Below are 72,089 nucleotides of genomic sequence, written 5' to 3' on the forward strand. Positions count from 1 at the left end.
GCTAAAAATACTTTAGATGAGGATTTGTACTAGATGGAGGACTCTCTCCCACCAGCAATGGATGCTTTGTATCATGATCTTTCATCTATTTAATCAAATGAATATTCCCCTTTCAATATATATATATATATATAATCTATAAATTTTATATTCTTTATGTTTTTAACACGTATATTAAATTTTGTATTAATTTGATATTATTTATTAAATTATTTATAAACTTATTTTAAACTTGAAAATTAAAATTTTGATTGATGTCATAGTTATTGATATTTAATTTTATAAAAATTTTGTGTGTGTATATATATATATATATATATATGTGTGTGTGTGTATTATATCCAGAGATATTTCTCAAAAAAGAAAAGAAAAATATTAAGTGGAATTGTATTAAAATTTTGCATTTTAAATAACTATAAACCCATATTGATGGGCTGTATTTTTGGATTGAAGCCCATTGCAAAGAGATTTTCTAAGTGTGACGGCCCAGTCAGGCCCTAGATCTAAATTATGTGCAAACTGCAAAGTACTTTGAGAATGGACCATTCGGCGTGCAGGCGTAGATAATAATGGACGAAATTAATATTGATTAATTAAAAAAGTCTAGCATGTTTGATACAGTTTAGTTTTGAATCTACAATCCCTTGTCACATTCAGAGTAACCTCCAACAAATGCAAAATCATATATGATTGTGACAACACATTCTTGTGTGTCCTCAAGTCACTATTCTCCTCCTAGGAATGGACCCAACCCTGTCTTGGTTAATAAATTTAATTAGACGTCACTCATCCAAACATGTTATAAAGTACTAGCCTCTGAACACGCGTTTATGTGTGTATTCAAAGGCTCTTTTATTTATTTATTTTTTTTTGTAAAGGTTACTAATTTGCATTTATTATAATTTAAGATACTATATTTTTCAATAACAAAAAATTCTTAGGAGTGTGATGAGTAATATATGTTTGTGAGTAAAATAATTTATCCATTACACCCCTAAGAATTTTTTGTGATTGAAAAATGCAGTATCTCAAATTATAAAAAAAATGCAAATTATTAGCCTTAATAAAAAATAAAAAAATAGAAGAGCCTCTGAACATGCGTGTGAGCGCGTGTTCAGAGGCTAGTATATGATTAAAATTATACATGTTAAAGAATCATAAAAGAGATGTGTAACAAATTGCAAACATAGTTCATCAAACAAAAATTATCAGTGGGTAAGAAATTTCTTCTATCTTATCCAATGGACTCTCTCTCTCTCTCTCTCTCTCTCTCTCTCTCTCTCTCTCTCTCTCTCTCTCTCTCTCTCTCTCTCTCTCTCTCTCTCTCTCTCTCTCCATAACCTTGTGAATCCTAGTAATGCGTTTGGAATGAAAGGATTTGATGTCCAGGAGTGTTCAGCAATCTAAAGAAAATAAAATTATATTTAAATTAACATCATAAAGCTTCATTGATTCAGTGACATTGAACTCCACAATTGCTTCCTTTACATAAGCCTGAATGATGCTGTAAAAAGATATTAAAAATAATTAGACAAAATTTTATTTGACATGAGAGAGAGAGGAAAAAAAAACTCCTTGAAAAGAGTGTATAAAAAAAATGGAATAGAAAATTTTACTAATTATAAAAATAAATAAAAGTTCATTGTGTTTGTGCTAGTCCTTCACCACAAACACTGTGCTACCTTTGCCCCCAAAATTTACAACCGTATTATAAAAAAAAAAAGATTCATAAAAGGGGAAAAAAAACAGAACCCATTATCAACCAAATTTTAATAGAGAAAAAAATAAAAATAAAAACTCATATGGATTGAAATTGAAGTTGGAGAATGCATGTGAGGGTGTGAAAACAAATGGGTTTGGAATAAGCAGAAAAGGGAGAGAGATATGAGAGTGATGGATGTGGGAGTTTTCATTTAGAAAAATGATCCAATTAAATTGTTGTGATACGGTTAGCAATTTAAAAACCAATAGGAGAGTAGTAGTATCTAAATTTAAGGGATATGGATGAAAAGTTATAGCGATAGTTTTATAGTATGAGAGTTTTTTTCCCCTCTTCAATTTCGAAATAAAGAAGAATTGTCATAAGAAAAAAGAAAGAAAGATTGTTATCAAAATATAAATAAATAGAGAAGAATTGTCATAAGAAAAAAGAAAGAAAGATTGTTATCAAAAAATAAATAAATAAAGAAGAATTGATTTGAAAAAAAAAACGTGAGATCTCATATTTAGGGAGTAGGAGTAAGGGAAACGAGAATTCAAAAAAGAAAAAGAGAACCTAATATCAAAAAGGAATAATAAAAAAACAAAGAGGTAGGTATCGAAAAAAAGAGTGAAAAAAGAAAGAAAAAGATCAAGTCAAAAATGAAATATATAATGGAAAAAAATTGCGGCCAATTAAAAAAGAAAAAGATCATGTCTAAAAAAAAAAGAAAAAAAAAGAAAGAAAGAGAAAAGTGTAAATGTGGAGTTATATATGGAGGAAATTCAAATCTCTTAATACTTTCTTCTAAAAAAACTTTTAAATTTATCTTATATTATAGGCAATATTTTAGGAAAAAAAAAAAGTGGATAGCAAGGGAATGAAATGTAGGGTTTTAACTTTTTAACATGAGTTTCTAAATTTTTTAAAAAAAAATTAACGTGGGTTAAAAAAAAGAAATATTTTTGGCCAGCCAATTAAAAATATAAAGAAAGAGAAAAGTTTAAACGTGAAGTTTGCTTAATAAGTAAGTTAGTGGAAGAGTAATTCTATTTTGTAGGTAATGTTTTAGTGCAAGTTAGACATGTAATTTTATCGGACTATTCTTTAGTTTTGTCTTTACTTAGATTTAAGAGTATTGAGAGTATTTTGGAATTAAAAAAATTCGGTCCAAACAAGAGAAGTCCCTCAAATAGTAGTATAAATAAACTAATAAAACTATCTAGACTTCTGTAATTTAACGATGTTGTTCATTCTGTTTTGACAAGGAGAAATTGAGTTGGGCCCATTTGATAAATTTTTTTTAGTAATGTTGTTTAAGTGTTGTGAAAATACGTGTGCGTAAAAAAATGTTATGAAATACGTGTTTTGATGTTTAAACAACAAAAAATGTTGTTTAAACAAAATTACCAAACAGACTAGGAATTTCCCTAATCCCACTTATTGCTAAAAAAATATGGTGCAAGAGTAATACCAATATATTTATAATTTTATTTCACTAAGTCAAAGATGAATAAGGTTAACAAGTAGACTATTCACACACGAACCCAACCTGGTGGTTAGATTCTTTTATGGGTTAAGTTTATGAATTCAAATCTTTGGGGTTGACGACATGACCGTTGGTTTGGTTTAAGAACTATTACTTTTCATGGTTTAAAATCACTAATAAATTCCTTTTGATGTGGTTGAGGTGATGAGGCTGACTTAACCAATGCAGATTGCATCGGCTCCTCTAATACTTGATATAAAAGCCACTCAAATAATGTTAGAAATACAAAATATTTAAAAATTACTGAGGCGATAAGTTTCTGTGAGAGATATATACATTATTTTCATACCAACCCACTTTTATTTATGCTAATCACTGCATGCCAATATGCCACTTTAACAAACGTGAAAAAACATTTGTGTCTTTAGACCACGCAGACCATCAGGGTTCATTTCAAACTAAGTCCCATAACTTTCCCAAAACCTAAATATTTTAGCGATCACCTTCTAGTCTTCTACTGTTCTAAGTGACATGAATAATTCTAGGTAGTTTAATTAGCCTGCAAGTGTGACCGTTACTAAACCTGTGTACCAAATGATCTGGCATAGTTTTCGCTATGTTGTTCATGGTTATTTAAAATAAGCAGATGACTTGTATTCAATGCTAGCTTTAACTTCCCTCTCTTTTCCACCTACTCTCTCCCAATATCTTATTTGCATTGATGCAACCTGTCACCCTCTTCTATAACTCTTTGCCTTTGCTCTACTCTATTTTCTTTCTCTTGTAGAACTAGTAGTACAGCAAGCACAACAACATGGATGGAGTGAGGAGTGATGTGAAGGTGGTAGAGAGTCCAAGGAGAGTAAGGATTTCTGATGCCTTCCTGAGACTTTTTGCGTTGGCCTTTACACTGGTTGCAGCAGTTGTGGTGGGTGTTAGCAAGGAGACCGAGATTGTTCCTATCACTATTACACCAAGCTTACCCACCTTGCATCTTCAATTCACAGCAAAGTGGCAGTATATGTCTGCTTTTGTGTAAGCTTGTCTCAAACTTGTTTCTTGTTTATACATGCTATGGTTCACTTCATTGTTCCATGTAGAACTGTTTGGATCCCTAGCCACTACTGTACTGAAAATAGTCCAATCATTGATCTTCTATTTCAGAAGGAATCAAACCATGTGTATGTTTATATTATTGAGATCTTCATAAACTCTATAGCTTTCATCTCAAACATAAATATAAAAGAAAGTGCATTATGTAATATAACAAAAAGTTTTATGGTTTTGAAGATATATGCTTTTAAAGAATCCTTTTATTTTTAATGTTTTCGTTAAACACTTGGTATTTGACAATACAAATGTTATGACACAACTAATGCGTATGTGAAGCACATACTGAAAAAGAGTCATTAAAATTTAAGATGTCCAATAAGTTTGGGGACAATATTTTGTATAATTTATTTCATAACTACTGATGTGACCATTTGTGATTGATGCATAAAAAAATTTATTAGTATATTTTTGTGAAAATGATGTTCTTTACGATTATAACTTGTTATCTTACCATGTTCTGAAAGAGATTATGTTACAGTATTCTAAGAATTGCTTTGGTATCAAATAGGGATCCTAATTCTTTATTACCCTCGCAAATATATAGGTACTTCTTGGTATCAAATGCCATAGCATGTTCATATGCAGCAGCATCTTTGGTATACTCATTGGCTGTCAGCTCAAGCTTCAACCAAGATGCAGTAGTATTGGTATTAAGCATCCTAGACCTTGTAATAATGGCACTACTCTTCTCTGCAAATGGTGCAGCGGCTGCTATTGGAATCATTGGCCGTGACGGGAACTCACACGTGCAATGGAGAAAGGTGTGTGATATGTTTGGTGGCTTTTGTCACCACTTCACTGCTGCCTTAGTTCTGTCCCTGATTGGTTCTTCTGCCTTTCTTTTGCTTGTGGCCTTCGCTGTTTTGGGACTTCACAAGAAACCAAAATGAAAAATAGGGTCGTTGGTAAATTAATTATACGAAGTTAGGTTTGGTGTAAGAAGGCTTGTTATGTGCTAGTACTTTACTAGCAGTAAATGTATGTGCAACTTAGCATTCAAAAGTTAAAAAGAAGAAGAAGAAAGGACTAGTAAATGCTTTTCTGTGTGCTAATTGAATTCGATGCCAAACAGCTGGTTGGTGTGGTTTATTAATTGCTGCTTCTATGAAACAGTTACGATATAGTATGAACTTGATTATTTTGGATATCATATGGAAGAACAGGATAGGACCAACATAGATTTAGAAAGTTATTAATTTTTAAATTTTTTTTTTTTTTAGAAAGTTACAATATCCTACTAACCCCACAATTTGAACTCTTTTCTGCTAGACCTCCAAGCATTTTATGCATGTATGAAAAAGTGTCAATTAAATTACAAGGCTCTTGAAAGAAAGCTACTAATGTGGTAATGTTGTTATTTGTTACAATTCTCTTACCACAAGTGAGGGAGGGAAAATTGAACCCAAATTTTTGACATAAAGATAATTTGAATAATTTCATCCAACCACAAAACTTTTAACACAAAATCTAAAGTTAAAAATAACACAAATTGGTAGATCACATGGATCAAATATGTTGGCCTTCAGACTAAGTAATTAACAGTTCTTCTCCACAAAGTTTGGGTGATAAGATAAGGTATCCAATGGCTTGCCCTAAATTCAAGTAGAGAGAGTCGTTTTAGTCAATATGCAGAGCCACACTATGTCAGGAGGGCCCCAAATTTATGAAAATTTGTTTTTTAATGTTTTTTTTTTATGAACAATTTGTTTTTTTTAATGTATATATGTTTTTAAACAGTTATAAAGATGGACAAAGTTTAGCTACAGAATTGGTTGTAGCCTAAGGTTACAATATTACTAAATAAAATAGACATTATTACATATTTTGAAAATCTAATCGTTGAATTGTATGTTCTTTACACTCTTAATATACATGTAAAATTTTGTGTCAATCAGATACTATTTACTATATGATCTATAAGCTTATAATTTTATGCATAAATAGATCCCTAACCCAACTATCTATAAGATTATAACCTCGGAACAACACTTTCCACATGGGTCCAGGGTAAAAGCCCTTATTAATGGGGATAGCAGGGGATGGAGGGTAGACTTTATTAGGTAGAGATTTCTTCCCTAGGATGCTGATGCAATTCTGAGTATTCCTCTCTGTGCACATGGAACTCGTGACAAGTTGATTTGGACTGAAAATAAAAATGGGAAGTTCTCTGTCTGTAGTGCATACAGGTTGGCCCATAAAATAAATAGAAATGGGGAAAGGGCTGAGTGTTTAGAATCATTTGCAGTTAGAAGAATTTGGAGAGGACTTTGGAGTTTGAATATGCCAAATAAAATCAAACATTTTGTGTGGAAAGCATGCAAGAACATCCTAGCTACCAAGGAGAATTTATGGAGGAGGAATATTATGCAAGATGGTGTTTGTGAATCATGTGGCAAATCTATTGAATTTGCTTGCCATATGTTTTGGTTTTGTGACCACGTGAAGGAGGTTTGGTCTTGTAGCAAACTGATTTTTCCTTTTAATATTTCCCCATCATGGGAATTTATGGATGTTATGTGGCAGTTGCAAAGGTGGTCTGAAGCTATACCAGAATTGCTAGAACACACTATCATGATTTGCTGGGGTATATGGAAGAACATAAACGATGTAAGGCACGGTGGAAAAAGCAAAAATGGAGTAGCAATAGTTCGGATTTCCCTTTCTCTGTTGGATGAATTTCAGTTTGTGAATGACAAAGAACAAGTTACACGAGCTTAAGAGCCTCATGTAGTAAAATGGATAGCCCCAAAACCAGGAAGCTACAAAGCTAATACTGATGGTGCTATGTTTTCCAAACGCAAAGAGGTGGGAATTGGAGTGGTGATATGTAATTGTCATGGTGAAGTGATTGCTACACTTAGCAAAAGAATGGCTGGTCTACTTGGACCTCTAGAGATGGAAAGCCAAAGCAATAGAAACAACGGTCCAATTCACCACTGATGTTGGTGTTCTAGAGGTAGTCTTCAAGGGTGACTCTTTAAACATTTGCAAGGCGATCCAAGGCTCGGTTATGGCCCCCTCATCCATCCAGCATATTGCCTATGGAATTCTTTTTCAGCTCCAAACTTTTAGATCTTTTGATATTTCACATGTTAAAAGGCAGGGAAATGTCTCTGCACACTCGTTGGCTTAGCATGCTTTACATGTTGAGGATTTCTATGCTTGGCTAGAGGAATGTACTAGCCCAATTGTGCACGCGTATGCCCATGATGTACTCTGTTTTAACTAATTTCTAAATATAATGTATGTCTTTCTATAAAATAAAAAAAAACTTGCAATTTAAACAATTTATTGATAACATAGATATTGATCTTCAATTTTCTCAAAATTTTGCAAGTATAAAGAATATAATAAGAAGATGTAATCCAATGGTAGATTTGCCAAAATTCACATTCAATAAAAAGACACGGAGTAAGGTTGTAACTTTAGGCTACAACTAATTTTGTAGCTAAACTTTGTCTTTACACATATTCCACATCCAAGTAAATTGTTTCCCATGAACACCATTGAGAATTTTATCAAATGAGCAATCACATCTTCACAAAGTCTTGGGAATTAACCATTCCTATTCTATATACCTACATAAAAAACACAATGTAATACCATATGATTTCAATTTGACCAAAATTTTCAACTGCCCCAAAAGCCTAAAGATGAGATAATTTTTTATGGATTTGGCTTACCTCTAGTACTTTTTTAATTGAAATCTTCTTTTATTTTAATGAGAACTGCAACATCATCCACTAATCTATATATAAATATATATATATATATATATATATATATATATATATATATATATATATATATATATATATATATAACCAAAGCCTTTGAAGCTTCCACAATTTTTCATGTTAGCACAACATTAAAAAAAAAAACATAAACCCAAAAAAAAACTTTTCTAAAACTAAAAAAAAAAACATAAACGCAAAAGCTTTTCTAAAACCCAAACCCGATATACACTCTGCCTTCTCTTTCTCCAAAATTCAGGCCTTAAGCTCCTTCTACCAGCTCCCCCAACGTTCAGACTCATGGCAGATCTCCTTCCTCAGACCCACAACAAAGACACCATACCCACAAATTCCTTAATCAAAACCCACCATACCCACAAACCAACAGAAATCTCTTTCCTCAGAACAGAGATCTTCTTCCTCAAACCCACGTCAAAGACCACTTCTCCTTCCTCCAAAATGCGAGCCACCAACCACCGTAGAGATCTCCTTCCTCAAACCCATGACAGAGCATCCAAAGAATCAAAACCTTCCATACCCACCATTCCCACAAACCAACATATATCTCCTTCCTCAGACCCACGGCAAAGACCACAACCGCAAGCCACAAACCACCCACAAGCCATGTAGTCTAATGCGGCTTCAAATATTTTGTGGTTTAATTCAATCTTTATCAGGTAAATAACTACTTGAGTAAAAATCCAAGGGTTTGCTGGTGATTAGATTAGATGAGCTTTAACATGTGATTTTAATTAAACCGCAAACACATTCCTATACATACTATCAATTCTGTTCCTTTGTCTTGGGATCTTTATTGAAATTTCTTATATGTGTGTAATCCAAGTAATAGGGTGGTATATGCATATGCTAAATTGCTAAATTTCTTCTAAACACATAGCAAATATATGGTTGCTATTTGAAATCTTCTTTTATGGGATGGAGTTTTAATATCATTGAACAATTTCTTATTCTTTGACATAGTTGATGTTAAGCTCCTTTGGAAAGTAAAAAAAATCAAAATTTGTTGATTTTTGATGTATTCATTCATCTTATGCATTTAATTTTAGGAAAAGGAAACTAGATAGTTGATTATTTCAAGAAACAATAAAGGATCCTTGAAGTAGATAAAAATCATCTTCTAAACTACATGAGAAATCATCCAATTGTTTGAAATACAAAGTATTTTGGCTGAATTATTATGTAAGCATCCAATTAAGAAGTTGTACAACTGGCTAGAAACTCAGATTTTGTTTGTGATTTTCTATTTGATTATTGAATGCCCTATAGATTTTATAATTTTGAATTTGGTTGGAAATTTTTATTATTATTTGTGAATTTGAAATTTTTGGAGTGGGAGCTCGTATGGGGCCCAGAAAGACTTAATTGAAAACAGAAGGCCGAGACTGGGGGTGGGGAATGGGAGTTGGAATAATGGAATAGCATGGGCTTCTTTCATATTTTATTGCTGATGATATATGTTTATCTTTTGCTAGTGAAGAGGGATTGGGGGAGAAAATTTAGGTGTTGAGGTTGCTGGAGGTGGGGTTTTCCTTAAGCTTTCAAGCCTCTTTGTGAAGATACATAGGTGGGGTTTGGTTAGGATGTCTCTAAATTGTAAGCTCTCCGGCCTTAATGGTAGATTACCAACCTGTTCCAAGTTGAAGAAGGCAAATGAACCTTTACATGGGCCTAATTCTGTCAGAAAATGGAGAAGAAAGCTTTTGTTTTTCTTTTGTCTTTTAGTTTCTGTTGTTCTGAAATAACTTTTAGATCAAAGTTGTGGGCTCCCATTAATTCAAGTCATAATTTTTTAGTCCTTAGACAAGGAATTTGAATTCAAATCCTGCTTACACAAAAAATTAATTGATATTTTGGACTGATGATAAGGGTTATAACTATGAAACTAATGTCATAAATTTAAATAAAAAAAATCCTATCATAATTAATAAAAAAGAAAGATTTATATCAAAGCTAAAAACCTAAAAGAGGCAGTGTAATTTCTCAGAAAGACCTGAGCATCTAGCACTGAAAGCACAATTGTTATCAAAGCCAGTTTGTGCAGTTCATTGCAGCCTAATTCACTGGGGAAGCTACCTAAACAGTTTTTGGAGTTTTAAAATCAATGGGTGTCATATTGCTTCCTACTTTAGGATCCCCTCGAATTGACGCAGTATTAAATAATAATTGATTGAGATCAAAGTATGAATCCCTTTACTGTTTATATATGAAGAGAATAAAATTAAAGTAGACGAATCCGTTCAACAGAACCTGCCATTGGCGACGGTACTGGGATGGTGGATGATCAAGATGAAGGAAGAAGACGATAGGACGTGTCAAGGAGGACGGACTCTCCATAACGGACGGATGAGAAAGTAGACAGATGAGTGGACGGTGGCAAAGCCATGTGGCATCCATATGGCTTAAGTGGTCTTCAAGAAATTTCAAATGGAAATATCTTGTACTCCACGATTAACCATAGTCAGCAAAAATTCTATATGGAAAAGATCCTGTAAAATACGTGTATTTATGAGGATATTCCCTACAAGGAAACATCTCATTCGCCAAGAAATCAAAGTTGGTCATATACTACTATAAAAACCCAAAACCCTGAGAAATCAAGGTACACATAATTTACTCTAGCTCTAACACTCTAGAGTTGTGAAAATTCTCTAAGTTAACCTTCGGAGGGTATTTGGCCGGTACCACACCGGTACTCTCTGTAAGGTCTTCTTCTTCTTTGTTGTGTAGGTGCAGGTCTTGTCGAGGAGTGCGCAAGGACCGTGTAGGTTACTAACGATTTTTGGCATCATCAATATATATATATATATATATATATGTATGTATGTATGTATGTATGTATGTATGTATGTACATAATGTATTGTGTAATGCTTGAGTTCTAAAGATCTAAGGTATGTTATTCTAATACGTGAAAGATTTGGCAAGGCCCACTTGGTTTATTATATTTTTGTATAGATTATAAACCACCAGCTTCATGCTTTAACTTCCTTATTATCTGAATCAGATCAGGTACTATGTCTATAGCTTTTAAATTGCGTCTTTAATACAAATTTGTATTTTGCGTTGCTTAAAATACAAATTTTGTATTTGTAGAACCAATTGAAGACTAATGGACTAATGGTATCCCTGGCCTCTATAGAGGTTTTGGCACTTCTATTGTTGGATCATTGCCTAGTAGAGTCCTAGCTTTGACATCACTTTAAATATCAAAAGATATGATGTTAAAATATACTGAAGGTTTAGATATAGTTGAATCATCGCTAATTATTTTATTGTCACGTGAATTACATGTGACCATTAATTTTAATCATCATTCAAAATATGGGGCGCAATTTCCATGTTTAGGTGCAATTGGGATGGCAATGGAAAGTTATTTATATTTTGGAGTGCAAAGTGAAAGTATCCCTTTGTTTATGATGGATTTCTACAATTAACCCTATTTCTTTGTTTGAATATAAAAATATTTAATGGCCTACTATGTGCCTTTGGATGTGGTTGGTGAACTTATTCTTTCCATTATATACACTCCTTTTGTGTCATTTTTTTAATCTAGAAATATGTGAATGATATTTGGAATGAGAAAAATGGCTAGGAACGCCCATAATGTATATTTTGTTATTACTTGATGGCTGTTACAATTCTAATGTCACATCATTTGGAGGTTCATTTTAATGTTCAAGTGATCTATTTTTTTCCTTCACAGTTAAAATGTGGACTAATGTGTTCTCCTCTTTAACATTCTTATCACTTTAGGAGCTTCGGCTACAGAGATGATAAGGACAAAAAACCATCTCATATATTTAGTTTAATTGTTTGAGTAAGTAGGTTTGCACCCAAAAAAAAAAAAAGGTGATGGCTGGAATGAATAATATGAGTTAATGTTTCTACTATAGTTGATGCTCATATTTTGGGATAGTAATAATATTTCATGTCCTTTTATTATGGATATAATTTTTATTTATTTTTAATTTTAAAAATCGGTAGCATTCATGTGCATCGCACGGGTTAGCAATAAGTGTAATAAAATGTGGAAATTAAAACACAATACCACTTGCTATTATGTATTTAAAACAAAAAGAGACCTTCAATTAAAAAAGTACTGGAGGTAGCCCAAACTTATTTTTTATTTTTAAGGTTAGTATATTACTACATATATAATCATGTCTTGTCATTTAAATTGTCTATAAATATCAATACAAATGGAAATCAATTGAATTTAACCAAACTCTTGGTAATATAAGAAAAATTAAAAGAAGTGCATATAACTCTAAAGAGTCGCGGGGGTTTGGGGATCCCTAATTTTACAGATACAAATTATTTTCCATGTAAAATTAATGTAAGCTTAAAGTAATCTACATAGGAAGCCATTGCAATTTGCATCTATTGATTTTTAATCATCCCTAAAAATAAAAATTTACGCAGGAAGCCCATATACTTGGTTTAAATAGTTGAATTGCTCTCAAGTTGGACTAATGCTCTCCCATTGTTTATTTTTTTATGGAAGAAGTAATGCTCTCCTCTGTCAATAATTGCGCAGCCAGGTGATATTTGGAACTTGGAACCTGGATGGTTCACAGGGACAATTTAGTCCGTCAACGAACAAAGTATTCGTTTGGCTTTGGCAGACGAAACAGAAGAGTCCCACATTGAAAAGACATGACATAAGATAGTGCTTTATATCATTTAGCGTAGCAAGAGAGTTTAGCACCTCACATGAATGTGTTTATCCAAAAAAAAAAAGCACCTCACATGAATAGGACATGCTCTATAGGATCTACCCGTAGAGGATTATTCTCAGCTGGGATGGTTACACTGCTGTTTGGTTCATATATACTTGGATATTATTTTAGAGTAAAATTTATATATTGCATTAAAAAGAAAAAAACTCCAAATTTACTTGCAATTAAGATGCTCTTGTATATATATTTTTTTGAGTATAGGATCGTTCTCAGTTGGTTCATTTAGCTAGGATGGTCACACGCCTGTCTAGTTTAAATATACTTAGATATTATTCTAGAGTAAAATTTCTATTTTGTATATTAAAAAAAAAAACTCCGAACTTACTTGCAATTAAGATGCTCTTGTATATATATATTTTTTTGAGTATAGGATCGTTCTCAGTTGGTTCATTTAGCTGGGATGGTCACACGCCTGTCTAGTTTAAATATACTTAGATATTATTCTAGAGTAAAATTTCTATTTTGTATATATAAAAAAAAAACTCCGAACTTACTTGCAATTAAGATGCTCTTGTATATATATTTTTTTGAGTATAGGATCGTTCTCAGTTGGTTCATTTAGCTGGGATGGTCACACGCCTGTCTAGTTTAAATATACTTAGATATTATTCTAGAGTAAAATTTCTATTTTGTATATAAAAAAAAAAAACTCCGAACTTACTTGCAATTAAGATGCTCTTGTATATATATTTTTTTGAGTATAGGATCGTTCTCAGTTGGTTCATTTAGCTGGGATGGTCACACGCCTGTCTAGTTTAAATATACTTAGATATTATTCTAGAGTAAAATTTCTATTTTGTATATAAAAAAAAAAAAAAACTCCGAACTTACTTGCAATTAAGATGCTCTTGTATTTTTTTTTAATTTTTTGAATAAATTAAATATTTATTTTCAAAACGTTTTTGTTTGATTGTAATTAGAGTTTCTTGTAGTTTTCAAGCATTAAAAATTTGTTTTTGAAATGTGCATCTTAAATTTCAATCCTCAAGTCCATTTTTTTTAATAATTTTTTGAGTATATTAAATATTTACTTAGATATTATTTTAGAGTAAAATTTATATATTGTATAAAAAAAAAACTTCGAACTTACTTGCAATTAAGATGCTCTTGTATTTTTTTTTTTTTTTGAGTATAGGATCATTCTTAGCTGGTTCATTCAGCTAGGATGGTCGTTCTTGGTTCATTTAGCTGGGATGGTCATACGGCTATCTGGTTCATATACACTTAGATATTATTCTAGAGTAAAATTTCTATTTTGTATATATTAAAAAAAAAAACTCCGAGCTTACTAGCAATTAAGATGCTCTTGTATTTTTTTTTTATTAATTTTTTGAGTATATTATGTAGGGAATTTTCATGAATTCCTAAACCTGTGAGAAACAAAAATTAGAGAAAACACACGCCGACAGTATTTACGTGGTTTGGCAATTTGCCTACGTCCACGAAGTTGCAGGGATTTCACTATTGTCAGGGAAAAAATACAAAATGCGGCCACAGTCTTTTTTATTCTCAAAAACCGACAACACAAAACCCAAATCACAAAAACTGCGTTTTCTACATCTTGCACACAGGATTCACAATGGGCTACAAAATGGGCCAAAATTTTTTTCCTAGGGGTGTTGCCCCCGAACCCCCAAGAGGCTTGTCCATGAGCACTCTGACTTGGGCTTGTTGGCCCAAGCCTCCGCTCCATGGACTAAGCCTCAGAAAATCTCCCATTAAAAACCACACAACATTATTCAGGTTGGGTCAGGTCGTCAATTGGATCAAACATAAACTAGGCTCCACAAAGCCCAACAAATCTCCCATTTGGAGACTAGTTCAATCACCAACATCAGCCGCTATCCTCCAAAACACAATCCCTCATCCCCTGCAACTCATCCTCTTGTCCTCAAGCTAGAAGGCCAATTGAAACTGCACACAGCTTCAGCTTCTCAATAGTGACACCCTTAGTCAACATATCTGCCGGGTTCTTAGATCCACAAATCTTCTAAAGTATTACCAACTTATCTTCAACAAGGTACTGGATAAATTGGTATTTTGTCTGTATATGCTTTGACTTTGAATGAAAAGCTAAATTCTTAGTAAGAAAAATTGCACTCTGACTGTCACTATGTAGAATGCACATCTCTTGCTTCTCACCCAATTCATCTAAGAAGCCATGTAGCCAAATCATCTCCTTTCCAGCTTCAGTTGCTGCAACATACTCAGCTTCTGTAGTAGACAGAGTAACAATCTTTTGCAAATTTGAGGCCCAAGATATAGCTGTACCACCCAGAGTATATACAAACCCAGTAGTGCTCTTTCTACTATCAATATCACCAACAAAATCAGCATCTACATAACCCTGCAGTTTCAAACTTGCACCTGTGAAGCAAAGACATGTCACTGATGAACTCCTCAGATATCTCAGAATCCACTTGACTACCTCCCAATGCTGCTTTCCTGGCCTACTCATGAATCTGCTCACAACTCCCACTGCATGTGCAATGTCTGGCCTTGTACACACCATAACATACATCAAGCTGCCAATAGCTGAGGCATAGGGCACCTTGCTCATATAGTCCCTCTCTTCTTCTGTCTTCGGTGACTGTTCTTTGCTTAGTTTGAAATGACTACCCAAGGGTGTGCTCACTGGTTTAGCTTCATTCATGTTAAATCTGTTGAGAACTTTCTTCACATACTCTGACTGTGAAAGCTTCAATGTACCATTAGCCTTGTCTCTAATGATTCTCATACCAAGGATTTGCTTTGCAGCTCCTAAATCCTTCATTGCAAACTGTTTTGACAATTGCTTCTTCAGATTATTAATCTCCTCAATGCTAGACCCTGCAATGAGCATATCATCCACATACAATAGTAAAATGATGTAAGAATTGTCAAAAATTTAACATAACAACAGTGATCAGTTTCACATCTCTTGAACCCAATTCTATGCATAAAACTGTCAAACTTCTTGTACCACTGTCTAGGAGCTTGTTTTAGGTCATACAAGCTCTTTCTTAGTTTGCAGACTAGATTCTCGTCCCTAAACAATGAACATTTCTCGGTGAATCATGTAAATGTCTTCCTCCAAGTCACCATGAAGGAATGCTGTCTTCACATCTAATTACTCAAGATGTAAATTTTCTGCAGCCACTATTCCCAGTACCAGTCTAATTGTTGGCATCTTCACAACTGGAGAAAATATCTCTGTGTAATCAATGCCCTGCTTTTGCTGGAACCTTTTAACAACTAATCTGGCCTTGTAACGTTTGCTACCATCATGCTCATTCTTTATTCTGTATACCCACTTGTTGTGCAAAGCCTTCTTTCCTGCTGGCAGTTTAGTCAGTTCTCATGTCTGATTCCCCAACAAGGAATCCATCTCATCCTTCATGGCTAACTCCCACTTGCTTGAATTCTCATCTTGCAAGGCTTCATCATAGCATTCTGGCTCACCACCCTCAGTCAATAGAAGATAATTTAGAGCGGGTGAATAACACTGTGGAGGTCTAATGGTCCTGGAAGATTTGTGGACTTCAGCTACAGGTGTACTTTGATCTACCTGTGAATCTACATTCTCCTTATCTTCTTCACTTATTTTCTGGACAGTGCTTTCAGTCAATTTATCTAAGTTAACAAACTCAGATTTATCTTGATCTGTCCCTGTAACATCTAGCACTACAATTGACTTGTCCTTATACATAACCTGTTCATTAAATATCACATTTCTACTTCTGATGATTTTCTTGTTTTGTTCATCCCAAAACCTATAGCCAAATTTCTCATCACCATAGCCAATGAAAAAACATATTTTAGACTTTGCATCAAGTTTACTACGAGTATCAGAATCAACATGAACTTAAGAAACACAACCAAAAACTTTTAAATGGGAAAACTTTACCTCTATACTGCTCCAAACCTCCTCAGGAAGTCTGAACTCCATAGGAACTGATGGTCCTCGGTTTATCAAGTAAGCAGCAATATTAACAGCATCAGCCCAAAAGTTTTTGGTAGTCCAGCATGCAACCTCATACTCCTAGCACGCTCATTGAGAGTTCTATTTATGTGCTCAGCCACACCATTCTGCTATGGTGTCCCAGGAATGGTCTTCTCCATCTTAATTCCTTGTGCAGCACAATATTCACTGAACCCTCCATCTATGTACTCTCCTCCATTATCTGACCTCAAACATTTTACTTTCAAACTTGTTTCTGTCTCAACCATAGCCTTCCACTTCTTAAAAGTTTCAAATACATTAGATTTATTTTTCAAAAAATAAACTCATACCTTTCTGCTTGAGTCATCAATGAAAGTGATGTAGTACCTTGAACCTCCAAGGGATACAACTGGAGAAGGCCCCCACAAATCAGTGTGTACTACCAATTTTCAAGAAGCTTACCTTTTTCTGCTTTCCTAAGATGCAGCTTTCACACATGTCAAAATCAACAGACTTCAATTCTAGTAGTTTCCCTTTTGACATTAGCATCTTCATCCCTTTTGACATTAGCATCTTCATCCCTTTCTCACTCATGTGACCAAGTTTGCAGTGCCATAGGCTTGTATCAGTACTTGCTTCAGCAACTGTAACTGTGTCTCTTGGACTTGAGGTCATATAAAGAGTACCAGTCTTCTTTCCACGAGCCAATACTCTAGCTCCCTTTGTAACCTTCCAAGTACCACCAACAAATAGTATTGCATGTCCTTCATCATCAAGTTGTCCAACAGAAATCAGATTCCTCCTTAGGTTAGGAATATGTCGAACCTTCTCCAGTAACCAAATAGACCTATTGGGCAACAATATTCGGACGTCTCCCATACCTACAACATCCAAGATTGAACCATCAGCCAAATACACCTTACCAAAATCACCTGCAACATAATTCTGTATGATTTCTCGTTGTGAAGTGGTATGAAACGAAGCTCCTGAGTCCAGAACCCAATCATCAAGTGAACTATCTACTGCAAGAAGTAATGCATCATGTACCTCTTCTATTACAGCAGTAGCAGAGTCATCTTCATTCTTCTTCTTAGGATTTTTGTATTGCCTCCTAAAGTGACCTGTTTTCCCACAGTTCCAGCATTGTACTTGTTGGCCTGATCTAGATTTACTTTTGTTCCGGTTAGAATTTTTGGATTTTGATCTGTCCCGGTTTGAATTTCTATCATTACCTCTGCCTCTTGTCTCAAGGTTTAAGGCAAAACCAGATCCTGAGGTTTCACCTGCATCTCTTCTGCGAACCTCCTTAGCCAGAATTAAATCCCGTATGTCGTTGTACTTCAGCTTTTCTTTTCCTATAGAATTACTTACTGTCATTCTCATTGCCTCCCAACTGTTGGGCAAAGAAGCTAAAACGATCAGTGCACAGATCTCATCATCAAAATCAATTTCTACAGACAACAATTGATTTATGATAGTGTTAAATTCATTCAGATTTTGTGCTACTGATGCGTTCTCTGTCATCTTTAGATTGAACAGTTTCTTCATCAGATGCACCTTGTTGTTTGCTGACGGCTTTTCATACATACCAGACAAAGCCTTTATCAGATCTACAGTAGTCTTCTCCTTCACAACATTGTGTGCAATAGACCTAGATAGCGTTAACTTGATAACTCCCAGTACCTGTCTGTCAAGAAGAGCCTATTCCTCACCCTTCATAGTCACAGGTTTTGTCCCCAAAAGAGGCAGATGCAATTTCCTCCCATAGAGATAATCCTCAATCTGCATCCTCCAATACGCGAAGTCTGTGCTATCAAACTTTTCTATTCCAGACGCCTTTCCTGCTTCCTTTGCCATTGCTCCCACTCAAACCTAACCCTAGGCTCTGATACCAGTTGTAGAGAATTTCCACGAATTTCTAAACATGTGAGAAACAAAAATTAGAGAAAACACACGCTAAAGAAAAATAATCACACGCACAAGACAGTATTTACGTGGTTCGGCAATTTGCTTACGTACACGGAGTTGCAGGGATTTCACTATTATTAGGGAAAGAATACAAAGTGCGGCTACAGTCTTTTTCTTTCTCAAAAACCGACAACATAAAACCCTAATCACAAAAACTACGTTTTCTACATTCTGCGCATAGGATTCACAATGGGCTACAAAACGGGCCAAATTTTTTTTCTCGGGGGCGTTGCCCTCAAAATCCCAAAAGGCTTGTCCATAAGCACTCTGCTCCATGGACTAAGTTTCAAAAAATTTCCCATTAAAAACTATGCAACATTATTTAGGTCAGGTCGGATCATTAACTGGATCAAACATAAACTAGGCTCCATAAAGCCCAACATATTAAATATTTATTTTCAATAATGTTTTTGTTTGATTGTAATCAGAGTTTCTTGTAAATTTCAAGCATTAAAAATTTGTTTTTGAAATGTGCGTCTTAAATTTCAATCCTCAAGTCCACTTTTTTTTTTTTTTAGTATATTAAATATTTATTTCAAAATGTTTTTGTTTGATTGTAATTAGAGTTTCTTGTAGTTTTCAAGCATTAAATTTTTTTTTTTTGAAATGTGCATCTTAAATTTCAATCCTGAGTCCAAATGACTGATAACCATCTTTCGGTTAACCTAGCCTCCTCCATCCCTCGGGACCAACAAGGAGCAGTACAGGAATATTCACCTGTTGTCCATCGACTGAGCCTATCGGCTTGATCTTAGGCCCTAACTCACCCTTCGTAGATGAACCTTGGGGAGGAATCCTTAGGTTTCCGGGCCATTGGATTCTCACCAATATTTGTTTTACTCAAGCCAACATTCTTGCTTTTGCTTTGTCCACCGCTGCTCTCGCAAGTTCTTTCCTCTAAGGTGGAACACTCTAAGTAACTCCAAACTTAATTGCAATTAAGATGCTCTTGTATTTTTTTAAAATTTTTTGAGTATATTAAATATTTATTTTCAAAATGTTTTGTTTGATTGTAATTAGAGTTTCTTGTAGTTTTCAAGCATTAAAAATTTGTTTTTGAAATGTGCATCTTAAATTTCAATCCTCAAGTCCAAATGCCAATTGTCTAAAGGTGAAAAAATTGTGATAATTGGTGACTTTAAACTTTAGTATGGGCACCAATGGACCAAGTCAATTTAAATAATTAAATATTAAAAAGATAAATTTTTTTTTTTTGCATATTTTGTCCAAAATTTTGATATAATAATCCATATTAAATCTGAATGGAACAACATTCACACAATCCTCTAGCGCAAATAGCAGTTGGTTTTGTTCATAGTGCCATCATGTCATGTATTTGTAAAATGATCCTCCCAAGTTTGTAATAAGTGCATTATAGGCAAGCTTAATTAGAGATAATGGTGAGTTCCATTTAGTTCAATTGGTAAAATCTATAATGGTTGAATAAAAGATCTGTTAAAGGTACAAGTCCATCTCAGCAACAGAGTGCAAGTCCATCTCAGCAGCAGAGTGCAAGGCGTATGGCATGCACCAGTCATCAGGACAGGTTGCAATCAGGTGCAGCATAGAGTGAATTGCATCATCAAGAGAAGACTAAAAGGGAAGTTACAACAAGATTGAGTCATGAGGTTGTAGAGGACTTGATAGAATCAATTCCACACTATGATCAGATATAGTTCTATGATTTGATCAATGTACACGCGTAAGTTTTAAGTAGGTACTTGATTGTAACAAACTTCCTTGAAAATAGGGAAGCAGTTAGTTTTTCTGTTTTAGCTTCAAATTGTATATAAGGATAGGATTAGAAGCAATTGTATTCTTTTTCATTCATAATCAATAAAGCATAGTTTCTATTTAGAGAGAGAGTACTACTTTTTTCTTCTAGATTTTTCTACTCAATTCTTTCTCTCACCTTCGAGGTCCTTCAATAGCTTCCTCAAAAATTGATGCTCCTTTTGAACCTCGCAACACTCAATCCACACACACAAACAGACATTCTAATAGTGAGTCCAATGCTCCTAATCCATATTTTCTTAACTCCAATGAGAAACTAGGTAACATTCTAGTCACTTAGCCTTTGCTTGGTATGAGAAACTATCACTCTTGGTCAAGAGCAATGGTGCTTATTGTTAGTGCCAAGAAGAAAATTGGCTTCGTGAATGGCAAGATTTCAATGCCAAAAGTCGATTCACCTCTGTATGAGGACTGGGAGAGTTATAACACCATGGTACTTTAATGGTTGATCAACTTCATGCACGTTGATGTCTCTAGCAGAATTATGTATTGTGAGATAGCTAGGGAGATGTGGCTAGAATTGAAGCACCTGTTTTCACAAGGAAATGGACCTAAAATCTATAACTTGCAGATGGAAATCTCTTATATTTCACAGAATCAGATGACAGTTAATGAGTACTACAACAAATTCAAGCGATTGTGGGATCAATTGCTGAATTTTGAGCCACTTCTAGAATGTTCTTATGGAGCAATGAAGATCTTGAGTGCTTCACATGAGAAGGCCTCTGTAATGAGGTTCTTGATGAGATTGAATGAGAACTTTGAGACTTTACGAAGTCAGATACTCATGTATGATCATTTTCCCTCAATGAGCAAGGTTTACTCTTTAGTACTTCAAAAAGAATCACACAAGAACATTGGACATGGAAGCTCAACTTCTTCACAATCTGATGCAATGGCTATGTTTACCAATTCCAAAGGACATTCCAATTGGCTTAAAGGCAATGCTAAGAAAGACAAGCCTTTTGTACTCATTGCAACATGCAAGGGCACACAATTGAGAAGTGCTACAAGTTGCATGGGTACCCTCCAGGTTACAAACCAAAAGGGAAGGCTGGAGCAAATGCAAGTGTCAATCAAGCTTCTTGCAATTCTGTTGATGGTGCAAAGCAGGCCTTAGTGCCATCAAATTAGTGCCCCATCTCTAAGGCAGAATGTGAGCAATTGCTTACTTTCCTCAAGTTAGGAGCTGCTGCTGGTGATGCACATCACACTGCAAGTGTGAGTACTTCTTGCTCTGTCACTGGTGGGGAAGAGCTTCTGGTTCAGCTTCTGATGTAGTTGGTACTTCTGCATAAACCAACCTTAACTTCAATTCAGCTCTAATGTCAGGTACTAATCCTAATGTGCCTTTTGTTCCCACTTTAGAGCATTCTATCTTTTCTCCTAAGATTGTTGATAATTTTTTTTTAGAGAAATAGATTAAGTTATAGATACAGGAGCAACTGACCATATGGTCCATTCAATATCATGCTTTACTTCTGAAACTGCTACTCTTAATACCTTTGTTAATCTTCCAAATGGTGAATTTGCATTGGTAACACATATAGGAATTGTGAAAGTGTCCAAAACACTTATACTTACCAATATTTTGTGTGTTCCCTCCTTTAGTTTTAATCTTCTTTCAGTCAGCCAATTGGCTAAAACCACTCTTTGTTGTCTCATTTTCTTTGGGAATATGTGCTTCATCTAGGACCTTGCTCACTAGAGCACAATTGATCTGGGTAGAAGTTCAAAGGGCTATACTTTCTGGAAGAGAGTTTATCAACCTCAAGAAATTGTCTATCTGTAGCTAGTTCTGTAAATAGTCTTGTTATTCAGCCAAGTATTTGGCATTTCAGGTTGGAGCATCTGTCAAATGCCAAATTGGCTTTGATAAGAAATAATAATGTACCTCTTTCAAACACTAATAAAGAGATTCATTGTGAAATTTGTCCCTTGGCCAAATAGAAAAGGCTCCCTCTTACATCTAGTTCTCATATTTCACTTGAATTGTTTGATTGAATTCATTGTGATTTGTGGAATCCTTTTTCTGCTCCTACCATTGATGGTTGTAGATATTTTCTAACCATTGTAGATGATTGCTTAAGGTGTACTTGAGTTTATCTAATCTAGCATAAATCTCAAACTCAACTTATTTAGGAGCAGTTTTGCACTATGATTGAAACACAATTTTTGAAAAAGGTAAAAAGCATAAGAACAGACAATGGTACTGAGTTTATCATGTCTGATTTCTTTGTTAAAAAGGGTATCTTGCATCAATTAAGTTGTGTTGAAACTCCACAACAAAATGCCATTGTGGAAAGAAAACATCAACACATCTTAAATGTTGCAAGGGCTCTTATGTTTCAATCCAACATGCCTTTGCATTTTTGGGGGCATTGCATTCTCACATCAGTTTATTTGATAAATAGGACACCTTCCTCATGCTTAGCTCATGAAACTCCATTTGAAGTTCTTTTTGGTCATGCTCCCAATTATGGTCATTTGAAAGTTTTTGGGTGCCTATGCTATGCTTCCACTCTTTCACATAGTAGATCCAAATTTGCACAGAGGGCTAGGAAGTGTTTTCTTAGGATATCCCTTTGGTGTTAAGGGTTATAGAGTGCTGGATTTAAGTACAAGAACCATTTTCATGTCTAGAGATGTGGTGTTTCATGAAAACATTTTTCCTTTTGGCAATGCTGATCCTAATTCTGCAGATCCTTTTATTTCTGAGGTTGATACTACTTCTGAAGGGTGTTTAGGTCCTTTTGTTACTCCCATTAGTATTCCAGATATGCCCATTGACCATTCTGAGTCTTGTTCTGAACCTATTCACTCTTCTCCATCATTATCATCTATTCCTATATGTCCAAATCATAATTCTTTACCTGATCCTTTACCATTTGATTCCACTTTTGTTTTATTGGATTCTGTACCTTCTGTTAGCACTAACCTTGCAGCTGAAGATAAACCACTCAGAAAATCCACTAGAGTTCATAAACCACCAACATACTTGCAAGATTATGCTTGCAATGCAGCCTCTGCATCATCACCTGCTTCTGTTGCTACTCATCCTCCAGGGTCACCTTATGATCTATCAGCTTGTCTCACATATTGCCATTTGGATCCTCAATACAAATCCTATCTAATGACTGTCAGCCAAGGTCATTCAACCCCTCAATACTTTTCTCAAACTGTTCAAGATCCCTTGTGGAGGGAGGCCATGGATAAGGAAATTCTTGCCTTGGAAACAACTAAGACTTGGATTCTTACACCATTACCTTTTGGTAAGAGGACCATTGGTTGTAAATGTGTTATAGGGTGAAGCTTAACCCTGATGGTAGTGTGGAAAGATATAAGGCTAGGTTAGTGGCAAAGGGATACACTCAGAGAGAGGGCCTTGATTTTTTGGAAAGTTTCTCTCATGTAGCCAAAACTGTGTCTATGAGAGTTCTCATTGCTCTTGCTTCAGCTTAAAGATGGCCCTTACACTAGCTTGACATCAATAATGCATTCCTTCATGGTGATCTTGAAGAAGAAGTCTACATGGATTTGCCACCTGGTTATCATAGTAAGGGGGAGTGTACTTCTTCAGCTCCTATGGTTTGCAAATTGGTCAAATCACTTTATGGTTTGAAGCAAGCCTTTAGGCAATGGAATGCTAAACTCTTTGCCACCATTTCAGCACTTGGTTTCAAGCAATCACAGCCAGACCACTCACTTTTTGTGCATTCCACTGCCTTGTTGATTTATGTTGATGACATGATCATCACAAGCAATGGTTTAGCTTGTGTGGCTAATCTGAAACAGGTGTTAGATTAGAAATTTGGTATCAAGGATCTTGGTTCACTCAAGTATTTCCTAGGACTTGAGATTGCTAGAGGTGCTAAAGGGATTAGCATCAATCAAAGAAAGTATGCACTTGATATGCTTAAGGAAGCAGGTATGCTTGGTTGTAAACCTGCCAAAACTCCAATGGAGCAACAAGTAAAGTTGTCTACGTATGATGGAGAGGTGCTCAAAGATGCAGGATAGTATAGGAGATTGATTGGGAAACTAATGTACTTGACCTTGAGTAGATCAGACATAACCTATGCAGTGCATAGGCTTAATCAATTCAAGGCATTCTGTGATGCAGATTGGGTAGGCTGCCCTGATACCAGAAAATCCTTGACAAGATATTGTGTGTTCCTTGGTGATGCTTTGATTTCTTGGAGATCAAAGAAACAGGATATAGTATCAAGATCTTCTATAGAAGCAGAATACAGATTCATGGCTACAACTACATGTGAGGTGACTCGGTTATTGTATTTGTTAAGAGATCTACATGTTCTACATCAAAAACCAGTGTTACTTTACTATGATAACTAGGCAGCACTACACATATTAGCTAATCTAGTGTTTCATGAATGATCAAAACACATTGAAGCTAATTGTCACATAGTAAGGAATAAAATTTTGGATGGAACAATTAAGACCTTTTATGTTTCATCAAGAAGTCAATTGGTAGACATTTTTACTAAGGCTCTGGGTGTTGAGAACTTTCTGAGATTGCTTGCCAAGTTGGGGCTTATTAATATTTTTAGCCATCAAATTCAATTTCCAAATCCTACAAAGGAAGTTGATGAGAGCAAGGAAGAACAAACAAGAGCTTTGCTCTTGAGGGGGAGTGTTAAAGGTGCAAGTCCATCTCAGCAATAGAGTGCAAGTCCATCTCAGCAACAGAGTGCAAGGCGTATGGCATGCACCAGTCATCAGGACAGGTTGCATTCAGGTGCAGCACAGAGTGCATTGCATCATCAGGAAAAGACTAAAAGGGAAGTTACAACAAGATTGAGTCATGAGGTTGTAGAGGACTTGATAGAATCAATTCCACACTATGATCATATGATTAGTTCTATGATTTGATCAATGTACACATGTAAGTTTTAAGTAGGTACTTGATTGTAACAAACTTCCCTGAAAATGGGGAAGCAGTTAGTTTTTCTGTTTTAGCTTCAACTTGTATATAAGGATAGGATTAGAAGCAATTGTATTCTTTTTCATTCATAATCAATAAAGCATAGTTTCTATTTAGGGAGAGAGTACTACTTTTTACAGAGGTTCAGTCTCCGCTTAAAAAAAAAAATTAGAAGGTAATGATAGAACAAATGTCTATACCACGAAAAAGGATTTCATCACCACACCCTCGAAAACCATCTTTTTGTATCAAAAATATGGTTGGATTAACGTTTTGAGTCTTTGGCCATTCACACTTATGCTTAGCAAAATAATCTAGTAAGGTTTGGTAATTCTCAATCTGCAATAGTTTTGTGGTTTGTAATCCTCTTGGTTGTGGTATATCTGGACCAAACCTTAGATTATATATATGTGTTAAGGTCATGACCATCATTGGACTTTACGCACTGTGAGCATCTTCCATTACTAATATGAGTTCTATTTGAGTCCCATAACAAATGTTCTGGTAACTACACTCATCTGAGGTGCATGTTCCTACTATCGATGGTGCAGATGAAAACTATATCTAGCATGATGGTCTCAAAATAGCCTGTGCTGGATGTAAAACTAAAACAGAAACTTTCATTAAGAAAAATAGCAACAAAGGCTGAATCTTCCTTGTACTTGGAATAAAAGAAGCACAAGTTCGCAATGCAATGATTTGGTATGTAAAGTGAGTGTTGGTTACAACTTACTAGGGAGAGGCTTATAAAATTTGGAAAAGCATTTAGTCGTAACTCTTCCAACTAAGGCACATTTCAGCACATAGTCAGTTACTATCATATAGGATATAGCTACTTTATGCAGAATCCGACCAAAGGTAACTTTTGTTTAAGTTAAATTGTGAACATAAAAAAGCTAATGATTTTTCTAGATTTTACATTTAGCTTAAGTGAAAATTGTGAAATCCAAAAATACTTTCCAAGCTTTTGCTTCAAAAGCTGTTACATATACAAATAGTAATTCGTTTCACCTGATCAAAGAGAAACTTGTTTTACTAATAAGTAATACAATGGTCGTAAACAGATTAGCAATTCTGATGTTACAACTGCCTACCTGCAGTATCCATCTTAGCAAAACGTCCCTTGATTCTTATCCTGCTTTCTGCTCGAACCTTCCGTGATTCATACCTAATGTGCTTTTCATACCTGTTGTTTCCAAATCATGATCATCATTATAATAGGTCCAAATGTGATCACAAGATGAAAATGGTGAGGGACATATAAATTAATAGCAAAGAATTTAGCAGGATAATTTTAGAAACAAGAAGACATCCATTGTGTGAACTTACCCCGGAGAAATATTCATTTTCATTCCTACTTATTCAGTAACCTCAATTTTTGACATTGATGAGAGATTGATAACATTGCAATTTCAATATTGCAGTTCATGCCATTTCAAAGCTAATATAAATCAAAGCAAACTCTAAAACCTTACAATTGTAACTTTGAGAAAACTATATACCATATTTGGAAACATTTTAAGTTCTTGAAATTTTTAAGAGGCTCAAAATGAAATACTTCAGTGATTGAGGGACTTAGAAAAAATTTCAAATATTTGAGAAGTCATACATTTGTGGGCAAAGGGTGGGCAATGATACCTCCTTGTTTTCTTCTTCTCTTTGTACCGTGATAATGCAGAGTCCCTCTCCTGGCTATTCAACTCATGTGAAGCAACCCTTTGAAAAGTTGATGAGGTTTCAGATTTAATAGGATATTGTGAATGTCCTTCACAACCATCATTGGAATGAGGAACACTGCAACTAATATCCGAATGCTTGTCAGGAACCACATGACTTTCCTCAAGGTAGCTTCTTGTTGATGAATTAGGAAGAAAGAAATGATTTGCAGCCTCACCACTATCAGTACAGCACTGAAATGCACTTGCCTGCACAATAGGGAAAACATTTAAGCTTTCCATTTTTTTTTGTTGAAAGAATACATCATATTCATAATCAAGAAAGCGAAATTGGAAAAATTCAAACATCTAGCAGGTTCTTTAATGGCTGAACAAACTCTATCCCCAACAAACATTAAAGAAATGAAACTTTAAGTTATAATACAAAACAGATTGCGTGCATTGGTATAAAATCTAACAATGATATTTAGTTTATCTGAATAAATAACATATCATGTTAGTAGTATTTTATGTCTCCAAACTCATTTAACATAAAAAATTTTAAGTTTGAGAAAGTGATATGTCCATTTGGTGATCTGATTTTTTGCAAGAAAAGCAGTGGAGTTAATGGATCAGATTGACATACATGGACTATTACTCCATCATATATTACATCTTACAAGACACAGGTATCAAATGCTGTTACTTCATTTCACAATGACATGATTGTAAGATATGACACTACATGGCAAGGTGATACACTCATGAAATTAGCAAGTAATGTACAATAAGATTTAAACAAGGATGTAAGATTATCCACTTGGGAAACTATTAGTTGACTCAGAAAGGACCACAGAAAGAATTAAGTCACAAGTAAAGATCTAATTCTTGCCAATCCTACACCTTAAATTGGTGATCAAGAAGTAAAGAATAAAAACAACAACGCTATACATATCAAATGAGAAGATGTAATGACAAGGAGTCCCATGTTAGACAAATGTACAAAAGAAAGCTTGAATATGGAAAATAGCAACGTGGCAAGCATCAGAAAACAGTTTGCAGAATACCAACAGAGTAAGAAGTTTACCTCAAATCTAGGAAAAACAAATGGCTCTGCATTTTGTGCAAAACCTGTAAGCATATCTCCTTGTTGTACATTTTGTTCAGACAGCAGTGGTTGGAAACCACTGAGGGGTTCAGCATCCACATTTTCACAATTCAACTTGGGTTCCAACTTTACCAATTCACGAAGCTGATTGATTATTTCGTCCTTGTATTGCCCACAAGCAGCATTACGATTCTGATTCAACAACAATACCCAGAACCAAGTCAAAACTGCAGTAGTCTAACAGAAAATTTTATAGAAATATGTATATTTAACATTCCATACAATCACATATCCAAGAAAAACGAATCTAAAACTTATACAGTGGAGGCTTAAACCTCTACCAAAATCAAATAAACCCCTGCAAAAGAACCTGAAATTCAATGTCAAAACAAAATTAGCAATCATCAGATTCAATAACAGTAAGACTAAACAATACATTGTTAACCCAAAAGGAAAAGAGCTCATTAAAAGAAAATATATCACAAAAGAAAATACATTGTTAAAACCATACAAATTTTTAATTCACAAGAACCCCATAAGTAAAAACCTACACTAAGTCTAACACAGTAATAAAATGGATGATACTTAGTAAGAACCACAAATGACCAATTAACACAATACTTATGGATTAATAGCTCAAACTTAATATAACACCAGACTTATTAGTTCATTTCTGGTGGTTCATATCACTTTTCCTCTATTTTCTCAGCACTCAGAAATCAAATAAAACAACAACAATATCAAGTTTTAGTCCCAAAATTTTCGGGTCAACTATGGATCTCAACACACTAGTTAGAGTTGACTAAATGTATTCTTTTACGACAACCAAATAAAACAACTTATCTAAATTAAAAAAAAAAAAAAAACAAAGCAGAAGAACAAGTTAGATAATTGACCTTGGGCAGAGGAGGAACTCCCATAGCCTGAAAATCATGCTCCGAACTCGTCGAACTAATCAAAGCATCAAGGCTGACAGCACAAGGAGTATCCCAAACCAAAAAATCCGAAAGCCCATCAAAACCATCACCACCACCAGTGCTCTCATCCTTCAAAAACAGAGCTTTATGACCCGTCTCTTCATACCCAACAATACCCAACAATTCATTCACAGAAGGACACCCAGTGAACCCCTCGAGTGGCCTCCTATTGTGCACATGTGAGAGTGAGAGGCTGTGGCGTTCCCAGTCACAATTCTGGCACAGAACAGAGCACTCTGTAGAGCAGAAAATGGAAGCAGGGGAGGAGTCACAGGAATCACAGAGACGTGAGCGAGTGTGCTTGGAGAAGAGCTGGTTGGTAGAGTGGACTTCACGGTCACAGAGGAAGCAGAGTTTGGCTGAGTCTGCTCGGCAGTAGAGAAGAGCTGTGGCTTCTGAGCAATAGTCACAGAGTCGCTTTTGAATATGAGGGCTCATGATGTTTTGGTGTTGTTCTTTTATTTGAGCTCGAGAGTCAGTCATTTCTTTCTCTAGATTTCAAGGGTTGTGGGTATTAGAGCTCTGTGTAATTTTTTGCTTTCTCTGTTCCTTCAAATCAAATCAAGAAGAAGCAGAAGAAAAGTCCATTATTGCATGCTTTTCTTTCTTTTCTTTTTTTTTTTTTCTTTTTTTTTTTTCCAAAGGGTTTAGAGGTTTGTCTATTTATTGCTTCAAAGAAGGAGAAGAAGAAGGTGGGTAGCTTGAATGTTGTAGCTTTGAAACAGCGCTAAGTAGGACATCATCATAAATATGACTATATATGAGAGAGAGAGAGAGAGAGGGAGAGAGAGAGACATGTTGTCTTGTTGAGCAAGTATCTTGAGCAAGTAGTTGATATTAGTTGTTCCTCAAAGTAAGGAAAGTTGAGATCTTTTATTAATTATTTCACTTTTGATTGGCTACTTTTTTTCTCATCATAATTTTGCCATAATTCTTACTTCAAGTTTGAAAAATTGTAGTAAAATTCGTGACAAGAGGTTTTTTTTTAGAATCAACAAGAGAGTTGTGTTTACAAATTATTAATATATATATATATATATATTTTTTTTTGGTGGCTGAGATTTGAAAGCTAAAGGAGTTATCAATCTCAATTTTATTGTCACTCAAAAAGGTTTATTATTTACTTGCTTTCTTCGCTAAGAAGGTGGATGAAGTCGTTGAAGTACAAACTTCCAAGGCCTACTCTCATTGCCAAACCACTCTCTCCTAAAAGAAATTGTATCTTATTTTATAAGATAATTTCCCAAACTAGTAGTTTGAGAAATTTGGAGCGGTAATTTAGGGGTATTTGAGAGAGTAGTTTGAGTTATGTTGTTTAGGTATTTTTGATATACGAGTGAGTGAAAAAGTGAAAAAGTGTGTGAAAATTTGTGTAGTGTTGTTTAAAATGTGAAAAAGATTGCTAGGCTATTATTGTGAAAAGTAGCCATCTGATTTGGTGATTGAAGTAAACATGAAGTACCCACCAAAGTTATTTAGGCATACCACCAAGACAATAGGATTATGGGAGTAATTTCAATCAGCTTATGGGCTACTAGTATAAGATAAAGTATGTTATTACCGTCAACATTGTTTAAGAACTTTGTGACTCAATAATATTTCTCTGTTATTTACCTAAGTAGAATATGGATTTGAATTCCTCCTCATTTGTTGCACAAACAAAAGTCAACAGTTGCCAAACCAAGATTTTCACTATTTTCAGTTTTTAATCTATAATTTTGGCAAGTTACCCTTTTATTTTATATATTTGCATGTGGTGCAATTATTAATAAGTTAATAAGAAGAGTGAAATGCTATTGGGAGATTAGCCCATTGATTCAAATATTAAAAACTGAACTGCCTATTATTGCAAAGCGGCATCCACTGTTTTACTCTTTGCATGGCTTGCTCAAAGAAACTTTTATCATTCAGGGAAGGACAAAAAAGACTTTATTTTCAGCCAGAGTCGATATTTTAGCTTGTGGGACACACAATCTTCGCTGGAAAATCTGCTCGAAGGTGATGAGACCTAGACTAATAAAAGGCAAGCGAATCATCAAAGGAATTTGTGTGCAATACTATGTCGGTATGTAGATTTAAAGGTTCACATGTCACGTTGGTATCATCATAATTCATAAGCCATGGGGTCCTCCTCTACATTCATGAATGCCCACCTTATGTACAACAAAGCCTATTTGTCATTAAGTTGAAAACTGAGTTTGCGCCTACATGTACTCTTTCAAACCTCATGACTCGTTCCTAACTTTTTCTTCATTTCATATTATGGGTCCATTTTACACTCCCAAATTTCATGTGATATAGGACAACTAGGGTTCTAAATCTCAAGGTAACCAACCAAATAAAAAAAAAATCATGTGATAATTGATAAGGATAGGATATGGATATTGATATATAAAAAAAAATCATGTGATATAGATAGGATATTGATATCTAATCAATCATAAAGCTCCCTAGAAATCTCTCATAGTGTTAAGTATCGTTTAGTTGTCAAATTGGCTTTTTCTTTGACTCAGATAAGCCGAGTTCATCATCTGCCAGTCCTAACTCCTAATGTACATGCAACGTAGTCAACACTATCATTTAAATTAATATAAGAAATAAAACATCAACTATGAAATAGACTATTTTCATAGGTAAAACAGAGAGAATTCTGTTCGTTTATTTTATTGATCAATTATTAGCCTTAAAAATCAGTTGCTAATTCTAATTGATATATTAGACATTGTTATGTGTTGATATTAAAAATAATAATAAGGTGGTTGGTTGTACTTCGATTTGGGATGTTTAGTGTAAGGTCACAATTTGCACCCAAACCCACAATGAGAAGGGGATAGGCCCAAAAAGCCCAATACAATGAAATTTGTAGAGAGTAGGCTTGAAATTTAGGTTCTAGTGATGTTAGATAACTAAAATGATGGGCTCCATCACAACATTACACACAAGAAATTGTTTATATGAAATAACTTTATCATCGGATACAAGCCGATGATGATTTAGTATCTTTTTCCAAGATAGATTACAACTAAGGATGATGATATATACAGTGTTTCTCTCCGTTTCCGCCTCCCCTTTCTGAGCATCTTCCTTTTCCTTTTATATCCTCTACCCCCTTCTTGCCATCTTCCACATATGGATCAAATTACTGATCTAGATACTTGTCCCATCCCACTCTCCTGAAGTCTTTGGAGGCAGCTGTAAGGCTGAACTCTGATACTCAGGCATCACTTCCCCATCAATGCGGCCAGAGAAGCAGTTGCAGGGCATTCAATGCGGTGATGGTGGTAACAACTTTATCTTTAGATATTCCACCGACTTTCTTCTTATCTTCTACATATACCGTGTTTACCCTTACCTATAGGATCTTCTAGAATATTGTCTGTGGACGTTAACCAGCTTTTCTCTTACTTTGACTTTACATAGCCGAGGACATACTATTTCTCGGACCATCCTCTTAGATATGCTTGACCAAATATCACTTCTTTACATATTAGTATTGCTTTGTGGGTTGACATTTACACATCCTCGGACCATTCAGTGTCCTCGAATTCGGCCTTTAGCCCAACAAATACTTTTGGGCCAACCCAACACATATTCCGGGGTCCATTGACCCTACAATAGCCTCTTGAGATTCTCATTTCTGCTACCTCAGGAGGAAAGAGGATCTCGACATCTGTCCTCTTTGATCTGTACTCACCACACCTCTTCCATGACAATGATGACATCCCTTGAACTGCCCATTGCATGTTCCTGACATTTCGGTATGCAGAGCATCCCTTAATTAAATTCTGACGGCTTCTTGTCCCCCACGTTCAACCACACGATGCACATTCAATGGTTGAGGATTATATAGTAACATAGGCGGAAACTTTCCCACTTCATAAATCTTGTTGATATAAATATCAACAATTTAAACATCCTCCTCACTTCAACAATCCATACAACGAACCTGCGAAATTTTTTAGTTTACACATTCCCTCACAGTTCCCAAGATTTAGTCCGAGGTGGTTGTTTCTTCTTAAAGTAAGTCTTCCCAAACTTCCTCACTCATTACCTTTTTACAGATTCTTCTCTTTTCTCTTTTCTGAATTTCTTTCACCCAGCTCACCTTCCTTTTATCTATTTGCCAACACTTTTAACCCTCTCCTAAAAATGGGTAGATTTGCCTCCTTAGTAGATTCTAGTGAGAAAATAGAACAATTTAAGGCTAAGTATAGGATTCCACCAGAGTGTCCCTTACATATTGTAAGGTAGGGGAATAGCTCTTGAAAAGGCGAGAGGGAGAGGTAGTAATCCTGATGATCGCTTTCATAGAGGGAGGGATGAAAATCCCAATGGAGACAGTTATGAGGGACTACCTTAGGGCCTTTAGGTTTTCTCCTACCTAGTGCACCCCAAACATGTTTAGGATTTTGGGTTCCATAGATGCGTTAAATGAAAAGACGGGTCTAGGACTTACCCATCATGACATAAATTGGATTTACAATCTCCACCACCTAAAGGGGCAGGGGTATGACTTAAAATCTAGGTACCCTGAGGTTCGGTTAATCCAATATCTCCCTGAATTTAACAAGGGAATGAAGAAAGACTTCTTGATCATATCGGGGGATTGGTACGATGGCGTTCCTTATCTGACTAGGGAAGGGGAACCAGGTGAGGCCCTAGTTTTAGATGAACTATTCACAATCACCATTTCTCCTTCTTTCCTAATTTGAGTTTATATAAGAATACTGACTTGATTTAATTTTGTTTTTCTTAACAATTTTGCAGACCCATACGCAGCTATTCGCCACCCCGGTCTTGTCAACTTTGAAAAATTGGATGAAATATTGAAGGCCGAGGTGTTCGTGCACACTAATAACCAACTCCGAGCAGCGCATTTGATCCTCGGTTACGATCCCATCTCCAAAACTTTCTAGGAGCCGAAGTGCGTGATTAGAGCAACGGACCCACACCTACACCGGATAAGTGTTGTTGCCGAGGGCTTTCTTTTACCTGAGGGCACCCTCATTCCTCAAGGCACCCTCGTTACACAGCCCATACAACTCATACCAGATGGTATTCCCCTCATCCCGATTCCAACTCAACACACAACCGGCGAAGCAACCTCCTCTCAACCCAACATAAAGGAAGAAGAAAAGATTGTTGAAGTTTCAGATTCCAAGGACGAATTTGAAGTCTTCAACCAACCTCCTTCTCCTGAGGGTCAAACTGGTGGCCTCGGCACATCCTTCTCAGCTCATCCACAAGGAGAAACTCACAACCCTGATGCAATGGGAATCCAGTGCAAGCCCAAATAGAGCCTTAAAGACATAATGGAAGCTCAGGTGGAAGGCCAAGAAATCCAGAAGGCAGCTCAGATCAAACTGCCCCAGACAAAGGATAAAGGCCCAGAGAAGTCTTCTTAGCCCAAACTCCCTCCTCCCCCACCAACCTAGTCCCAACGCATTGATCAAGTTGATCTCAAGTGAAAAAGGGATCAGCAGAAGGGGAAGGACGTGATTGAGGGAGGAAAAGATCTCCTTCCTAAAGATGTGAAGCCCGAGAAGGGAGTTAAACATGCTAGCACAATGTAGACGAGGTTAGAAAAACAGACCGAGACTCACGTGCCTGTATTTGCCCCAATTTGGGCTCCACCAATGACCATGGATGATCACGCGGTAACCGCCGACGCATCCATCAAGAGTTCTAATGCAAGAACAGCTGCCTGTGTGGCAAACGCACTCGAACAAGCTCTCCTATTACCTGAGGACATGCATGAGCTAAGAATGATGAGAGACCAAAATGTATTTATAACGCTAAAAAAAGAGCTCGCCATGATAAGAATCCTATTTAATTGTCACTCATTTCTTTCCTCTTACTCATTTATATTTTTTATTCTAACCATATCTCTGTGGTCCGACTTATTATTTGTAAATAGGCTGTCCAATCTGCTCATAGGACTGAAGAGATTGTTATTAGCACCTACAAAGCCCTAAAGAATGAGGAGGTGAGGCGCAGCAACACCTAGAAAACCCTTGACATAACAGACAAAAAGCTGCTAGATGTCACCACCCAATTGAACAAGGCAGAAATTGAATGGAAGAGTGCTGATGCAGCGTTAAAAACGATCGAGAAACATGCCAAGACCCAACGTTTGCAACTTTGCCAAGCCGACGAGGAAAATGTAGCGGCGAAGAAACAAATAGAGGCCTTAAAGAAAAGCCTAAAGGAATCTGAAAAGTCTAGGGAGGAGGCCAACAAAGCTAAAGAAGAAGCTGTAAGGGCCAAAGAAGAGGCTGAGAAGGCAGTGGACAAAGCTGAGCAAGATGGACATGAGGTCGGTGTGGCTGAGACAACAAAAGACCTCAAATCATAGTTCTTGGAGGTATGTAGGAATTACTGCCTCTAAGTGTGGAATGAGGCACTTACCTGAGTTGGGGTTGATGCCTCTTCTGCCCTTTGAAGGACAGAAAACGTCTACTACCCCCCAGCCATCCGAGTCTCTACTTCATCAAGTGCTAAGGATGACACTGTCACTCAAGGACCAGATGTCAAACAAGGTAATACAGCCGAAGACCCTGCCTCCACTAAAGGTCAGCCCAAGGGTGTTAAGCAATTTGAGGCCACCAAAGAACATACTGAACCAGCAGAAGGAGTGGCACATGATGATACCCAGCCTCCTAACGCTCCTAAGGAATCTTCCAAGGAAAAGGGGGTCTAACGAGAAACTAGAACTTGTCTTGGCAACAATTCCATTAACCATAAAGGAAGGTCCGAAAGGCAAAGGGATTGCTTCTTACTCCCCAGCTCCAATCTAGCTTCCAAAAGACCCTAAGGGCAACCTGAAGTTAAAACTGAAGCCATGATTGATCCTCTTCCCTTCAGCTTTTTCTTTTCTTTTTATTTGATGCGTTTGCAAGCAAGTTGTACTTCCAAAGAACTTTAAATCAATGAAGAGATCAACTTGTTCCTTTTATGCGTTTGAGACTTATCGTTGTTATATTATTGTCATTATATTTGTTTTTATCACCTCTGATGCCTATTAAATAAGACAATGACATACGCCTAGATTTATCCTCTACATAAATGATAATTCTTTTCTGATGAATTCAAAATTAGTTAATCAACCAAATCTAGTAAAACCACTCTGTAACTGAAAAGTCTATACATCACAATAGAACAATAACCCACCTCACTTTTCATATTAGTTAATAATTCTACGGAAGTAATCAGGCATGACCCAGACAACAAATATGTTTAATATAGTTGCAAATGCTTTAAGTGATGCTCATGAACTCCTATCTATTCATTATTATTTTAGGAGTCTTCAAGATATGCGATTAAGATGGCAAAATTGTGCCTAACTCCAAGTTAGATACAGGTTGATCCAAGAATAGGTTGTCCGAGGATCAAACATAATTAAGATTCTAACCAATATTTAATAAAACATCTATATATACAAGGTATGGGACCTGAGGAGCCCAGCATGACCAAGTTTCAATTTGATACTTAGAAAAAAGAATTGAAGTGTTAATTTTTCCAAAATAGATGATTCGAGGATCAGACATAACTAAGGTTCTGTTCAACACTTAATAAAATATTAATTTATCCAAGACATGTGGTCCGAGGAGCCAGGCATGGCCAAGTTTCAATTTGATACTTAGAAAAAAGAATTGAAGTGTTAATTTCCCCAAAATAGATGATCTGAGGACTAGACATAACTAAGGTTCTGTTCAACACTTAATAAAATATCAATTTATCTAAGGCATGTGGTCTGAGGAGCCAGACATGGCCAAGTTTCAGTTTGATACTTAGAAAAAAGAGTTGAAGTGTTAATTTCCCTAAAGTAGATGATCCGAGAACCAGACATAACTAAGGTTCTGTTCAACACTTAATAAAATATTAATTTATCCAAGGCATATGGTCCGAGGAGCCAAGCATGGTCAAGTTTCAATTTGATACTTAGAAAAAAAAGAGTTGAAGTGTTAATTTTCCCAAAGTAGATGATCTGAGGACCAGACATAACTAAAGTTTTGTTCAACACTTAATAAAATATCAATTTATACAAGGCATATAGTCCAAGGAGCCAAGCATGACCAAGTTTTAGCTTGATATTTATAAACATAATAACCAACGCAATACAATGCGAACTAAAAATAAAATGACAGAAGTGCCTTTTATTAATAATAATACATTCGCATGTTATTTACATTCTAGGGACGTGGTACAACATGTTCATTTAGATCTTCAAGATAATAAGCCCTTAGGCCAGCAACTGAGGTAATACGATAAGGTCTTTCCTAGTTAGGTCCTAGTTTTCCCCACGCTGGGTTCTTTGCAGTACCCAAAACTTTCCTCAATACCAAATCTCCAAGTGCAAGTGGCCGTAGCTTCATATGGGAATCATACCCTTGCTTGAGTTTGTGTTGATAGTAAGCTAGTTGAACCATGACATTCTCTCGTCGTTCCTCAACTAAGTCTAAGCTTCTTTCTAATAAATTGTCATTACTGCTTGGGATGAAAGAGCTCGTCCTTAGTGTTGGAAACCCAGTTTCTAGAGGGATTACAGCCTCGGCTTCATAAGTCATAGAGAAGGGTGTCTCTTCAGTGGATCTTCGAGGTGTGGTTCGATACGTCCACAAAACATGTGGCAATTCTTCCACCCATCTCCCCTTAACATCATCCAGTCTTTTCTTAAGCCTATTAACTATAACTTTATTGACCGCCCCGGCTTGCCCATTCCCTTGTGGATATGCTGGAGTAGAATATCTATTCGTGATGCCTAGATCACAACAATATCTTTCGAAGTCTTTACTATCAAATTGTAGGCCGTTATTTGAAATGAGAGTATGAGGGATTCTAAACCTGGTGACAATGTTTTTCTAGACAAACTTCTTCACATTCACATCCTTAATGTTTGACAATGGCTTAGCTTCAACCCATTTAGTGAAATAATCTGTTCCAACGAGTAACCACCTCCTATTCTCTACTGCCTTTGGGAAAGGCCCTACAATGTTCGAGCCCCATTAAGTAAAAGGCCAAGGACTAGACAGAGGATTAAGGACACCCCCTGGTTGATGGATGTTGGGAGCAAATCTCTGACATTGGTCACACTTTTTTGCATAATCTTGTGCCTCCCTCTGCATATTGGGTCACTAATACCCTTGTGTAAGAGCTCTATGAGACAGAGACCTTCCTCCTGTGTGAATTCCGCAAATCCCTTCATGCAACTCTTCCAAAAATAATTTCGTTGCTTCAGGGTGTATACACAGCAAATACGGTCCTTAAAAGGAGCGTTTGTACAACTTTTGATCCTCGGACAGCCAGAACTAAGGTGCTTTTCTACGTACTTTATCTGTTTCAAACTTCTCTTCGGGCAAGATATCAGTTTTAAGGAATGACACTATAGGATCCATCCAACTTGGTCCCGCCCTAATTTGGTGAATCTGAATGGTGCCACTCTTGTTCCAATGGGTTTGCACAGATCTTCAATGAGGATGACCCGAGGTAGGTCCTGTGCCGAGGATGTCGCAAGGGTAGCCAAGGAGTCAGCATGGGTATTCATACTCTTGGAGATATGTAACAAGGTAAAAGATTCAAACTTTAATTGTAAATACCTGGCCCGAGTTAGATACTCTTGCATTCTCGGGTCTCTAGCCTCTAACTTTCCTTCCACCTAGCCCACCACTAATTGTGAACCAGAGAATATTTGCACTTTTTTCCACCCATTTTCTGAACCATATCCATTCCGGCCAGTAAAGCTTCATATTCTGCCTCATTGTTGGTGGCCGAAAACCCCAGTCTCAAGGATTTCTCAAAAGTAATTCCCTTAGGGGACACCAAAACTAGCCCCACACCAGATCCTCTTTGATTTGCTGCCCCATCAACATACACTTTCCATATCAAAGATTCCTTGCACGAAACTATTGCAACTGATTTTTCATCCATGTCCAACCTCTTAGCATTCTCTTCTAATGAAGGCTCAGCAAACTCCGCCACCAGATTAGTAAGGACTTGGCCCTTCATGGAGGTGCGAGGCATGTATTTGATATCAAAAGCCCCCAAGATGGTACTCCATTTGGCAATTCTTCCCGTATAGTCAGCGCTTTGAAGTATAGACTTAAGAGGAAGTTGAGTTAAAATAACAACTGTATGAGATTGGAAGTAATGGGGAAGTTTACGCGTAGCATGCACCATTGCTAGAATCACCTTTTCCAACGGTAAATAATGCACCTCGGCCTCATGTAAAGATTTGCTCACGTAATAAACTAGTCTCTGCACCCCGTTATCAACCCGTACCAGAACCAAGCTAACGGTATGACTAGCCACAGCAATATACGCGAACAAAACTTCATCAACCTCTGGCCGAGACATAATGGGTGGTCGCGAAAGATACTCTTTAAGCTGTTGAAAAGCTGAAGCACATTCCTCAGTCCATTCAAATCCCTTCCACTTATTTAGCAACTGGAAAAAAGGCATGCACCTATCTGTGGACCGAGAAATAAACCCGTTGAGGGCAGCAGTCATCCCTGTCAATTTCTAAACTTCTTTAGGATTCTGAGGTGGCTGTAAGCCATTAATTGCCTGGACTTGTGCATGGTTAACTTCAATTTCCTGATGAGTTACCATATAGCCCAGAAATTTACCAGATCCCACACCAAAAGAACACTTGGAAGTGTTGAGGCACAACTTGTACCTCCTTAGCGTCTGAAAAGTATCATTTAGGTCTTCCACATGCACAAAAACCATTTTACTTCTCACCACCATGTCATCCACATACACTTCAATAGTCTTTCCCAGCTGTGGCTCAAACATTCGGGTCATCATCCTTTGATAGGTAGCTCTTGTGTTCTTTAAGCCAAAAGGCATCACCTTATAATGATAATTTCCTATAGGAGTGACAAAGGCTGTCTTCTCCTGATCACCCAAAGCCAAAGTTATTTGGTGATAACCTTGAAAAGTATCCAAAAAACTCATCCGAGAATGCCCAACGGTAGCATCCACTAGCTGATCTATACGAGGCATTAAGAAAGAATCTTTAAGACAAGCTTTGTTCAGGTCTGTGAAGTCTACGCATACTCTCTACTTCCCATTCTTCTTCTTCACTACCACTGTATGAGCCAACCATTCAAAATAGAACACCTCTTTGATAGCACCAGCCTTTTTGAGCTCGAGTACCTTTTCCTTGATGGCCTCGAAATGCTCTTTAGATGAGAGCCGGGGTGGTTGCCTCCTCGACACTACAGCCGGATTGACATTCAAATGGTGACAAATGAAACTCGGATTAACCCCGGAGGCCTCATAAGCATTCCATGCAAATATATCCACATTCTTCTTCAAAAACATAACCAGCTTCGCCTTCTCTTGAGGTGGCAACTGAACTCCCACCTAAAAGAACTTTTCGGGGTCATTATCTATAAGAACCTTCTCTAATCCTTCACATGCAGGTTCTTTTACCGCTGATACCCTGTGCGTGGTCAGAAGCATTGATTGCTATGGGCCTCCCCTCAGTTGAGGCTGAGGATTCCGGTCCAGGCTGATGCAGAATTGCAGCTGCCATGCACTGTCTAGCCATAGACTGACTTCCAATTAGTTCCTCGATCTGATCCCCAGATGGAAACTTGACTTTGACATGTAGAGTTGAGGACACGGCATCTAGAGCATGCAACCAAGGTCTTGCCACAATGGTTGTGTAGGGAGAGTAGGCATCCACCACAACGAAATTCACGTCTACCACTTCTGGGCCTGATTGCACAAACAACCTAATATGCCTCTTTGGTATGACAACCTTCCCCTCAAAACTTATCAATGACGAATCATAAGCTGTGAGATTCCCAAGCTTTAAATTTAGCCCCTTGAACAAGTTAGGGTACGTAATATTTGCACCATTACCCTAGTCAACCCTCACCTTCTTCACGCCGTAGCCCCTATCCTCAGTGTAACCACTAAAGCATCGTCGTGCGGTTGGATAGTCCCAAGTTTGTCTTCCTCCTAGAAACCTAAGATTGGTGGGACATTCCCTTTAGTCCTCTTCGGCTTAAAACTAGAATCCTCGGCGAGGGTTCGTGCTACAGACATCACCCTGGAAGGACGAGAACCAGCCCTCCCAAGAGCTGCAAAAATAACATTGATCGTACCTAGAGGAGGCTTTGATGAAGTTCTGCCCTAGTTCACCACCCCTGAATGGTTTCCCTGCCCATTAGGCCGATACAAGAATTGCTTTAACCTTCCCTCCTTAACCAACTGCTCCAAATGATTCCACAGAGTCTGACAATCCTCTATGGTATGACCCCTTTCCCAATGATATTGGCAAAGAAGGTTCTCCGCCTCATGGGGTCTCCTGCCATCTTGTTGGGCCGTTTGAAATATGGTTCATTCTGGATTTTTTCCAATAGCTGGTGCACCGGTTCCCGAAATATAGTATTAACCACTTAAGGAGTGGTAAGACCAGTTTGCCTAGCAAAATCTCTTCTGGGTCTGTTGTTGTTGTATTTGTCCGACCTAAAATCCCTCCTCTCCTGAGGGATAACCTTCGTCTTTCCCTTACCTTGCTGTTAATCTTCCTCAACCTGTTTGTACTCATCAATGCGATCCATGAGCCGACGTACACTCCTTACAGGCTTTTTGGTTAGAGACTTCCTTAAGTCGTGCTCAGCAAGCAGGCCGACCTTGAAGGTCCTTATCGCTACATCATCAAAGTCTCCATCGATCTCATTAAACATTTCCCAGTACCTGTTAGAGTACGTTTTTAAGGTTTCCCCTTCTCGCATGGCCATAGATAGTAACGAATCCAGAGGTCGAGGAACTCTGCTACATGTAATAAAGAGAGACCCAAACGCCCGAGTAAGCTCCATAAAGGAATCAATGGAGCCTGCCCTCAAGCCATTAAATCACCTCATCACCACAAGTCCTAGGTTGGATGGGAAAACTTTGCACACTAAAGTCTCATTTTTGGAATGCACCGCCATCCTTTGATTAAAATGGCTCACATGCTTCACAAGATCTGTTCGACCATTATAAATGGTGAATGTTGGCTGGGTGAACCGACGAGGAAGCATACCTTTTTCCACCCTACGTGTGAAGGGTTACTTGGAGATTTGATGTAACGTCCTACTCATAGCATCATTTCCCAAGCCCCTGGAAAAAGAATTTTTACCCCTATATTCATGCAGATTGTCCTCCTTATAGGAGAAGGTGTTATCCGGGGGAGTTCTTGATCTCGGCCTGTAGCTGCCATCTCTAATGTCCTTAGAAGAAGGATCAGAAAAAGAAGGAGTTCGCTTTCGCCTTTCGCAACTCAACTTTCTCTTCAGGTGGTCAATCTCCTTCTACATGGCCTTAGCATTTTCCTTGTGAGAAATTCTACTTCCACCTCGTGAATGACTCCTGTTAGTGTGCGCCGTATGCACACTGCCCTCTCTGTCCCTTTCCTGCTCAAGATGCAAGGAGTGATCCTCATGCTGGGACCCGATAGACTCCACACGGTGTGGACCTGAGCCTACCATAATGCTAAATTTCCTAAAACATAAGATTTCCCACAGACGGCGCCAATTGTAAGGTCACAATTTGCATCCAAACCCACAGTGAGAAGGGGATAGGCCCAAAAAGCCCAATACAATGAAATTTGTAGAGAGTGGGCTTGAAATCTAGGCTCTAGTGATGTTAGATAACTAAAATGATAGGCTTCATCACAACATTACACATAAGGAATTGTTTATATGAAAGAACTTTATCTTCGGACACAAACCGAGGATGATTTGTATTATCTCTTTCCAAGATAAATTACAACTAAGGATGGTGATGTATACAGTGTTTTCTCTCCGTTTCCGCCTCCCCTTTCTAAGCATCTTCCTTTTCCTTTTATATCCTCTACCCCCTTCTCGCCATCTTCCACGTATGAATCAGATTACTGATCTAGATACTTGTCCCATCCTACTTTCCTGAAATCTTTGGAGGCAGCTGTAAGGCTAAACTCTGATGCTCAGATATCACTTCCCCATCAATGTGGCCAGAGAAGCAGTTGTAGGGCATTCAATGCGGTGGTGGTGGTAACAATTTTATCTTTAGATATTCCACTGCCCTTCTTCTTATCTTCTACATATACCGTGTTTACCCTTACCTATAGAATCTTCTAGAATATTGCCTGTGGACGTTAACCAGCCCTTCTCCTACTTCGGCTTTACATAACCGATGACATACTCTTCCTCGGACCATCCTCTTAGATATGCTTGACCAGATATCACTTCTTTACCTATTAGTATTGCTTCGTGGGTTGATATTTACACATCATTGGACCATTCAGTGTCCTCAGATTGGGCCTTTAGCCCAGCAAATACTCTTGGGCCAACCCAACACATATTTCGGGGCCCATTGACCCTACATTTAGTTTTAATTCTTTTTTTTTTTAAATAGTAAGGTAAGTCTTATCACTAGTCAAAGCAGTTATCATATTAGGATATGATTCATTTGATCTTAATTATTATTTTACATTAAGTTGGTTTTTTTAGGATTGTTGTTATTTAGGGTTCGTTTGGATACTGCTTATTTTTCTGAAAACTGAAAACAATAAAAAAATAATTTTCAGTTACAGTTCATAAATGAAAATACTATTCATTTGCTTATTTGCACTGTTCATGTCCCATGAATAGTGCAAGAGGCACTGGTCCTAAAGAAAGAAAGAAAAAAAAAAAAAAAAAACACAAAACGTAAAACGCTGAAATGCATCAGTTATCCAAATGCTCACTTAGTAAGTTGTAAAAATTGTAAGTTCTTAACAAAATAAAGATTTAATAACTTTCCTTCCAGTTTCAAGAGTCTTGTAGCTCAACTTTTTAGTATTTATTGATATTTCCATGACATTTGGGTTAATCCCCCTCCCTCATTATAACTATCCAATTATTTTAAAAGAAAATCGTTTGGGAACACCCACGAGCTTAATAGACTTACAGAACGTGTTGTACAAATTGAGGTCTTAAGTTCTAACCACCACACTACATACTCATAGGACTTTCAAGTGTCTTGTGGGCATGAACTAGAATGTTCTATCCAAAAGAATAGGGCATCACTTCTTTGTGTTTACACGTGAATTTTATTAGTTGGCTTTATAAGGATTAGTAATAAATTACTAGAAATTTTTGCACAAGGGTTATTATAGAAAGTTCTTTCATAGTTGGCTTTGCACAAGGGTTAGTATTAGATTGCCATATTAAAAATGAAAACATTTCTATCTTTTATCTATAAAAAAGATGAAACTATTGTTTCACCAATTATTATTATTTTTTAAATGTAACTCATGTGAAGACCCCTATTTATTATAATTGTATCTTTTGGCTTGGTTCAAAAGGTCCAACCATGTATGCTCTGTTTGTTTTGTTGGAAAACTTTTTGTAAAGATAGTTTTTCACATTTTTCAGTATTTGGTAGTACAAAAAAAAAAAACTGGTCAATGGAAAACAATCTTTACTCAACGGAAAACAATCTTATCTAAGGCTTATTTTCTATAGGTTGTTTTCCAAAAACAAATTTTGGAAAACAATCTCTCTTTCTCATTCGTTGCATCTCATATAAATATAATATTCTTCTATAGGGATCTTGACCTATTACAATTGATATACAAACTCGTTAGAACCTAGATTTCCAACCCACTCTCTACAAATTCATTGTATTGGGCTCTTTAGGCCTATTCCCTCACTATTTTGGGTTTAGGTACAAATTGTGTCCTTACAATTAGCATCATCTGTAGGAAAGCCTTGTGTTTTAGTGAGTTTAACGTCTAGTTATGGTAGGTTTAGGTCCACTCCAGGTGGAGTTTATGGGGTCCCAGAGTCAAGATCACTTTCTTAATCTTGAACAAAGTAGGGATCGGGAGGGAAGTGTGCACACCACACATACTAGCAGGAGTCAGTCACGAGGTGGGAGCAGAGTCTCTCATGAAGAAAATGCTAGAGCCATGCAGTTGGAGATTGATCATTTGAGGAGAAAGTTGTGTCACAAGCGACGGAAGCGAACTCCTTCCATTTCTGACTATTCTTCTAATGATGGTGGGCATAGCAGTTACAGGCCCAAGTTAAGGACTCCCCCAAGTGAGTCTTTCTCGTATGAGGCAGATGATCCTCATGGCTGCAGAAACAAGAATTCGTCTTGTAGGGGATTTTCATCCCTTTATAAAGGCAATTATTAGGATTACTACTTCTCCCTCCCACCTTTTCTCATGTCATTCCCCTACCTTGCAGTATCTAATTAAAACTCCTGGTGGGATCCTATAGGTGGCCTTAAAACTCTCTATTTCCTCCTCAGAATCTACCAAACCGATGAACTTACCCATTCCTAATAGAGGTTTAAAGGTACTAAGAAGATGGAGAGAGGGAAGAAGAGTCGAGGAGAAAAAGACACAGAAGAGAGAGAAGTAGATGAAAAGAAAATAATCGAAGAGATTTATGAAGACTTACACGAGAAAGAAAACTCTCCTCGGACTAGCTTTTGGTAATCGTGAGGGCACGAGTAGATTAGGTAAGTTTGCAAGTTCAGTGTATGAGTGCAAAAGTGAGCTAAGGGATTAATTTGGATAGTATTTATATCAAAGAAGAGTTACAAGAGGTAAAATTCCCGCCTAGGTTCCAGCGAAATCCGTAGCCGTTGGATTTGCATCACGTCGTAGAACGTGGGGGACATAGAGTTGTAAATATTTAATGGAGGCAGCGTCTCGTGAGCCGAAGCGTTAAGAGTGTGCCTTGGGCAGTTAAAAAGGCATCTGTGCAGTTAGAGATGATGTATGATGAGCACAGAGTGATTATAGTGACATCGAAATCCTCCTTTCTTATCGAGGAGCCAGAAAGAAGAATCTCGAGGGGCTATTGTGGGAGAAATAGGTCCAGGACTACGTATTTATGTGCATATTGGGCTTGAGGCTCAATTCGAGGATATTAGGTAGTTCGAGGATGGGTAAATATCTTACTAAGAGTTCGTGTTGGTATATAAAGAAGTAAAGTCTGATCATGATCATCCGATAAGGTGGTCCGAGAAGGAATACCTCTTTGGCTCAACTACGTAGAGGTTGAAATGTATTGTCCACCACTCAAAAGCAACGTTCTAGATGATCATGTAGGTAGGGATATATATTGTAAGAGCACAGGACAAGGAAAGACTATTAAATATCTAGAGAGAAAGCTGCTACCACTGCATTGAATGCTCTGCAGCTAACTTTCTGGCCGCATTAATGAGGAAGTGATGCATGTGCAGCAAGGTTCAACTTTACAGCTATTTTCAAAGACTTCAGGAAGGTGCTGATGGGACAAGTATCCAGGCTAGCAATCTGATCCATACGTGGAGGGTAGAGAGAGGAGAAAGAATGATATAAAAGGGAGAGGAGACTCCTAGAAAAGGGGATCGGAAAGAAGTAGAGAAAAACACTGTAGACTAAAGAACAATATTTGTAAACTGTCATTAAGTGAGATATATAGAAGTACTAGCCTCCTCAAATTGAGTCCGATGATGATTTTCATTATATAAACCTGCTTCATCCTTGTTCTATAGGGATCTTGACTCATTACAATTGATATACAAACTCATTAGAACCTAGATTTTCAACCCACTCTCTACAAATTCATTGTATTGGGCTCTTTGGGCCTATCTTCTCACTATTTTGGGCTTAGATACAAATTGTATCCTTACAATAATAGTATTAGTTAACATTAGGGGACTTAGGTTACCCCAACATTTGCTTCTAGTATAGTGCCGGCTCTATATATATGAAAAATTTGCATACCAAATAAAAGAAAATATTCTCAAGCTAATTTTCGAAATTGTTACCAAACACTAAAATTTGAAATAATTTTCCAGAAAATGCTCTTTGAAAAATGAACAATTTTTCAAAAAAGGTTAATGCTGAAACAAACAAAGGAGCAGGTTAACAAAAATCTAAATAAAAATAGAGTATTCTTTTGGCATAACCCAATTGATCAACTCAAACCGGTTGAGTCGATTGCACCGACGCCACAAAATTCGACCACAAGTGGTTGGTCAAGACTCAGGACCAATCCAATGGTGCAGTAATGTAATTAGACAAATTGACCTATGCGATGCGGTGTAAAAATCGCCAATTTCAGTGAATGCACCGATTGAACTGTGTACATCTGTAATTATTATTACCAAAAGTTTTATTTTTATTTTTTTGAGCAAATGTTATTACCAAAAGTTGTTTGTTCTTACCTTTAATTGTGATCTTACATTGATAATTTGCAACCCATATAAAAAAAAAAAAGAACAAAAATGGACATGGTATTTGTATGACTGTATAGTGTTAGATTTGTCAAGATCAAAATATTCACCATGAAATGTCCTCTATCAATTACTACTACTAAAGTTGATTAAAAGGATCATAATCATCCATTTTGTTTTTCTTTGGCCTTTTTTTTTTTAATTATTTTTTTTAAAAGGAAACCCTTACTATGTTCTATGGCAACCATAGTTATGGATTATGGACAACAAATAGAATGAGTTGCAAGATATATTGGTCAAAGTTTTTCTATTATCCTATCTCATGCAATTCGTTTACTTGTAAGTTAAAACTATTCAATATCTCTATGAAAATTAAATTTTATAAGAAAAAATGCAAAAAAAAAAAAAAAATCTAGAAAATCAAAGATCAAACTTTTTTTTTTTGCTAAATGTCAAAGATCAAATTATGTTATCAATTAAATATTTAAATTTCAAATTTTCATATTATAAAATTTTGTATAAAAAAATAAGTTTATAAATTGAACAATAAATAACATCCAATCGATTTAAAATTTGATATGCTTATTAAGAACATAAAGAACATATATATAGACACGTTAATTTTTGTAGCAAGAGTTGTAGTTCTTGGCTATAACGAAAATTTAAACCAAACTTTATCCAAAAAAAAGAAAAGAAAGAAAAAAAGAAAAGAAAGAAAGTAAAAAAAAAAAAAACCCTAAATGGAACATAATAGTTTTTTTTTTTTTTTTTTTGTTGAGAAACTGGAACATAATAGTTGGGAAATATAAATTAGAAACAAATAGTCCCCTTCTCTTCTCTATCAAAATCATAACAAACCCAATCGACCAATTCATCTTTCAGCTCTCTATTTGTCTCTCTCTCTCGGTCCCTCCTGTAACCCCAACAACAACATCAATGGAACAACAACATCAACAAGACTCTGCTGCAACTCCTCTTACCAAACCAAAGGACTTTGGAAAATCCGAATACGGGTTACAACATCTTTTTCATCACACTCTCTCATCCACTTTCTCTGTTTTTTGGTGCTTTTGTTTTTGTTTGTCAAATTTGTGGGTCATGGAAGTAACTGTTTATTTATTTATTTTTTCTGGTTTAGGTGTGAGCACTATAAGAGACGATGCAATATTCGAGCCCCATGTTGCAACCAGATCTTCCCTTGCCGCCACTGCCACAATGACGTCACGGTCTCTTTCTATATATTTGCGTGCGTGTGTGTGTGTGTGTTGGTATTTATGTGTGAATTAACTTCTAAATGCATTTATTGGAAAAAATTTCATCTGGGTATTTTTTTCTTTTCAATATTTTGATGATTTTTAGAGCAACCTGAGCAACCCAAAAGATCATCATGAGCTGGTCAGGCAAGATGTTAAGCATGTATGTGTATTTCTGTAAGTTGTAGGTGATGGGGTTTATTATTAATAATAATTAGGACACACAGCTTAAAACTGTTTTATTGTTTTTAAATGCCTATATCACGCGCATAGCGTATGTGAAGAGGCTAGTTGTTGTTATTATTAATGAAAATGGTTGTGGAATGTGATTTTTTTTTTTCTTTTCAGGTTGTATGTTTGATTTGCAATACTGAGCAGCAGGTTTGAAGTTGTGGTTTGAATGATTCTTCTCTCCTTTTATATGTTGATTTTTGTTATGTTTCTGAATTAAGTTAATGGGCATATATTGTTTTTGTGTTGTGTTGCAGGTTGCTCAGGTTTGTTCTAACTGTGGTGTCAACATGGGAGAGTACTTTTGCGATGTGTGCAAATTCTATGATGATGTAAGATAGTTGTTTGGTTGATTAGTTATTTGGTCAAAGCAGATTTAAGCTTCTGGATGTTTTCATGGTGTTAAAATTTTCAGTATTTGATGCTATACAATGTTGCTGTTTGTGCAGACCGATAAGGGGCAATTTCATTGTGAAGAATGTGGGATTTGTAGGTAAGTAAGTGGGTTATCTGTAAATTAATTTCATGAGTTGATCTGATTTCAGCTTTCTGCATATATGTCTTATGCTAATTGAATTGTGACTTTCAGAGTTGGTGGTCGTGATAACTTCTTTCACTGTAAGAAGTGCGGTACATAACTTCTTACCTTGCTCTCTTTTAATATAGTGATTTATCAATGGGATTGTTTGTATTCCAGTTATTCATACTTTCATTTTCCTGTATATAAGTAAGGTTATTCCATGGTAAGATTATTAGATTATCATAACATTGGGTTGGTTTCATTTTCCAATCATATTTACTTAGAAGTTGGAACATTTTATTGTTGATTGATTGTTAAGAACAGGCTTTCAGATTAATGGGACAATCATTCTAGTGATATAAGTTAGTTATATGCAATTGGTGGTTGATCATGCCGGCATTATAGTTACATTGACGTTTTACTACAAGAAATTTATTATGATTAGTGCTGGGCTTGTGTGTGTCTATTTATATATAGAAGTTGGGTTTGTATGATGCATGGATGCTTTTAAATTGTACATTACCCATTGAATTGCCATCATCATGTGGGAGTTTTTATTTATGTTTCCGTCAGAATTCATGGGAGAGCAGTATGTATAAACAAATTTGGACACTAAGTGGGTGGGAGATTGAACCTGAAATCCCTAAAGGCAAAGAGAAAAATGGTTGGAGGGCTTTTGGGCTTGAACTAAGAAAGATGTTGTATTCTTCCCAATATGCGGTGGTTGGAACTGGTCTTCCAAAATTTAACCCTCAGGTGCATAGGCATAATTTGGAGATTCAAAACTCTAGAACTTTTGCTGAAGCTGTGCAAGGCTATCAAGGAAAAGTAGAGGATAGAAAGCAGCTTAAGTAGTTAAGTATCACAGACAAGGGGAAGATGACACAGTTAGGAGAGGAGAAGATGGTGGTGTCTGATCTAGACCATGCAAAGATGGTGCTGAGTACTGAACCGGTGGCCAATCCTTGCCCGTTAGCGGCTGGTGGAGGAGTTGGGATATCTTGGAGCATTAATGGGGATATGAATTTAGGAGAGAAAATCTCGGCAGGAAATAAATTGAGGCTCCCGTTAAGGTTTATTTCAAATTCAAAAGAATCTGATTATGGTATGTTGAGTGCGTTAAGGAAAACATGCTGGACAGGGAAAGGTTTAATTGTAGAGGTGGGTGAGAAAGGAAAAAGGAAGGTTTCGTGGGATTATAATAATGGTGGACCAAAATACTTCAAATGGGTTACACGGGAAGCAAATAAACCCACTGTGGGTCAAAGCTTGAATTCCACTTTGGCCCAAAATGGTTTGGGCTCTAACAAGTCAGATGAAGCTTGCTTCTCGGGCCCAAGTGTTTACGAAATGGGCGAGCCTTCTTCTATGACTAGCCCGACACCCCTGGCCCACTCGGAGACACCAACAATAGCCCCTTCAGATAAGCCCGAGTCTCTGATGCCCATTAACGAGATGGTAGACCGATACGTAGAGCCTCCGATGCTCGTTAGTCAGCTGTTCTGATGGGATCAGCTTCGACAGGCTCACGGTGGCTGAGATAGGGGTTGGGAGCAACTCCGATGGTCTCGCGGCAAAGCCGATGGAGGAGAACAGTAGCTGTATTGATGGGAAAAGTTCCGACAGCCCCGTGGTGGATGGGTTGGAGGGTGGGACCAGTTCTGATGGTCTTGTGGGGGCTCCGATGGAGTTTAAGAGTATTTCTTCTGCTAGGTTTAACTCTGTCGGTCTCGTGGTGGCTCCGATGGAATTAAATGGTGGCTCATCTGTCGGGTTCAGCTTTGATGACTCCACGATGGTTTCGGGTAAGACCGACATGGCAAATTTGCAACTCTCGAAGGGTATTTTCTTGGCAGATATCCTTAAGAGACTATCGGTTGCGGGGTTAGTGGATTTTGGTGTCAATATTGTGGAGAGAGTAGGAAGTGATAGTAGTGTGCTTTTGATTCAAGGGGCGGACAACAAGGGCACCAGGTCGATAGATATGGGCGAGATTGGTTAGCCCAATTTTGCGTTGATGGAATCGAGTTCAGATTGTGGCCTATTTGGTTTGGGTGTCTCGACGGTGGAGGAAGTGGCTTTCTCAGAAGTGGTTTCGGGTGTAGAGGAGAACTTGGTAGATTGTAATCCGTTGTCTACTATTATCCCTTCGGGGTTGGCCTTGTCGATGGAAGTGGACAAAGATTCTGAGGTGTTAGATTTTGGTGGTACGCTGGATGTCTCTAATTGGGTGAAGAACAGAATCCCAGGTTTTAGTAAAGTGATTGGGCTTTCTATGAATCGTCATGAAAAGTTGTGTATTGCTTATCTTCAAAGGTTAGAAAGGGAGATGCTGGTTATTAACCAGCAGCGGAAGAAAACAGCTGCTATTCAAAAAGTTGCATCCTCCACGGGTAAAGGGAAACGAGAGTTAAGGAATTTAATTTCAACGGTTAACTATGATGGTAGATAGTGTGGTGGAAGTGTGGTAGAGATAGTTGTGGGGCCATAAAAGTCTTATGAAGCTAAAAATGGTTTCATGGAATGTTAGAGGTTTGAATGATTCTCAGAAACGGCTGGTAGTGAGAAATTTGTTACGTGAGTGGAAGTGATGTTGTATGCCTTCAAGAAACAAAGCTTGCTGGCATAGATAGGCAGCTGGTTTGCAATATTTGGGGCTGTTTGTATGTGGATTGGGTGGCTTTAGATGCTGATCAGACGGCTGGTGGGGTCTTGATTATGTGGGATAGAAGGGTTTTAGAAAAGTTGGAGGTTTTGGTTGGCTCGTTCTCGGTGTCGGTTCAGTGTAAAGGCGTGGAGGATGGTTTTATTTGGGCATGTTCAGGGGTATATGGCCCAAATGATAACAATTTGAGGGGTGATTTGTGGGATGAGTTGGTGGGTATTCAGCAATATTGGAATGTTCCTTGGTGTTGTTTTGGGGACTTTAATATTGTTCGTTTTCCTAGTGAACAGAGGGGTGGGTCTAGGCTTACACTGGCTATGGGAAAATTTTCCTGAATCTATTGAAGATTTAAACTTGATAGATTTGCCGTTGGAGGGAGGGAGTTATACATGGTCTAGTGGTACTGTCCAACCATCCATGTCTAGGATCGATAGGGCTCTAGTGTCACATGACTGGGAGCAACACTTTTCGGATGTGACCCAACGGATTCTACCAAGACCAGTTTCAGATCATTTCCCAATTCTTTTGGAGGCAGGGGGTATGGCGAGGGGAAAAAGTCCCTTCCGGTTTGAGAATATGTGGTTGAAGTCGGACGGGTTTGTTGATAGAGTAGACTCATGGTGGAATCGCCATTCTTTTTCGGGTACACCTAGTTATGTGTTTGCCAAAAAATTGAAAGCTTTGAAAGAAGACATTTTTCAGTGGAATCGCCAAGAGTTTGGCAATGTTGGGCGCAAGAAGAAAGAATTATTAGGGGCTTTAGAGTTACTAGATGCTAAGGAAGGGGCCCTTGGACTCACTGAGACGGAGAGAAATGAGAAAAATGAAGTGAGATCGCAAGTAGAGCATCTTATTTCTCTAGAGGAGATCTCTTGGAGACAAAAATCGAGGATGTTATGCATTAAGGAAGGAGATAATAATACTAAATTCTTCCACAAGATGGCCAATTTTCATAGAAGGTATAACCATCTGAGTTTCTTAGAAGTGGATGGAGTGATTTATGAGGAAGGAGCAGCAGTGGCTGCTTAGGTAGTTCATTTTTATAAAATTTTGTATCAGGATTCTGAGGAGTGGAGACCTTTTGTGGACGGACTGGAGTTTGATCAAATAGGGGAGTTGGAGAGGGGCTGGTTGGAGAGGAGATTTGAGAAGGATGAGATCCTATCAGTGGTAAAAAATATGGAGGGGGATAAAGCTCCAGGTCCAGATGGCTTTTCTATGGCCTTTTTCCATCATTGCTGGAGAGTAGTAGAAAGAGATGTTTTAGCAGTCTTTGAAGAGTTCTATCAACACTGTAAGTTTGAGAAATCTCTTAATGCTACTTTTATAGCTTTGATCCTAAAGAAGAATGATGCCTCTAACATTCGTGATTTCAGACCTATTAGTTTAGTAGGGAGTTTATATAAAATCTTGGCCAAGGTTTTGGCAAACAGATTGAAAGTGGTGTTAGATCAACTGATATCTGAATCTTAGAACAGTTTTGTGGGAGGTAGGCAGATCCTTGATTTAGTTCTCATTGCAAATGAATGTGTTGATAGCAGAATGAAGAGTAAGATTCCGGGGGTGATTTGTAAGTTAGATATTGAGAAAGCTTATGACAATGTGAATTGGGACACTTCTGAGGTTATTGAAGAAAATGGGCTTTGAGGAGAAATGGTGTAGCTGGATTCGAACTTGTATCTCTACAGTGCAGTTTTCTGTGTTGGTAAATGGGACCCCAGCTGACTGTAGCTCTAGAGGTTTGAGACAAGGTGATCCATTGTCTCCTTTATTATTTTTAGTTATGATGGAGGTGTTTAGTAGGATGGTGAAGAGAATGGAGGGGACAGGTTTACTTAGTGGTTTTAGGGCGGATGGTAAGAAGGGAAGAGGGGAATGTGTTTCACATTTGCTGTTTGCGGATGATACTATTTTGTTTTGTGATGCAGTGGTGGAGCAAGTACTACATGTTCGATTGCTGTTACTATGCTTTCAGGCTGTGACTGGTTTGAAGGTTAACTTAGCTAAAAGTGAAATGGTTCCTTTAGGGGAGGTAAATAATGTGCATGCTTTGGCAGAGATATTGGGTTGTAGGGTTGGGGCCTTGCCAATGACTTATCTTGGTATGCCGTTAGGGGCGTCCCATAAGTCCCCCTCTATTTGGAACCCTATCTTGGGAAAAATTGAACAGAAGCTAGCCGGGTGGAAGAAGTTGTATTTGTCGAAAGGAGGTAGGTTGACATTGCTTAAAAGCACGCTATCCAGCCTTCCCACTTATTTTTTGTCTCTGTTCACCATCCCTACATATGTGGCAAACAAAATCGAGAAGCTCCAAAGGGACTTCCTGTGGGGAGACCCTAAGACTCATTTATTGGGATGAGAGAAGGTGTGTATGCCTATTGCTAATGGTGGCCTGGGTATTAGGAAATTGACCACTTTCAATAAAGCCTTGCTAGGAAAGTGGCTTTGGCGTTTTGGGATCGAGGAGAATAGGCTTTAGAGGAGGGTGGTAGCTTTGAAATTTGGGGAAGAATGGGGAGGGTGGACCTCTAAGTTGGGAAGGGGTGCTCATGGTTGTGGTTTATGGAGAAGTATCCGAATGGGCTGGGAAGTTTTTAACAACAATGTCCATTATAAGGTTGGGGTGGGGGATAGAGTGAAATTATGGACAGACAGGTGGTGTGGAGATCTCTCTCTCCAATTGGCTTTTCCAGTCTTGTACAATTTTGCTGCAAACAAAGAGGCTTCCGTAGAATCATCTTTAATATGTCAAGGAGCAGGGGATGGGAGAACTTGGGATGTTTGTTTCAATCGAGGTCCTAATGATTGGGAGGCAGACGTGGTGGATGATTTCTTTCGATTCTTGGCAGCCAATTCACCTTTAGGGACTGATGGTGATCGTTTGAGATGGAAGTTGACAAAAAACGGGGATTTTACTATCCGCTCCTATTATCATAAGTTACATGGCTCTTCTTCCGTTGTTTTTCCATGCAAAGGCATTTGGAAGGTTAAGGCACCCCGACGTGTCTCTTTCTTTGTTTGGATAGCTGCATGGGATAGGATCCTCACAGGCGATAACTTGCGGCTTAGAGGTTTTGATTTTGTTGACTGGTGCATTATGTGCCGTTATTGTGGTGAGACAGTGGATCATTTGTTGTTACATTGTGGAAAGGCTTATCGGCTGTGGTGCTTTGTCTTTCGCATTTTTGGGATTTCATGGGTTCCCTCATGTACGGTGTCATATTTTCTATTTAGTTGGTGGCATTGGTTCGGGAAGCATTCATCTTACATTTGGAACTTAGTTCCGTTGTGTTTGATGTGGTGTATTTGGAAGGAATGCAATCGGCGGACGTTTGAGGATTTGGATAGATCCGAAGACCAAATGTTGCCACTCTTTTCTGGTTCCCTATTTGATTGGGCTAGGGCTTGGGGACTCACATCTAGTGACTCTCTTCCTCTATTCCTTAGCTCTCTTTCTTTGTAATTAATGTCTTTTTATGTTTTTGCTTTTCCATCCTTTTTGTACTTTTGTTATGCTGGTGCTAATTTGCATTTAGCATTTTTTTGAATATACTTTTTCTTACCTATCAAAAAAAAAAAAAAAAAAAAAAGGATGAAAGGGTGAAGATTAGGAGGTTGTTGTAAGAGTTAGGTGGAGGGTGAGGTTGTGGGTTCAAGGCCTTTTGGGTTTATCTGTTTACCAATAGGAAACAGATAAGTGAAAAGAAATATTCGGATTGGAGCATTACCAACAAATAATGCTATAAGAATTTTCTAGGTTGGAATGTTATTTACTTGTTATAGTACTGATGTTCCAAACTTCGAGTTTGCCACTTGATTAAATGTTGTACAGACTTGGCATCCTTATTTTCTGAACATCCTATCAACATATATGAAGATGTTAAAAGTCTAAGTCTGTTCTGTCATTTTAGTTTTAGTTTCGTTGCAGTCTTACCTAATGTTTGTCTTTTTTATTATTGAACACTTGATCCTCATTGCTTATATTATATATTATTCTGTATTTTTTTTTTCTTTCAAGCTAGTATTTGAATATATTTTGGATCTTTATGGTCTTGAGTTCAGGTTCTTGCTATTCATTGAGTCTGCGTGATAATCACTTATGTGTGGAGAACTCCATGAAGAATTTCTGCCCTGTTTGTTATGAGGTCTGTGAATTTGATTTCTTATCCCCAAAAAAAAAAAGTCTGAGCTTTTGAGTATTACAGTTGTTTCAAAGTTTAGAAGAAAACTGTGTTTTAACTATTTACTTTTATGCATCAGTATCTTTTTGACTCAATAAAAGGCACCACAATTATGAAGTGTGGACACACAATGCACACGGACTGCTTTCATGAGATGGCAGAGCAGAATCAGTTAACTTCAGCTTGCTTTTGCAATTTTTTATTTCATTTGTTTATTGATAATAACAACAATTTTTTATGATCTGTAAATGCGTTGGATTTATCACCTAGGTATCGTTGTCCTATCTGCTCCAAGACAGTGCATGAGATGTCTGTTTACTGGAGATTGTTGGATGAGGAGGTATGGAGTTTTTACTTTTCTTATTTTATTGCAAAAAGAATACTTTCCCTTTTTCTATTCATTTATTTTGTAGTATAATAATAATAATTGTATTGAAAAATGCAAAAAAAGAGTGCAACTCTAGGATGCGTTTCTTATTCATTTATTTTGTAGAATTATCCATTTATCTATAAGAATGAACCAGTTTGGGTTCAGGATTAAGCATGGTTATCTAGAATCACATTATCCCAGCCTCCAATTGTAGTGGTCTGAGGTATAACGATAATAGGATTGGGTTGAGCTTGAAAATTATCTTACATCAATCTAGTGAGACAGTGTTGAAGCTATTTATAGGAAAAAAGAGATAGTGTTGAAGCTATATGGCTTGGCGTGTTTGTTTCATAGGTGGCAGGAACCCTGACTGGTATCTTAGTTTCTTTTTCTCTTACTATAAGTTTTAGCATTTAGATCTTATAACTTATCGTATTAGCCAAGAGGCTTGTAGCTCAATTGGAACCTCCTTTTGTTTTCAATGGAGACATCTAGGTTCAAATTTCCCCACCCCCAACTATTGATTTATACCAATAAAAAAAGTCCTTATCATATTAAGAATATATTGATCTAAGGAGCTGAGTTTAAGATTTTACAAACTAAAATACATGCTGCTTATTTTACTTAGCTTGAATTGAAAATGCTATGAATTCTTGCACCATAAATAACCCACTTTTTGGGTGGGTTTGCTTAGAGCCCTGCTTTTGGTAGCCCTGAATGTTGTAGGAATGTGTGACTTTGTTATATGCATGTATGTGTCTATATACATGAAGTTGACTGTAGTATGTTTATACAAAATTAGTAATTATTGCTGAATATTATCTTTTTCCTGCTATTGATGACTATTTCCCACTCCTGCTTTTTGTATAAAGTGGTTCTGTGTTAATATGGCTATGTATCTCCTGTGACAGATACAAGCTACTGCCATGCCTGAGGAATACCAGAATGAGGTAGTTTCTTCATCCATGCCTTTCTATGTTAGTTTGCTTTTAAGTATGCATTACATGCCTCAAACATTAGCTTAAACTTGATTTGCATGAAGCTCGTAGAAAGTAGGAAGAATAATTTTACTGCCCCCTAAAAATCTTTCAAATCATTCATATTAGTTTGTGATATGATTTGTCAGTTTTAAAAATTGTGCTATGTGGAACATTTATACACTGACCAAACCTCTGAAGTAGACTGTTTTTAACATCCCCTGAAGAATGTGGTTCTTTTTTTTGTTTTTTGTTTTTCAATGACACATGTCTGGCTGTTCACAGTAACTCATTATTCATTTCTTTTCTAAAGCATAGAGTGCAAATAAACCTTCCAATGTAGCTTAGACACTTGAATCCGAAATCTAAAAGCCTTTTGTGAACATCGATTAAAACTTAAAAAAAATACTTTTCTAAAATCTAAAAGGTTGTTTGGACAATTAGTGGTTTTCAGTTAGCTCAATTGGTAAAATCTCTTAGTGTTAGGTAAGAGACTTGGATTTGAATCTTGCCTAAATAAAAAAGAATCAATTGGTGTCTTATCCTAATGGTAAAGAGCTATCATCATGGAGCGGATACCATAGGTTTTGATTCCTATCTTATTTTGCAAAAAAAAAAAAAAGGTTGTGGCTGACAAAATTTCATGATTTATTGTAGTATAAAAGTAGCCAATTTGGATGGTATATGCAGAAAGCTACTTCCAAAAGTTTCTCTAGGATGGGGATTCAAGTGATAGCCAGTAAATAGCATCCTTTATGGTGCCCCATGTTTGTGGTTCAAACCCCACCTCCCACTCTACCACTATCTTTCTATCAAAGTGTCTCTAGGATGATTATTCTGGTTCTTTGCATTACCTAGTGCATAAAACGTGGTACATATACTAAGTTTTTGAGGGCCTTACTTGTGCTGCAACAATTATTCCTCTTTCTAAAAGAGAGATTTTTTTTAATAGCTTGTTCCTCTATCATTCCTGATCTGGAATGTACCAAAACAGTCTATGCTGATCTATATAGTGGTTATTTTGATCTGACTGCTGCAACTAAACAACGTACTGAGTTCTGTGTGTATTTTGCAGGTTTCAATTCTTTGCAATGATTGCAACAATACTAGCAATGTTCGCTACCACATTTTAGGGCACAAGTGCAGCCACTGCAATTCATACAACACCCGCAGGATTTCAACACCAGATAATCAATGAGACATCAGCTGATCAAGAAAGCTGGTTAACAAACAATACAGATTAGGCTATAACACACACTATACATTGTTTCAACGAAAAACTTCCACTTTAGCAAGTGCCTGGGCAAAGTATAGGAGAGAATGTATTGCTTTGTAATTGACTAGTTTGCATAGGTTCTTTCCGTAGGTCTCAACTGAGTAGTTTATAAGACATACATGAGATTTGAATGGACTCAAGAGGCTTGCTGATTCACGGTTGAGTTTTCAAGTTGGATTCAGATCTTGAATTTTGAACAGGAGAGTTGACCCCAAAAGGCTTTCTCATGTTATTCCTCCAATGTATGCAATCAGTAAACAGTACTTGAATCTGTATTTTTAGGCTGAATACCTGTGTTTGTGATTTTTTTTTAAAAATTTTTTTTGGTAACAACCATTTGATAAGATTTCATGATTGTAGCACGCATGAAGGATCACCAGTATACAAAGGGACTCTACAACTCTTGTTAAAAGATGATTGATGCTGCAAAGTAGTTATGAACTGGATGCAAACCGCTCCTGCATACGGCATTCTTATGCATTGGATGCAATACAAACATGACATGTGTTCTAAAATGATTTCATCGCTCCATCTAGTGACTGGAGTTTTTGATGGACACTTTACGGGGTAATAATGGGTTGGAATGATCACTTTCATAAGACGAATGTAAATTGTTGCCCATTACAAAAGATGGCACTTTAAATGTGTAATGGTTGGTTTAGGCTTGACATGTGACTTTGGCATTCTGAATACTGAGTTAGAAATAAACACTACTTAGGTTGACGATTGGTACCTCTTAATTTGTGGCAAACTAAAACCTAAATCCGTCACAATGAGGGCTATTGATACGGACTTCGGTGTGACAGAGTCTACATTGTGGATTATAGAAATAGCCTGGTGACTATACCAAAAAGATTGGCTAGGTCCCTAATATGGTAGAATGAAATAATATTGTGCCTATATAACTATCTAAAGTAACTGTGTTCATCATCACACAAGCTTTCTCAATATCATGATTTTTTTTTATTCTTTTAAAAAATGAGAGAATAACTCCAAATATCGAAAATTCTCTCTCGCCCATAATTAGTTGAATTTCAAACTCTAGGAAAAAGAAAAAATTATAATATACCATAAAATCATTAATTCATTTCTCTCCAATTCCCTTCATATTTGAGATGAACCAAAGAGAATTGTAGAGGTTTTCATTGATTTTTCTCATATGATCACTCGCAGAATTCTTAAACTTTGTTGAATGTCAAACTAACTAATCATTTCTAAACTGCTAAGATATTGTGGTATAATAATATTTTAATATTTTTGGAAAATTTCTTTTGCAAGATTGTACTCTATTTGCTTGAAATGCTCTCCTAAGATTTCAACGAAAACTCTAAAATGCAATAAAATTGAAAATTATTGACATTATGTATACACACAACTACCTATGCCTCAGGCAGATGGATATTATATATGCATGTAATCACCATAAGGGAGAGCTATTGGTTAAAATCCATTATACACCCAGGGCAATCATACAATATGTGATCCTATATACCCATGCCCAATATGAAGACTCTTTCCTTTTTTATTTGAATAGAGTGATCAAATGGAATTTAATTCTCCCTTTAATCCGACACAGATCATTTGGTACACAGGTTTAGTAACAGTCACACTTGCAGGCTAATTAAACTACCTAGAATTATTCATGTCACGTAGAACAGTAGAAGACTAATAACAGTCACACTTGTTTTTTTTTTTTTTATGGGAAAACACACAATCTTTTATTCATAGTTAGAAAATGGACGTACATCTTGCATGCATGCGTGCATAATACAGGCTGGACATTCCTCAAGTCAAACTAGAAAGTCTTCCACGTTCTTTGCAGGTTGGGCCAGTACGTGGGCCGGGGCATTTCCTTGCCTTTTGGTGTATGAAAGGGCAAAAGTACGGAAAAACGCATTGGAGTATTCCATTGACCACGTTCTGGACAGACGGAGCAACATCATTCTCAGTCCGTGAATAGCATTATTTAGGACTAGTGAGTCGCCCTCAAATAGCCAGTGCAAACTTGACCCCTACCTCCATGGCCTTTGCCTCGGTTTCCAACGGCCCCAACGGAATACACAGTTTTCGACTAAGAGCTGCTACCACCTGCCCTGCTTCATCCCTTATATATATGACCACTCCCACGCCAACCTGCTTTCGTTTAGAGAACACGGCCCCGTCAACGTTCACTTTATAACATCCCGACGGAGGTGGGTCCCATTTTACAAGATGGTTTTGTTCAGCAGTGGAAGTTGGTCTTGCGTTCGCTAACTGGAATTCTTCCAACAAGCATAGGGAGCTTCTTGTCACTGCCAGCCCACTCCGCTTCTTGCCCCCGTGACATGCGAAATTCATTCCTATTTTTCCATATCCCCCAACATATCATGATTGTCCTTTCCAGCAGTCCTGGCCGAGCCTCCTCCCATTTCTGTAGCAGCCAAATCACGTCCAAGTAGTCCCACGATGGTTGGATTTCAAACGGGAATGAGAGTTTGCATGAGGACCACACCTAGCTCCTTCGCATGGTCACATAACCAAAATAAGTGGCTAATGGTTTCCACTTGCTTCCCACATACATCACATTTGCTATCTTTTGTGATGTTTCGCCGCCGAAGATTTTCTTTCGTGGCTAGGATATTCCTACAAGCTTTCCAAGCAAAGTGTCTGACCTTGTTCGGCACATTCATTTGCCATAGTCTCTTCCAGGTCTGTTTCATACTGGGAAGCACGGGTGCGGTGTTTGGTCCGCCGCACCCGCGTCCGACGCGGGGATGCGCAGGCGATGCCGCTGCCTGCACGTTCGTGCCGCGTCGGGCATTAAAAAAATCATTTTTTCGGCATGATTCGCACCGATACGGCGCCGATTCGGTCCGTATCGGGCGCAAACCGATACCGGCGAATCGGCCGATACCGGCCGAAACTGGCCGATATCGGCCGAAATATGCCGATACCGGACGAAATCGGCCAATACCGGCCGAAATATGCCGGTACAAGCCGAAATTCAAAAAAAAAAAAGGTGTAGTAGAGAGAATAGGTGCTGTTGAATGGCTCTGGAGCATGTCGTTGAACTTGGATTGGCGGGAAGTGTTTCTTCAACTTGCAATCTTAAATTTGGTCAATCTTAAATTTGAGCAATCTTCCACTTCCATATCCTATTGTTCTTAAATTTGGTATATATTTATATAATGTGAAAAAATTATGTTTAGCAATATATTAAAAATATAAATAAAAATATTTTTAATAATTTTTTAATCGCCTCACCCGCACTCTACTTTTTCAAAAATTGCCGAGTCCCGCACCCGCTCCCGCACCTGCACCCACACCCGAATTCCGAAAGGCACCCGTGCTCATAGGTTTCATAGGACAGTCACACTTGTTAGTTAATATAATACTTGTCTACTTTTATTTTTGTATTTCTGCTGACTGGTCTCTGTTGTTCATATGATTGTTCGTGATAGAACTCGTCAAGCATCTATTACCACTGAATTGATCGAGATTATATCTGGAGCATCAGCACTTAAGGGCTACTTGCAGACAGCCAACTTCTTGTTTATCCGATGGTGACGAAATAATGTGGCTATCCTAGAACTTCATGGTGCCACTTTTGGGGAGTTTATAAAAAAAAAAAAAAATTTGGTTCAGCTGGGCTCACCACTATAATAATCAGATTATAGATTTGGCAATGATGCCTCCATCTGTGCAAGAAAAAGTATATATTATTTAGGAACACAATTGGTTTCTCATAAATTTTTATTATTATTTAGTTCTTTTTAAATTATAAGTGCTTTGTGTTTTGTTAGACTACATATCAAAGGGTTTTAAACTTTGTGAGCACCCTAATAATTACCCAATGTCAATCTTCGTGTTGGGAATTAACAATCCTATTTGTGATGATTTTAATGGATTTTTCTGATTTTTGTTTTCCTTTTAACTTGTGTGACTTAAAATTCCTCTTTAATTTTAATGACTATGGTTTGGGGACTTGTCTTTGATTTGGTTTTTTTTGTCATCTCACCGACGGCTCTACACAACGAGAGAAAGGTACTGCATGTAGCGGATACATAAAATACCACCTCCTTAGAATAAGGCTCAAAGATAATGTCTCATATTCTTCACAAATGTTATATATAACCTGTTACACAAAATAAGAACTTTATGTCCTTTAGTTTTAGGTCAATGGCATGGGTCTATTCTTTGATTGGTAGGTGGTAGCCTGGGTCGATCGATTCAACATCTGATCAAAAAGGTTATATTTTATTTCTTCAACAAGTTTAGTAAGGAGCATAATGGCCTTGTACTAATTACACAAAATTTGACCAAAAAGTGGATTTATTTGATCGAAAATCATTAGGAAAAGAAATTACTTATTTACAAAGTAAGGTTGCAATAAAATCAACATCAAATTTTAATTTGACCAACTATCCATCTTACCTCTTCTACGTTCTTGACAGCCCATCTTTATTTTATATTTTCAATTTGATGATTAGGTGCTACAAGTCAACTTTTGAGGAGTTTAGCAATTCTTTTCAAGTTATGTAAACATTTTCTGAAGAATGAGTTTTGCATTTACGATGCATTGTAACCAAAATTATAATCCTCAAAACTAGATGGTTCCAATATTTTTTATCTGCCCTTGTACAACCTGCAAGCTGCAACTCTCAAATTAGAGAGTTAGGCCTCTAGTGAGATTAGTTAACCTGCAAGCTGCCCTTGTACCATAGTTCCCTCTTTTGTTTCTCTACTGAGATTAGTTAGGCCTTTTGTGTGGTTTCTCTTGGATGATGCTCATGGTTCCCCCTTATATGTTTCTATCTTTTGTTAATAAGCTCTTGCGATTGGTGCTTTGGTCTAGTTACCATTGCACAGCGGCTTCAGGCTTTGATTTTCTTTTGGGCATATTTATATGTTTGTGAAACTGCTTTCTTTGCCACGAGCCTTTGAACTGTAGTGAGAATGGTATATAATTTTCATAGCACACAGAAAAAGTTCAATACTCAGTATATTGATGTTGGTGTTACAGTTGGTTTTTACTTGCTGCAGTTGAACTGTGGTTGTAAGTTGCAACATTCTTGAAAAAGGTCATCCAGTTGCTCGAACTGGGAACTTGGGTCAATATGACCACTTTGCTCATTAACATGGAGAGTTTAGGGGTTGAGAAATGCCCCTAGGTAAATTTATGTAAGATAATAAAATGGTTGGGCTTGCAAGCCAATTTTACATGCAATTGCACACACACGGATAAAGCACAGGTAATCAAGCCCTGACGTATTATCCCCAGCAAAAAAATAGCGAAGTTACATGCCTTGCTCTGTGATGCCAACCATTAACAAAAAAATAGCGTTACTATGCCATACTGTTTACTAAATTTGGGTCTCAGAATTTGTATTTGTGTCAAACTAGTATCTTTTTTTGATCTAAGTAAGTAATATAATTTGATGTGGTATTAAATTTAATTATAAGTTTTAAAATTTTCTGTTAAATTAATAAAATATATAAATAAGAAATTCACATAAATTGTGACTAATACTCCACCATAGTAGTTGTTTGAAGTTAATGTTGAGTACAAACTGCCAAAGTGGTGTTGGAGAAAAGTGGTCATTTAATTAGAGGAACTTGAGAGTATGAAACTGGAGTATATAGTATGTACAGAACTCGAGTCCTCTAAACTCGGGTTCTATACTTATTACGCCACCAACATATTGGCGTCAACCACGTCAATTAATGCATAATGAATGGTACTCGATAGTTTTAAACTTGAGTATTGTTTATTTTAAGAACTTGAGTATCTCCTAACATTCTACCACCTCAATAGTTTTGAACCATTTTCAGTCTACCATTCCCACTTCCCACTTTATTTCCTCTGAAGAAGCAGAAGGCTTATTGGTAGTTGGGTCACCATCTACAAGTTTTGGGTTCTCAGTGTTAGTGTCTCCATCCGAGACCAACGTGCTGTCCATTTCCACCTTTGGGTCAACCTTGCTGTGATCAGTACATAGAGGTAATAGTTAAATGCATAGTCAGATTGTGTTTGTATGTGATTCGTATAAAATTTTTATGCATGGGGTGTATTTCATGTAATGAGTTTTGCAATATTAACTATGTACAATTGTTGATATATATATATATATATATATATATATATATATATATATATATATTGTCAAAACAAATGGGGCACAAATATAAAAGAATCAGGCTTGACCATATGATAGCAAATAGAGAGCATGCATAGTAAGATTATTTTATTCAAAACCACCATGTCAAGGAAACATGAAAAACTAATTGCTTGTTAGATGAAAAATATGCAATTTCTTTTAATTTGTAAGTTACACACATAAACCTAGTGGGGGTGTAAACACATGAAAATTTCGCAGCCTGCCCATTATAGTAATGGTGAAATACACATGGTTCAAATTGAATGCATACTTCGATGATCGTCGCAAAAAGAGCATAGCGCAGTTGAATTTGGGGAAAAAATGGTGTAAATATGCCTTGGATATCTTCATGAGAAATAAGGAGAAGGCGGAGCATCACAAGGTGATCGGATTGAGTGCGCAACAACAATCATATCAAGTAGATACACTGCACAATCCAGGGTCTGTTGGTTGGGGGGATCACACACATGAAGTTAATCTACTGCAGAGAACTTACACATGTCAGAAATGAAAATTGTATAAGATACCATGTTCATATGTCATTGCAGTACGTATTAGGTATCGACATAATGTAGAGCAGTACATTGACCCATGCTATAGCATGAACGCACTGTTACGTTGAAAGATAGATTATCATGGCCGGATCTTGAAGAAACTCGAAGGATCGTCCCTAACCCTCGATTGATCTGAGAGAAAGTCGCCCTGTCTCAACACAAATCAAGAATGAGATGGACGAGGGTAGGAAACAGCCGAGAACCACACCATTGGAAGGAGGGGGGGAGGAAGGTGTAATGCAGGTTGTGTAACCAAAAGGGGCATAACCAAGGAACATGCCTTAAGCGGAATGAGGTATCAATAAGTGGTGGTCTCGCGGACTAGGTACGCTAAGTTTGAACTGTGGTATCCTTCTAAATGCAACTTGAAACAAAATGCATGATATATGCCATTCAATTTCTATTTTTGAAATTTGAGAAAAATTGGAAAAAATTTTAAGGACCTAATATGACATTTATACTATAAGCTACTTTCCCTATAGGATGCATACAAAAAGTCATTAGCATTGCCATTTGTTTTGTTGCAAAAATTGCATACTAATTGTTTATGTCACTCTATTGCTAGAGGAACAAGCTCAGGTTCTTATCACTCTATTGCTGAAGGAACAAGCTCAGGTTCTTACTACTCTATCTTTACTATTCACTTATAAAACCAAGGTTTTAAAATATTTTGTATATTTGGGGACAACACTTATCCTTTTACAGCATTGCTGAATAACTAAAGTAAATCTTACATTTACTCTTTGGCATTATTTTAATGAAAATTAGAGCTGATTCATAATTTCAAATGTAGAGAATGAACTGAAATGCTTTGTGTTGGGTGTTGGACTAAATTCAGATTGCACTTCGCAGTTTAAAGATGATTAAAAAATGAAATTATGAGAACCTCATGCACAATTATTATCATTAAATTTTAACCCAATGTTGGGTATCTTTTACCTATCGTTTGTATTTTGTAGTATTTGCACAGTTGCATATGCATGAATGCTTGAAGTGCTTCCTTACTTTTGTATTTTTTGTATGATCTCACTTAAATTAGAGCAGGTATGGATTCATATCTGTTGGAAACTCTAAATGATCTCTTCAACAAAAAACTGGTTCAGACATATAGTGTATTTCCAAACCAGATGGAGACAAGTGATGTGGTGGTCTAGCCCTACAACTCACTTTTGACACTTATGCGACTTACATTAAGTGCTGATTGCATTGTTGTTCTTGATAACATTGCATTGAATAGAATTGCTGTGGAACGTCTTCATTTATCTAATCCTAGATTTGCTTAAACAAATTCTCTGGTCTCTACTGTATTGTCTGCCAGTACAACCACTTTCCGATATTAAGGTTACATGAACAATGATATCCAGGTTAATTGTTTGCTGTCTCATTAATTTGTATTAGGCAAGTTATGCTTAAAAGAAGTGTTTTAGCAAAGTCTAATGTACATACATATTTTCTTGGTTGGCTAATGCGATAGAAAAATCTAGCAATCGTAGCAGTTCAACTTTTGTAAAATCCTAGGGAAAAGCCAAAAAATATAAAAATCCTGTTGTATTCTTGCAATTTTTTATCACAGCATCTTGCAAGTAAAGAAGGCGTCTATACAACTCTGTAAAACTTTTGTGATAGTTTTATATAATATGTACAGTTTAATATTTAGTGGGCTAACAAAGTTGAGAAAATTCTTGTTAATGGAAATTTAGGTTTGCTGAAGAAATTGTTAGCCATTTCCATGTTCAAACTTTAAATGTTAAATTTGTTTTGGCCTATTTAGTATCTGAGTTTGATTTTGGTTCAACCAAATGGATGATTGTCCAAAATGTGTGGTAGATCCAGGATTTCTGATACATTGAAAATTAAGACCTGTAAACAAGACTTCGTCAGACTTCCATGGCATGTCAACACTATAATAGAAGTTGTGTGTGCTTCCTCCATCCCCAGAAAAAAATACAAGCCAAAGAAATATGCAAATTTAGGTTTTGCAATTGTAATGGGCTAGTGAGTGAGATTCAAAACTGAGACAGAGAGGGAGAGTGTGAGAGTGGGATTGAGAGTGAGAGGGAGATTGAGAGTTAGATTGAGTGAGATTGAAAAATTTACAAAGTACGATTGAAAAATTTACAAAGTACTCGAGTTCTATGAACTCGAGTTTGATGGGGGTAATTTACCAAGCCAAACCTGAGTTCAATGAACTCGAGTTTTTTGGACTCAATACTCGAGCCATACTCGTGTTTAGGAAGCTCGGGTACTGTGTATTACACTAACATAGTACTCTAGTCCTGGAACTCGAGTTCAGAACACACAGTACTCGAGGTTATCAAACTTGAGTACTAGGTGGCATTTTTTAATGCCCAAAATTCAGCTCAGCTAGTGCCATGCTGACAGACTCACTAGGAACTCGAGTTCACTGAACTCGAGTACTAAAAAAGTGGTAGATTATCAAATATTTCCGAAAAAGCTAGATTGCCACAAACTTTGCCAAAACGTGGTCTTTGACTATTTTCACCAGAAGGTTATCGCTAAAATAGTTAGGTCTTGGGAAAGTTATGGGACTTATTTTGAAATGAACCCTGATGGTCTGCATAGTCTAAAGACACAAATGTTTTTTCACATTTGTTAAAGTGGCATATTGGCATGCTGTGACTAGCATAAATAAAAGTAATGAATTCGTATGAAAATAATGTATCTCTCACAGAAACTTATCACTTTAGCAATTTTGAAATATTTTGTATTTCTAACATTATTTGAGTGGCTTTTATATCAAGCATTAGAGGAGTCGATTCAATCTGCATTGGTTAAGTCATATCCTTATCACCTCAACCACATCAAAAGGAATTTATTAGTGATTTTAAACCATGAGAAGTAATAGTTCTTAAACCAAACCAACGGTCATGTGTTGTCAACCCAAAGATTCAAAAACTTAATCCATAAAAGAATCTAACCACTAGGTTGGGTTCGTCTGTGAATAATCTACTTCCTTATTAACCCTATTCATCTTTTGACTTAGTGAAATAAAGTTATAAATATATTGGGATTACTTTTGCACCATAATTTTTTAGCAATAAGTGTGATTAGGGAAACTTAAACTCAAGTTCTCCGTATTGAAACAAAATGAACAGGACAAGGTTTCTTTCTAAATTGTTTCTCAAAAAAAAAAAAAAAGGTTTATTTCTAAATTAATTTGGAGAAAAACCCTTTAAACTTCCCCTTTATCTTTTTATTAGATGTGAATTTTGAAAATTTAACCATTAAATTGCATGTTCTTATGATATTCTCTATATTTGCAAAATTTCAAGACAATCAATTATTAATAGTTATGTCATTAATCAAATAATTAAATTTCAAGTTTTTAGGGTTTAAAATTATGCATAAAAAACTTTATTGATTAAATAGTAAATAATATCTCGCTTAAATGAAATTTGACATACGTGTTAAAAACATAAAAAACATGTAATCCAACGATTAGATTTTTAAAATTCACATCTTAAAAAAAGATATAGGAGGAGAAACCTTGTCCAAATGAATAATATTGTTGAATTGCAAAAAGTCTTGACACAATTTGAGACCAGAAATCTATAACTTGTTTGGACGAGTGAGTAATTAAATTTATTATCCGAGACAAGGTTGGGACCATTCCTAGGAGGAGAATAGTAACTTTTTTTTTTTTTAGAGAGTTTCAACCTATGATGTTCGCTCCTGATGAAAGCTCTTTATCATTAGACAAAGACACCAATTAGTTTTGGTGTAGGCGGAGATTGAACGTCAAATATCTTATATAACCATTAAAGACTTTACCAGTTGAGCTAACTGGAACTCGCAAGAGAATAGTAACTTGAGGACACACAAGAATGTGTTGTCACAATTATATATGATTTTGCATTTGTTGGGGCTACTCTGAATGTGACAAGGGATTGTAGATTCAAAACTAAACTATATCAAACATGCTAGACTGGTTTAATTAATTAAATTTCAAGTTTTTAGGGTCTAAAATTATGCATAAAAAAGTTTATTGATTGAATAGTAAATAATATCTCGCTTGAATGAGATTTGATATGCATGTTAAGAACATAAAAAACATGTAATCCAACGATTAGATTTTTAAAATTCACATCTTAAAAAAAGATATAGGAGGAGAAACCTTGTCCAAATGAACAATATTGTTGAATTGCAAAAAGTCTTGACAGAATTTGAGACCAAAAGTCTATAACTTGTTTGGACGAGTGACTAATTAAATTTATTATCCAAGACAGGGTTGGGTCCATTCCTAGAAGGAGAATAGTAACTTCTTCTTTTTTTTGTGAGAGAGTTTCAACCTATGACGTCCGCTCTTGATGATAGCTCTTTATCATTAGACCAAAACACCAATATGTTTTTGGTGTAGGCGGGGATTGAACCCCAAATCTCTTATACAACCATTAGAGATTTTACCAGTTGAGTTAACTGGAACCCATAAGAGAATAGTAACTTAAGGATACACAAGAATGTGTTGTCACAATTATATATGATTTTGCATTTGTTGGGGTTACTCTGAATGTGACAAGGGATTGTAGATTCAAAACTAAACTGTATCAAACATGCTAGACTGGTTTAATTAATCCTGCACATCGAAAGGTCCATTCTCAAAGTACTTTGCAGTTTGCACATAATTTAGATCTAGGGTCTAATTGGGCCGTCACACTTAAGAAAATCTCTTTGCAATGGACTTCAATACAAAAGTACAGCCCATCATTATGGATTTATAGTTATTTAAAATGCAAAATTTTGCTACAATTCTACTTAATATTTTTCATTTGAATTTGAATTTTAACAAATTTATCACGGTATAACGTTTTATATATATATCCTCCAACTTTGCAGAATTTTCATAAAATTAAAGATTAATAACTATGTTATCAATCAAAATTTTAAATTTCAAGTTTAAATTAAGTTTATAAACCAAATAGTAAATAGTATTGGATTGACACAAATTTGACATACGTGTTAAGAGCATAAATAACATACAATTATGTGTTATATTTTCAAAATATGTAGTTATATTAATTTTTTGAATGAGACTTATAGCCAAACTTTGTCTCAGTAATCATAACAAGAACTTAGAGTGATATCACACAGTTATTTAAATATGTTTACATAATTAGGAAAAGCATTTGGCTATATGGGCTCTGGGATTTTTTTTCCTACCCCTTTTTGTTTGGGTCACCTGTTTCAATGGTCAAGTAAAACTAAAATAGGAGAAGCTAAGATGAAGGCTAAATTAGGCCTTACAGGTTATAGATAATAGAAATATTAAGCAAGGCTACCCAAAGATCAGACTGGAAGAAGCAAACCCAGCACAGGGAGAATTTACTAATTAAGTCAATTAATTAAAGGTTTTTGTTAATAAAAAAAATCACAATCGATCAGGTTCGATTGGTTAAATCATTAATCAATCTTATTATTTACTGTCCAAAGACTCGAAACCCCTTTGATTTGTTAAGATAATTGAATCAAATTAATCAAACTATTTAATTCATTGGATTTGGTTGAATCAAGCTCAATCAATAAATATGTAAAACTAGTTTATCAACTCAGTCAATTTTTCTAGGATAAAATTTCACATTTTTTTTTCTTAAATTACTCAATAAATTTTGATATTAGTAATCTAAATATAGCATTTAGCTTATTTAATATACGTCGAATTGATAAGTATATGAAATTCTTTCATACTTTCATTTTAATTTTAAGTTTTCATAATAAATTTATTTAGAATCAAAACATTGAACCAAATTCCAATAAACTATTGAATGACCATCTTTCCCATGCACTTACTGGTTTATTCTAAAACGTTGACCCATTATTGTAATATTTTAGGACCAAAAAATAAAAAACAAAAATCTTACAATATTTATGATGGACAATGTCTCTACTTTCTACTTTCTAGGATGCCTTTATAATTCGACTTCAATCTTTAATTTTTTATTATATAATTTCATAGAAGTCTAGAAACATTTAGAAAATATATCAGATCGATTATTATGGTCATGTTGTTGCTAAATCTGAATGATAAGAAAGTCATGAAGTGAAAGATGTGAATGAAACAATTGTCTATATTAGCAGCTGTCCTAGTAGATGCAAATAGGCAAATGTCTAATTAGAGAATCAGGCATTTTTGACTAAATTGAAGGACCTGAATATTCTACAACAGGTCATTATTATGAATTATTTGGACATTAGTAAGTAAGCAAATTGAATATATGTGAATCACGTTTTTGAAATCCTTTATTTAGCTTTTGAGTGATCTCTTTGCTCACCCTTAAATATCGAGTAATTTATTACGGCATTTTCTGATTCTTGATTTACAAGTCCCACTCATTATGGTATCATAAAAGTGTAAAATTTAAAACCCATCTCTCTCTCTCTCTCTCTGGCAAAGAAAAACAAATAAATGCACACGTCCTGATTGTAATGAAATTATTGATCTAAACGAAGGAAAAACGCATCATTGTGCTAAATTTAGCTTGTTAAACAACTGGAAATTTGTGCTTTATTGTCAATATGTGGATGACACATACTCTAGGAGTACTCTATTTA

General features: G+C 36.5%; 3 protein-coding genes across 4 annotated transcripts; 2 read left to right on the forward strand and 1 right to left on the reverse strand.

Annotated features, from left to right (window-relative positions):
- Positions 1–3,940: 3,940 nt before the first annotated feature.
- Positions 3,941–5,350, forward strand: LOC142613048 (CASP-like protein 1E1). Its single transcript, XM_075785233.1, has 2 exons — positions 3,941–4,223; positions 4,846–5,350. Exons 1-2 carry the CDS (start codon positions 4,003–4,005, stop codon positions 5,189–5,191), a joined length of 567 nt encoding a protein of 188 aa, XP_075641348.1. The 5' UTR covers positions 3,941–4,002; the 3' UTR covers positions 5,192–5,350.
- A 20,963-nt stretch (positions 5,351–26,313) lies between these two features.
- On the reverse strand, positions 26,314–29,971 carry LOC142612558 (zinc finger protein CONSTANS-LIKE 13-like). The gene is made up of 4 exons (XM_075784647.1): positions 29,083–29,971; positions 28,166–28,378; positions 27,062–27,348; positions 26,314–26,609 (listed from the first exon to the last, which is right to left on the reverse strand). The coding sequence occupies exons 1-4, from the start codon at positions 29,644–29,646 to the stop codon at positions 26,504–26,506; spliced, it is 1,170 nt and encodes a 389-aa protein (XP_075640762.1). The 5' UTR covers positions 29,647–29,971; the 3' UTR covers positions 26,314–26,503.
- An 18,230-nt stretch (positions 29,972–48,201) lies between these two features.
- LOC142613279 (E3 ubiquitin-protein ligase MIEL1-like) lies at positions 48,202–59,119 on the forward strand. Of its 2 annotated transcripts, none has more exons than XM_075785564.1 (12): positions 48,202–48,371; positions 48,497–48,584; positions 48,718–48,774; positions 48,960–48,992; positions 49,100–49,174; positions 49,292–49,335; positions 49,432–49,472; positions 56,090–56,172; positions 56,288–56,379; positions 56,479–56,548; positions 57,490–57,528; positions 58,631–59,119. In XM_075785564.1, the coding sequence occupies exons 1-12, from the start codon at positions 48,295–48,297 to the stop codon at positions 58,751–58,753; spliced, it is 822 nt and encodes a 273-aa protein (XP_075641679.1). In that variant the 5' UTR covers positions 48,202–48,294; the 3' UTR covers positions 58,754–59,119. The 2 variants fall into 2 exon arrangements, with proteins under 2 accessions (XP_075641679.1, XP_075641680.1); XM_075785565.1 differs by having other exon boundaries at positions 49,432–49,460.
- The last annotated feature ends 12,970 nt before the right edge of the window (positions 59,120–72,089 follow it).

Source organism: Castanea sativa, chromosome 10 (assembly GCF_040712315.1).
Source record: "Castanea sativa cultivar Marrone di Chiusa Pesio chromosome 10, ASM4071231v1".
NCBI lineage: Eukaryota > Viridiplantae > Streptophyta > Magnoliopsida > Fagales > Fagaceae > Castanea > Castanea sativa.

Bases quoted from the DNA above. Each gene is read 5' to 3' on its own strand.
- LOC142613048 (XM_075785233.1), top strand. From the start codon at position 4,003: ATGGATGGAGTGAGGAGTGATGTGAAGGTGGTAGAGAGTCCAAGGAGA. The intron at 4,224-4,845 runs GTAAGCTTGTCT...GCAAATATATAG, and splicing joins CAGTATATGTCTGCTTTTGT to GTACTTCTTGGTATCAAATG.
- LOC142612558 (XM_075784647.1), bottom strand. From the start codon at position 29,646: ATGACTGACTCTCGAGCTCAAATAAAAGAACAACACCAAAACATCATG. The intron at 27,349-28,165 runs GTAAACTTCTTA...CCTATTGTGCAG, and splicing joins TTGTTTTTCCTAGATTTGAG to GCAAGTGCATTTCAGTGCTG. The intron at 26,610-27,061 runs GTATCATTGCCC...TGGAAACAACAG, and splicing joins GAGAAGAAGAAAACAAGGAG to GTATGAAAAGCACATTAGGT.
- LOC142613279 (XM_075785564.1), top strand. From the start codon at position 48,295: ATGGAACAACAACATCAACAAGACTCTGCTGCAACTCCTCTTACCAAA. The intron at 48,372-48,496 runs GTTACAACATCT...TTTCTGGTTTAG, and splicing joins TTTGGAAAATCCGAATACGG to GTGTGAGCACTATAAGAGAC. The intron at 56,549-57,489 runs GTATGGAGTTTT...CTCCTGTGACAG, and splicing joins GGAGATTGTTGGATGAGGAG to ATACAAGCTACTGCCATGCC.